The 72,089-nt window shown below is 35.2% G+C and overlaps 1 protein-coding gene across 1 annotated transcript; it reads left to right on the forward strand.

Annotated features, from left to right (window-relative positions):
* The first annotated feature begins 20,919 nt into the window (after positions 1 to 20,919).
* On the forward strand, positions 20,920 to 48,051 carry LOC129737800 (dynein axonemal light chain 1-like). The gene is made up of 2 exons (XM_055728961.1): positions 20,920 to 21,006; positions 47,779 to 48,051. Exons 1-2 carry the CDS (start codon positions 20,920 to 20,922, stop codon positions 48,049 to 48,051), a joined length of 360 nt encoding a protein of 119 aa, XP_055584936.1.
* The last annotated feature ends 24,038 nt before the right edge of the window (positions 48,052 to 72,089 follow it).

Consider the following 72,089-nt stretch of genomic DNA (forward strand, 5'->3'; position numbering starts at 1 on the left):
TGGAAACGATACGATGATTGTAAATGTACACGCTCCATCGGGCTCCAATAATAGATCTGCGCGAGAAAACTTTTTCAACACGAAACTCCCTCAATGCATGCAAAGTTTACCACAAAATATCATTGTCTTAGGTGATTTCAATTGCGTTCTGTATCAAACAGACACGACGGGCGGACCAAATCTCAGCCCTGCTTTGAAACGTCTTTGTGACGCAGCTCGTTTAAAAGATGTTTGGTTGGAAAAGCGTAGTTCAGCAAGTCAAAATGAGTTTACATTTGTGAGAGGAAGATCGATGTCTAGAATTGATCGAATTTATGTTTCTGAAAATTGCCTACCACAAATTCTAACCTGCACCATACAAGGAAACAGTTTCAGTGATCATAAAGCTATGCTAATGCGTATGCAACTTACTCTTTCTACACAAAGAACTTCACGCCATTTATGGAAACTCAACAATTCACTTCTTACGCATGACAATCTGCATGAATTCCAAATTCAATGGAATGCATGGGTACGTCAACGAAGAAACTATAACACATGGGCACAGTGGTGGTTCGATTTCGTAAAACGGAAAATTGCATCTTTTTTTCGTTGGAAGAATTCTATTGCTGTCCGAGCTTTCAACAACACGATGAGTTTCTATTATGTCTGCTTAAAGGAAGCGTATGAGCGGCACGTAATAGCCGATTGTACTCATGAAATCAACAAAATCAAATGCTTAATGCTGCAAAAACAAAAAAGGTTTGCAGAATCTAGACAAAGCTTCAACTTTCACCGTCTTGGGGGTGAAACTATGTCAGTATATCAAATTGGAGACCAGAGAACTAAAAGAAAAGCTACTCAAATTACATCCATGCCTATTGGTCCAACTGTTACGGAAGACGAGACAGAAATTAGACAGCACATATTTAATTATTTTTCGGTGCTCTTCGATTCAGAGGAAGTTCGACCAGGCGAGGACTTTATTCCCCAGAAAGTTGTTCAAAACGCTAACCTTAACAATCGCTTAATGGATGATTTTACTGAGGAGGAGATTTATACTGCTATAAAATGCTCAGCAGCTAATAAAGCTCCAGGAAATGATGGTTTGACTAAAGAATTTTACCAAAAAGTGTGGAATATTATCAAAACGGAATTCCTCTTGGTTTCGAACGACATAAAAAACGGTTATATTCCAAATTCTTTACAAAATAGGATCGTTGTTCTCGTTAGAAAAAAAAGGAGGAGACGGTTCAATAGGATCATACAGACCAATAACATTATTAAACGTCGACTTCAAAATATTCTGCCGAGTCTTTAAATCCAGAATGGGATGTTTGATACCTGATGTTCTTACGTCTCATCAAAAATGCAGTAATGGTGATAAAAACATTTTTGAAGCTGTATGTACCGTGAGAGATCAAATTGCAATTTCGAACCATGAACAGACGGGCGGAGTACTTGTTGCACTTGACCTTAGCCATGCTTTTGATCGTGTCAACCATACTTTTTTACTTAACACGCTTAGGTCAATGCGCTTTAATTCGAGTTTCGTTGATCTTCAAGCAAATCTGATGATGGCTGCTTCGCCGAAAATTTTGATAAATAGGAAATGCACAGAGGCATTTGAGATAAGACGGTCAGTTCGTCAAGGGGATCCCCTGAGCATGTTATTTTTCGTGATCTACCTCCAGCCTCTGTTGGAAAGCTTGTCATAGCTTATGCTGACGATATAACTATCATCGTACGTGACGTCTATAAACTGCCGATAATTAAGGAATGCCTTGAAAGTTTTGAAGCCGTAGCTGGAGCAAAGTTGAACGTACAAAAAACTGAAACAATGGAGATCAGGCCGCAGCTCGCTTTTTGGAACGATTTCGAAAAAAAGGACATGGTCAAGGTCCTGGGTGTCGTTTTTCATAGTAATATGAAAGATACCATAGAAGCTAACATGGCAAAACTATACCGAAATATAAATGCTATGTTGATTACTCATCGTTACAGATTATTAAACTTAAAACAGAAAGTTTTTCTCCTCAACACATATATATGCTCAAAATTATGGTACATAGCCTCAATTTTACCCTTGACAAACAAGTACATAGCCATGATCACCCGCTAAATCGGTTATTTTCTATGGTCAAATATTCCTGCTCAACGAGTCAGATTAACCGACATGGTGAGGTCGAAAAGAAAAGGTGGACTTGGCTTACACTCCCCAGATTTGAAATCAAAGTCTCTGCTGGTCAACCGATATTTGCGACTGGAGAACAGAATACCGTCCGTCAATCAATACATTATTTTAGACAATATACCACGAGCATTGACACACCTAAATACCATAAAAAGAGGACTAGTGGAAATTAATGCGGAATTGCGAGCAGCACCAGGGGCGAAACGGATCTATGAACACTTTGTAGATGCCTTGCCTCCTGTTCGCATAGTTAGCAGAATCAACAAAAGATGGAACAGGATATGGAGAAACATCAACAGCCGCGGATTGGACTCCGAAGAGAAGTCGATGTACTTTTTGCTGGTTCACGGAAAGCTCAACCACAACGCGCTTTTCTACGAACAAGAAAGACGAGATGACCCAAATTGTAATGTTTGTAATACGGTAGAAGACATTGATCACAAATTTGCTGGGTGTTCAGCAGTTGCACCAATGTGGGCAGTTTTCCAACAATATATTCGCAGTTCCAACAGCTTCGAGAAATTTCATTATCCTGAGGAGATAAGTGGAAGTGTAAATAGTAGGAAAGTTTAAAAAAAAATTATTAGATACATCATGTACCATGAAGAAGTTCATGATAATTTGAAAAATTGTACTACACTCAAAAGTTATTTAGAAATGTATTAAACCAAACTGAATAAACACATAATAACAAAAAAAAAAAAGACCTGAGACCCGAGACCTGAGACATGAGACCTGGAACCTGAGACCTTGTCTGTTCCATGTCTCATGGCTCATGTCTCATGTTTCATGCCTCATTCCTCATGTCTCATGTCTCATGTCTCATGTCTCATGTCTCATGTCTCATTCCTCATGTCTCATGTCTCATTTCTCATGTCTAATGTCTCATGTCTCATGTCTAATGTCTCATGTCTCATGTCTCATGTCTCATGTCTCATGTCTCATGTCTCATGTCTCAGGTCTCATGTCTCATGTCTCATGTCTCATGTCTCATGTCTCATGTCTCATGTCTCATGTCTCATGTCTCATGTCTCATGTCTCATGTCTTATGTCTCAGGTCTCAGGTCTCATGTCTCATATCGCATGTCTCATGTCTCATGTCTCATGTATCATGTCTCATGTCTCATGTCTCATGTCTCATGTCTCATATCTCATGTCTCTTGTCTCATATCTCATGTCTCATGTCTCATGTCTCATGTATCATGTCTCATGTCTCATGTCTCATGTCTGAGGTCTCATATCGCAGGTCTCAGGTCTCATGTCTCATATCGCATGTCTCATGTCTCAGGTCACAGGTCTTAAAAAGATTCTAAGTGTTTCCCTTTGAAAAGGACTTAGAATATTTTCTCTTAAATACCGAGTTAATTCTGAAAACCGTGTAAAAACCGCGTTAATTCCCAAAAACCTCGTAAAAAAGCCGTGTAAAAGAGCCGTGTAAAAAAGCCGTGTAAAAAAGCCGTGTAAAAAACCCGCGCAAAAAACTGCTGAAAACCCTTACTGTATATAAAAAGCCGTTTTATGCAAAAATTAAAAAAAATATATCATTATCAAACGAATATCTAAATATGTATGTGTCTTTTGTGATTTTAGATGAACTTACAAAAAATAAGTGATCTAAGAATCAATCTTCCGTCGTTTAAATAAATCTGACCAATCCTTTTGGCTGAGCGAAGCAAATGAGTCAATGTTCACTCCATCGAACGGTTCAGATTGCGATTGGCCATGCATTTCTGCAGGGACGATGGTGCGCGGTTTATTCCGATGACTCCTTGCCGATATGCTTTATAGTGACTTTGGCAATTTTAAAACTAGTTTCTGCCAAAAACGATTTTTCTTCGTGTTTTCTTGCTCTTCCCGACTCTTGGTTGCACTGGTTGTTGCTTTGAGGTCTCTCTTTGTTGTGTGTGCCTTGCTCTTCTTAGGTGCAATTCGGCAACGGCATATGCAGGCGGGAAATGCATTTCATTTTGTAAGATAGATGCAACGCGACAGAAACATTTCGTTTCGGCAAAGTTCAAGTGTGGCCCCTTGTAGTGTAGATAGGTAGGTAGGTACCTACTTATTGTATCCTTCGAAATTTTTGTCTGTAGTTGAGCTTACGGAGGATTGCAGTGAAATCAACAGGAAAGCGACCACATGTTGATGCGGTTTTCGTGTTGGCGAAAGTTCGCAGATCATAGCATCATGTCAAGTCCTCCTTCTAGGTGTTTAGCTGCCTTCCATTGCACCGTTTTGGTGCATTTCTACACTTTTGTCGATGCAACCAAAGCCAATGGAACCGGTCTTTCCACCATTATCGTATTTTTTTTCTTTCTTTGTTTTGTACGTTTCAGGCTTTCCTGAGGAAAATTATCGTTTTGGAGATCTTTGCATAGCTGTTGGGTTAATGTTTTACGATTTCGTATTTAGAATTTCAAGGCATTATAGGCTATAACTTTCATCTATATCCTTACGGTTCGTGGATAATATTTAATGATAAATGATACGCAGCACACAGCAAAGAGACTATTTCCAGCCGTATAATTTCCTAAAATTTGGCAAATATGTTTAAAAATAAAAGTGTTTATAAAATCTATAACATTTTTCTATAAAGACTGTTTTTAATGTCTACTGATTTTCACGCGAGTCGTAATTTAGAATTTAGACTCATGGCCAATAGGAGGTAAATTTCGTGAATTTGGTCTATAAAAGGTTTGAATCCAATATGGCTGGCGCAAAACCTACAAAAGTTTGATCATTTTATTTTTTCAAGCATCTTAGCACTAGGGTAGATAGATATCAATGATTAAATTTAACTATTTAATGAAAAAAAATGTTTCAAAACGCCCACAAGTATACTTCTTTTATTTATATATATAAAAAAAACAAAGAATTCTGGATAATTCTTTCTTTGTTTTAAGCTCTGTTCAATTGTTTTACCAAAACAGCCTTAAAAATTTACTTTGATGATGCAGAATTTGTGAAGATGTGACACCTCGATCACTACCTTGACCGTTGTTTAGAACCATTTGCCGACTTTTTTTTTCAATTTTTATTTTGTTCTCCGATGAGCTTATGCCAATTTATTAGTTAAACATGACATGACCTCCCAGCCTTTGTCTGCCTTGAATTCAAAGAAACGTCGAATCATTCTTAACTGGCAATGGGTCGTAAATAATAACGATCCTGTGACAGCAATTATTGTTGATAGAAATTCATTTTTGAATATTAAATGTTAAATGCGATCAAACTCATTTCCTAGGTTCTGGTTCCGTATTGTCAAAATCAAAATTGTTTATCCATTTTCATATTTTGGATTCATGGTTTTCGAAAACAATATGCATTTTAATATTTCGATAATGATTTCCAAATTTAAATTTGGAAAATTTTCCACGCAATAAGCTATATAACGTACTACTTACTAACTACAATGCCGTTTTTTGGAGAGGTTCTTCGCAATCTATACTTAATATAGCTTCTTTATTAACAAAAACAATTCTGTACCTCGTTCGTAATATTCATTCTACCCATAATCTTACATCTTTGTTTGTAAAACACAACCTCAATCGATGTTCATTCGTATCAAATATCGCACAATCCAGATTACAATGTTCAGAAAGTTTCTTTTTGTTGGGTATTAGATTATTGAACAATAAATATAAACTTGATCGATCAGTGGACATTAAGAAAGAATAACCAATGATTTTCCAAAATGAGCTCCATGTTACAAGGGGAATTTTTTTTTTCAATTTTGGGCTTGATCGTATCGCCAAAGACAAGGGATCTATATAATCGTATAGTAGTTTCAATTTCAGGGCTGTTTTTGATGGTTTGATGGTTGAATTTCAGCAAATAATCTTCATTTGAAAGAGGAACTGGTATGTTTCTTACAAACAATGCTTTGCATTTTTCTTCTGGATCAATCAATCCCAATCCTCCTCGATCTATGTCTAAATATAGTTGCTTCCTTTCTACTCTAAACATATTATTTTTCCAAACAAATTGTCCAACTATTGACTTAATTTTAGCAAGGTGTTTATTTTTTGGAAGGTAAATCTGTACTATGTACCAAAGCTTGGACAGGACCAATGTAATAATATACCAAACTCTTTCCAATAAACTCAAAGCCCTAAAATTGTTTAGAGATGTCCTATGAGCAATGTTAGTAATCAGCTTTCCATAATTTCGGTCAACACTATCGTCCCAAGTTTTTTTTTAAATCAACTCCAAGTACTTTTAATTCATTTGTTTCTGGTATAAGAAAAGGGCCACCAGGGCAATTATTAATTCGAAGAAAACGAGATTTTTGTAAATTTAGCTGTATTTTAGAATACTTTGAGAAAGAATTGATTATTGTTAAAACAACATCAAACTCCTCAGAGTTTCTAAGAAACATATTAATGTCATCGGCGAAAGCTATTACTCTAAGGAACTTATCAAAAGTAAGTACCCCGAGTATGTTCTCATCAATTTTCCGAATAAGTGGCTCTATGTGCAGGGCAAATAAAACATACTGAGGGGACAGCCTTGTCGTACAGAAGATTGAATTCGTATTTCCCGAGTAAAAAATCCGTTGTATTGAACCTTGGAGGAAGCTTGGCAATAAAGTCGTTGAATACAGGATATGAACATGTCAGGAAAACCAAATTTTACAAATACTTTCCTAAGAAAATTATGATCTACAGAATCAAAAGCCTGGGCAAGGTCCAAACTGAGCAAAATACCTTGAAATTTTTTATTTTCCATTGCTTTTGTCATTAGTCGACGGATGTCCTTCAAATTACTAGTACACGATCGTCCTGGCACACAAGCGCTTTGTCCTCTATTTATTAATAGTTGAATGCGATTTGTTAGAATTCTAGTGAAAAGTTTATAATTTGTTTTAAGTAAACTTATAGGTCATAAATTATTTTATATCGAAAGATTTTTCTTTTAAAGGAATCAAGGTAATAATACCATCAGTAAATTCTTTAGGAGGAGTAGAAGTTCCATTGAGGTATCGATTAAATCGACCTGGCGATTTTTTCTTATTACATGCCTTAAATGTGGAAAAAATTTCTCCCTCTGTTATTGGCTGAAGTAAATCAGATTTTTCTTCTTCATTTAATGCTTTTCGAATAGAATCTAATGGAAAACTTTCATTATTTTGATTATCCTCAGGTTTTTTAAACTGTTTTGAAAAGTAATTATAAATGATCTCCCCAATTTTCTTATTTTTAGTGATAATATCTCCATTTTGCGCAACTTGTAAACCAAAGAAGCACCCCGGTGTATTGTTTTTGATAGTTGAAAGATAGTAATTTTCTCCCCCTCAGCTAAAGTATTCGATGATCTTTTCTTTACGAGATTTTTCAAACGATTCTGTTCAAAGTCTAACAATTTAGATTTCATAATTGCTATTTCGTCATTAAGAATTTCTCCCCCAGATTGCCTTCTAGATAAACTATACAATTCATTCATAAGTGTTGATTTTGCAGCTCTATTTGTCTGATTCATTTTCCAACTTTGAGTTTTGTAAAAACTTTTTACTTTGGTTTTAAAAGAGTAAGTCCACCAAGCACATCGATCCTGCCAGTATAGATTGGATACTTTAATCCTTTCATACTCAGCCTTAAAACGCTCCATTACTTCATTTTGCGACGAAAAGAAAGGATTTAAGAAAGAACATTGCGAAACTTGTGGTAAAAAATCCTTGAAAACGTAAAATTTGTCTAATCTGGAAGCATATCCTGCTCTTTGAAAAGTAAATTCTTTTTTTTTAAATGAACTGCAACATCAACCAAATTGAAAAGACAAACTAAATTTTTTAAACCATTGCATCAGTTTACAGTATTACTTGTGGAGTCGGGACCATACCACTAGACGATGCACTCTGAGCCTTAGGTCCGTTCGTCACAATACTGGCAAATGAATCTTTTCCCCTGTTCAACACCAATCTATCGTTAATGTTAACCCTCTTAGGACTGTGCTATAAATTTGTCGTAACCGATTACACTGCTTCACTGATATTTCACTTTTTTCCTGATTTTCAAATGCAACTAGACGCTTAACATCCATTCGTTCTATCAATATTGTTCAAACTAAAGTCTATTTTCATCCTTGAAGATCCTTGATATTCTTCCTCTCCTTTCTCTTATATATTACAAACAGAGCAGAGTTTCTATCTCTTTCTCTCTCAAAAATCTTTTCCACCAATATTTCTTCACTTTCTTCCATTGATATGAATTCACAGATAGTTTTTATTCTACACTAGCTGACCCGGTAAACTTCGTTTTACCCGTTATTTAATAAATCGTTTTCAGTTCTTTAACTTCTTCGTGCTCGTGAATCAGTTTTCATGAAAATCGTTTTTAAGTTGTTCGAGTTTTGTCCCGTTTCTAGTTGATTTCGTAGAGGAGCCCCCCTTCCATAAAAAGTGAGATTCTTGAAACTATTATACAAACCATCTTTGCCCCGAAAAACCCTCGGATACCAAATTCCATTTGATTCCGACCGACCATTCATACGTGATGGTTTTACAAAGAAAACGCCTCCATTTTTATATATAAAATAAGATGTGGAAAAGAGATAGGGGAAAACTGTACAAGACGCACCAGTTAAGCATAACTGCTATTTACAGCGATACCAATCATTTAAGAACCAAATTGAAAGTTGACGACGATTCAGGGATCAGATTTACGTATTATCAAAAAGAAAAAGTATAATAAAAACATGATTTGGACTTTATTTTTGTAAAAAACTAAAACAGCTAGATAACATACCGCGGGGTAAAACGCCAAAACTAGTGGACAAAACGCACCAAACATGCAGGGTGGAAAGAAATGGAACATCGATTATACGGAATATAATTATTGAAACATCAAATGTTTGAATACATGTTCATCGTATTTTTGTAAACTAACCATCCTTTGGGTAAAAATCATTTAGTATTACAGAACTCATCGAAAATTTCGCTTTTCAAAATACATTTTTTAATATCCTTATAAATAAAACGCCGCGGCCGATAATTTTTTCGAGTCGAACATTGGTGCACCGTTTTAACTCGAACAAGGTCGAAATTTGTTATAATTATGCATTGTTATCGTAATTTGGGACTCAGCAAATAAAAAGAATGGCATTTTGTTTTGATATTCGGGCTTTCTCAAAAGTTAACAGCGTTCAGAATTTGAGCGTAAAACACGTGGTCTTTTGGGCATTCTGCCCCAATTTTGATATGATTGATTTTTCATAAAATTTGTAGGAACTTAATAAAATACAAAAAAATTTTTATAGTCTTCCGAAAGTGCACATGAGTGGATAAACGCTAAGCTGTAGTTTTATCAGATTGCGCAGGCTGTTTAACCATGAAACCTTATATGTTACTTTTGAAAATTAACAAGTTTCACGCTGATTCCATTAATTCTTCTGTTTCTAAGAACTAAAGTAGTTTTTGTGAACTTTTCATCCATTGAATGATGAAAAAGCTTGTTTGTTACAATATAAATGAAGAAAAACATCATTCGAAGCCGTTGGTTAGTGTATATTTGAGAAATAATTGCATGGGCCATCTTACCCCGCTGGTGCGTCTTGTACAGTTTTACCCTAATTTTGTATGGGGACCCCTCTTCCATACAAAGTGAGATACTTGAAACTATCATACAGAGATGCCATTCTCTACCGAGAACGACGGAGAACGGAGAATAAATCACCCCTGTGCGATAGCTGCAAATCACCCGGGTGAGTTTTTTTGTTCCTCTCCACACATTATTCGCATCTCGGTTTCGAAAGCCACACACACCTAATTTCAATAGCTACGGCGTGCGACAATTTGTCACCGTAGAGCACCCCGGTGAAAACACAGAACCGACTGGTTCAAGCCACGAAAAAGCAAAGACAAAAACAAACACGATGGTGTGCATAATAATAGCACTGACCACACTGACTTGACTCTTAGAACAAAAATTCAACCATTTTCTGTCTAATTTTTTGTTGTCAGTTTTAGCAGGTTCGCAATACCGACGGCAGGTGGCGAACCTGAAAAATTTGACAAAAAATGCCCTGTAGGAAAAATGGTCCTGTTTAGCTCGATTTTATCGTAGAAATTGCGTGTTTTATTTTTAAAGTTGGGTGGCATTTCCTAACTGGGATAGCATTTCTTCAAATCGATCGATGCGCACTCTGGTATCGACATTGCGTACTGTTGGAAAAATAATTTTTTTTTGTTTTTTTTTCTGGAAAAATTATCCAGAAAACCAAATATAGTAAAATCAATATACCTCACTCTTCAAAAACCAAGGCGACACATCAAGCACGCCATCCTATGGAGAAAGTTCTAACTACCATGTATAAACATCGACGATCTGAACTACTTTTGGCAGATTTTTGACTTGTAGGTGGCGCTGTTGCTGCTAGAGGTGGTGATGGCGGTACGATCAGTGGCTTTAGTAAGAACTTTCGTCAGTAGGTGGTGCTGACATGCGTGTCCTTGATGAGATGTATGGAGAAGGCTGAGAGTGAGGTATATTTATTTTAATATATTTGCAGAAAACGAAATCGAGTGTCCAGTCAGTATGGTCAGTGATAATAGCATCAACAAACGATGAATGTTTCGGGCGCGTGGTGCAGCTTCGTATGTGTTGGTAAACGCAACAAGCCAAGCCAGCTGTCGTCGCTGTCGCTCTCCGTGGTGAAAACATTTTTTCACTGTAGTGTGTGTTCGCTCTGTCGTGTTGATTTACAGATTCTCTACAGAGGTTCGGCTAAAAATCTCTGCGGGGCGTTTAAGAGAATCTCTACCGAGAATCGAAAACCGAGCACGTCGGTGATTCTCGTTAGAGAAATTGTAAGCCTGCTATCATACAAACCATCTCTGACCCGAAAAACCCTCGGATACCAAATTTCACCTAATTCCGACCGACCATTCATACGTGATGGTGGTACAAAGAAAACGCCTCCATTTTTATATATAGGATTCCAGTTTATTCTCTATTCCATTATAAATTTACCAATCGACTTTTTTCGGCGAACTCGCCGAAAAAAGTCGATTAGTAAATTCACAATTTATCGCGGCGATAAACAAAAAAAAATCCGTATTCCATTATTATTATTTATTTCTATTCACTACAGGACGGAAGGGCGTGACTAAAGAAGTATTTAATATTTGTTCCGGCCTTAATGTTGGTCAACAGTTAACGATTAACGCTTTAAGCTTAAGGCGATAACTTTTTCGACACATTTAGCGTATTGAATCGTTAACTTTGTATGAGTTAGTGATTTAATTAGCGGCGCTAATTTGTCAAATAGCGATGCCAAACACTGGAAAAATATAATTGCTTTGGGATACAGTAACAATAAACTGTATTAAATGGTGAAGAAAGTTGTGCCAACCTCAGGCTACCTGCAAAAGGAAATTGTAAAACAGGTAATAGAATTTTGTAAGTTGTACAATCCTAAGATTTTGTGCAAAGCAAAGTTGCTATCAAATTGATGAAAACGCAATTCAAAGTTTTATATTTTCAAGGTGAGCAAAATTTGGTCCGTATATTGCCTCCACTTTGGTACGTACAGGCTCATATAAAATATTCTATAAGGTACACCGGGGTAAGTGGGGACGCGGGGTAAGTGGGGACGGTGGCTATTAAAACAATACTGTCCACTATTTTTTTCAAACTTTTAATGCAGAATGTTAAATTTACTTGTAATCTATCCAATAACTGTAAAAGAGATACGGTTCCGACGAGTGCGGATGTTTACGGTGACTTTTTGTAAATTTTCTATTTTTTGTGCATGTGTGCTGTGTTGATGTGCATCTTTTTCAATCGCCAATTTCTCGTGAACTAGCTGGCTCTTGACGAAAAACTCTACATTGAAACAATCCTTACGTTCAAAACAACCAATTAGGAAAAGAAACAACGGTTAAAAATTGAGAAAAAAGGGTTTATTTGCAAAAATCTAAAATTTTGTTTCCAAACCCTACCTGGGGTAAGTGGGGACGGCTTTATAAATACTTGATGTTTACACATTTTTTCAATTTTCTCTCCTTCATTCAATAAAATTTAGCTTTATTTAGCATTCAGATCATGAAAAGTTGGGAAAAGTACTTGTTTTTTCTACAATAAGTATATTTTCTCGATAATATCGGATAACACATAATAATCATTGTAAAATGCCTTATTAATAGTTCCATGAACTTTTTTCAAAATTTCGGACGGTTCGAGCAATAAAGTAACGTAATCAACCAAAAAAACACCAACTTGTTGAAAATTTCCTGAGAAATCAAAGGGAAAATCTACCGTCCCCACTTACCCCATAAAGCGGGGTAAGTGAAGACACCAGCAGTCCATAACAATTTACGTGATAACTTTTTTCGCTTTGCGTCTATCAATCTCATCTCTCAAGCATTTGTGAACAACATGTTCTGCATCACATTGAACGCGATTTTATCAAAATTGACCCATTGCTGATTTTTTTTAATGATTTTTTAAAGCTGAACTATACGAAAAACCGTCCCCACTTACCCCGGTGTACCTTACAACTTTTTCAGATAGTACAAAAGTGAGTATATCTCAGAATCAACTGAAATATGCAGACCAAAATGTTCACTGGGATGTCTTCATTTAAATTTCCATAATTTTAAACGGAAATCAGTGCATTGTTTTTTGCTTCTGCAGATATTTTTTTTAGTTTTTTCTGTCCCAGTAATCACATTTTCATCATCCTTACCAAATTTGATGAAATACATGTATTATTGATGGTACCTAACTCCAGGGGCAAAAATACTCAAAGAAATTTAAGATGTTTTTATAACGCCCTATTCTTCTAGAATAATCTTAAAAGAAATTTTTCTCCGGTTATACATTAATTCCTACGATCGTAGAGGATTCTTGACACTTTTATGTCCCGTATATGTCCCGATTAACGGAGTAACCCCACGATAAGTGGGCCGAAGAATGTAATGAATGTACTGACAAAAGTGTCCCCATTCGAGGCGCACATTTTCGTGTTACGCACATTGCATACCTTTGATGAGTTGACACTTTGAATTTTAGGTAATTTTCAAACTATTATAACTTCTATATAACTCTAATCAAGGTGGATCACTATTGAAGTCAGTTATTGATGAAAACCCATTGCTACCTTTTTTGTCGAGTAACATCACGAGCAAAACCCTCATCATTGAAAATTCCTGTTAAATTTGGTCTTTTTTATATTTTAGTTGGGAAAAATCAGTTAACATTGAAAATCGTATCATACTTTCTAATTCAAAGTAAGAAACCTAAATTTTATATCGACCAAAAAAAAATTTTTTTTTTGGAAATCCATTCAAAAAATTTGAGAAATCTGTGAATATTTCAAAATTCTGTGTTCTGTGGCACAGATCCTGTGATAAAAATTTGTTCAAAATTTTGTGAAATTACAGATTTTTCTGTGATTTCTGCAAACTTGCTATAAACAACTCATTCATAGAACAAAGTTTATAATAGATCCCATTTTCTAATCGAAAGATTCCTTTAATTCATCCACGGTATAAGAAAAGTTAAAATACCGTTATTTCGATAGCAACATAATATTTATCTTCTTCAGTGAACGTTTTCGATTGATCCCCAAATTCAGAATAATGAATGTCAAGTATTGTGGGACGAATCAACCCCATGATTAATTTCTAATTCTAATGCATTCCTGAAATTTAAAAGCTAGTTAATGTGTAGTAATTGTTAATTGAAGTTATAAACATTTCTTGTAATCCGAAAATTTAAACTTTTTGTGTGCCTGATTTGGTACGCTGTGACTCAAATTAAAGATATTTTGGGTTCTATTCGAACTTAATTTTACATCTTTTCTATCCCATAAGCTGATATTATAAGAAAAAATACAATGGTGCTGCATACATTCAGGGGTAGAAATTGCGTGTGAGACATAAGACAGTTTATTTTGGAAGCTAGTAGTTCCGCTCAAGATCAAAGATGGTTGCATAAGTTGACGTTCTAATTGGTGAAAATTGCAGCAGAAATGCGAATGTTTTTAAAACTTCTAATAACATTATTTCATTCCATAAAATGACAAAGCTTGTAAATATGAAAAGATCTTGAAAAAGGGTTTTTTTTTAACATTTCGATAAGATTCTTAAATAACCATTGCCTAGATCTTAGGAAAAGTAAATGGTTCGGCTCAAGATCAGATTTCGACTAGTTCCATTCAAGATCATTTACCCTATTACAAAAATCATTAAAAAAGTTTTTCCCAATGATTTGACGCAACGCTAAAATAAATCGATTTTTAGATTTTGTCAAATGTCGATTGTATGCAAGTTTGTTGTTTGCATCCAATTTGTTCCAATTTATTGAAAATTTGACAAGTGACAATAGAAGAATTTAAAATTTGTTTCGGACTAATTTGAAAAAAAAAACTTGATTACAAGGGTGATAAAATTTTCATTCTCCGCAATTTTTTTTTTTTTTTGCTCGTTCAATTGTTTGAATATTAGGTGTTAATTGGTCGCCCTTCGGGTTTTTCACGAAATTCGATGGGGATGGGGTGGGTGAATAAAAACAGAATGTGATATTTATTTCAGTTTTGCAGATTCAAATAAATTTAATAATGAAACTCTACTCTGCTAAATTGAACACAATCATTTTGCTAACTCTAAATACTAAATAAGTAAAATTTGGTTCAGAAAGTTTTACCGGAAAATTCAGATTTAATACTGCTAAGAAACATTTGAAGAGTTTTCAAAATTATTTTCTAGTGCTTACGATCAAAGTTTGGTACTTCAAACGACCGCAATCCTAAATAAATATTCTCTAAAAGCATCTCAACTGGGATTCATACCTTCCAACAAGATTGCATTGGAGTCGGAGCCTTGTCTCGAAAAAAACGGCCCACAATCAGAAGCAACAACAGCATCAGCATCCAATGCATCGTCGTTTCGTTTTGTTGCAAATAGGACCACAGGCAGGCAGGCAGGGCTGGACCTCTTTCTCTGTCTCTCTCCCCTGGGTCGGACAGATGAATGTCTAAAACCAGAAAAGAAATCCTTGAGAAAAAGGTAAACGACCTCTTTTTTGGGGGCTGAGTGAGATGGTCTTTCATTTGTTCGATGCATTTTTTGATCAATACATTCGCGAACAACAAGAGTGCACTTCTCTTTCACTGTCTTTTCAGGTATAATTCAAGTGAAATTATTTTTAATTTTTTTCTGGCTGTTGCTGTTGCTCTCCCTCCGCTTGTTGGCTGAGCCTTTTAGGACTTCGACTTTCGTCATAATGTGAATTTGTGCAATGGTTGGCTGTTGATGGCCTGGGATATGGCTTATAGGAATACTTTGGGTTCGGAACTGACTCCTGGCCTGGCCTGGTGGATGCTGCTGGCTGATGCAGAAAGGATGATTGATGTGTATGGTCGAAAGAAACGTGGCACAAACATATCCCTTTAAACATAGAGTGAGTTCAAATCGGGTGGAAGGGGCGGGGAATTTTGGAGAATTTCCTCCCTATTGCCGCTGTTGTATGAACTAAATTTGCTTGCCCTAGAAAGGAAGAACCATCATAAGTGAATGCACTGTATCGATCTTCGGTATTTCTTCTTCTTCTTCGCCGTTTCCCATCTTGGTTCAGCGAGGCCTGTCATAGGAGGACGATGATTGGACGTAATTGATTGCAGTTGATGCTGCCAAAATTGATTTTCTTCGTAGTTTTATCGGCTCTATTCTTCGCAATGGTTTTGATAAAGGCTTTGGAATCTTTTTCAATACCGATGCATACATTTTGAAAAAAAAATTAAACTATTTTCTTTGTTTGAGGTTGAATTCTTAAATTTATACGTACCTACCTACTTTGAACGTTATATGTATTTTATCAATATTTATTATTTTTAAACATATAACCCTCGAAAGCTGTTCGCAATTTCAAATATTTTTAACATCATTCCAATATTCTGAAGAACTGGAAGTTTTGAAAGGCCAAGTATGTTTTGTCAAAATGATAATCTGTTCTATTCTATTTTGTTTATTTAAAGATGATTTTAACCACAAAATGATAATAAAATTAACGACAAAAAATAAAATTTGATTTGAGAAAATCGGTCAATTGAGAAATGAAATACAGCTAAGCAAATCCAAAATTGGAAGTCGTTTTTTAATGTAAGATTAGCGGTCAAAACATTAATTGGATCCCAACATATCTATACATCGTCGTACATGTATTTTTGCAAATTGCATGCTATATTATTGCATAAAACTTATAAATCATGCATTTTTTATCGAAAAAATCAATAAAATCAAGAATACAAAATGTGAATTCTTTTCCATCTTCCAAAATTTGGTTGTTAGTCTTGTAATCTTTCGGATATTTGAATTTTTATTTGAAATTTACCTTAAATATTTCAAACTTTATTTATTCCCCCCTTCGGGATTTTGGAAATTTTGAAGGTGGGGGGGGGGGGTGGCTAAAAAAAGAAGAAATTGATATTTGTTCCATTGTTCCAGCCTAATTAAGAACAAATTTAGAACATTTCTAACATTTTTTTTGTCAGCTCTACGCAAATTAACTAGAAGTAAGTTAACAAAAAAAAGTTCCAGCTATTATTCTGCTGATTGAACTGACGGGGAGAGAAAGCGTTTAAAATATTTATTACAGAAATGTTAGTGTTTTGATCGTTAAAAAGCTGTAATACTTTTTGATGATAATATTTTATTCAGTTCCAATCGAGCACTCGGTACTCTTTATATTGCGCGTAAAATAATCAAGTGATTACTATTGCAAATTTTGTTTTGCTTCACAAAATATAAACATAACTTCGGTAAAGTTATCATCTAAGTTGTTCACATAGTTCTAAGGCCAACGTTTGCTAAATTATAGTGAATAACATTGACAAAACACGAGTAGTGATCTTTCCAATTGTCAGCCATTGTTCCAAATCGTGATCCGAAAACTATGTGTTTTTGAAATACTTCCAAATCCATCACTATTATGGGGGGGCCACCTCCGGACGACCCGCCCTATCCAGGTGAAAAACGACTACCGGTTTACATGACTACTCGGCATAGTGACGGTGTTTTACGTGTCCTGCTATTACGAGCAAAAGAAAATGACCTTGACTGTTCTAACCCACAAACAACACAGCCTAGTCTGCCCTCTAATCCATTCGTCAATGCACGATCGATTGAGGCAGCAATGGGGTACGAAAATAGAAAACTGGTAACAGCAGGTAACAGCCACAAAGGAAGCTCGAGGAACGCGTTATGTTCTTCGAACGCAGTCACCTATTATTTACAAAGTTCTAATCTGCATGACTCATCTTATTGATAACAACAAAACCCAGGTTGAAGTCATCGACCACCCAAGATATTATTCCACTAAGGGCGTAGTTTTTGACCAAGACACAATAAACGTTTCTGAAGAAGATTTTACTTAAGGAGCTGAGTGAACAAGGCATTACCTCAGTTAGACGGATCACCAAGAAGATTAATGAAAAAGAAACTAAAAACACACCGCTAGTCGTGTTAACATTCAGAGTAACGGTACGTCCGAACTTAATATGCTTAGGGATGATACGCACTAACGTAAGACCGTACTATGACAGTGTACTTTTTTTTTGTTTCGATTATAGTCGTTTTACCATCTTTATGGCATTCGCGACTTTATCAACGTTGCAGTTGGCGGATCGTTATTGAAAAACTTATCCGGTACAACTGTGTTCGATGTTTACTCTTGGGCTCGAACTCGCGGACATCGGCTCAGGAGACAATAGACTTGCCAACTGAGCTATATCACAAGCCTGTGACAGTGTACTGATCTGCAGGAAATGTTCCGCTTATGGACATTCAATAGAGAATTTTACCAATGAAGTGGTCTGTCTTACTTGTTCACAAACACACTCCACATCTGAAAACCAGCAATGCATAAACTCCTCATATTGTCGGCATTGTGAGGGTCCTCACTTACCGGTCAGCAAAGACTGTCTGATCTTCCGCCGGGAAAAGGCTGTGATCCGTCGAAAAACCGAAGCTAGGAAAGAAATCGAAGCGAGTTCGACACATACGACCTACTCTAGCACAGTACAACACCGACTTTCCGAGTTTTCAGACAAAGACAGAGAAATCACACTGCTACGGGAAGAACTTGAAAAAGTCCGCAACCTGATGAAAGACTACTTTTCTTTAAAAAACGAACTTGAAGAACTGTTCAGGCCCAACCAAATCTGCCGATGTTAATACCAAGTCACGACTCTCACGTAAAGATTCTGGTCCAAACAACAACAAGCAGAGCAATTCTCAACACAACTCTACAACAACTTTCGTCAAATAGCAGAAAAATCTACACCCGCAGTGTCTGCCGAAAGAAATTTTTTGATATCTCTCTCCCTACAGCAGAACCTTAAAGACCGAATCAATGCCCTGAACCTAGTTACGAGATTGTGTCGTTTTAACAGAAATTGAAATGCTCGACGATAGTGAATAAATAATTTATCATGATGTCTAAACAAAACTCCAAACCAAACCACAACCACAAAAAAACAATACCTCAGCCCAATGTCAGGTACTATCGGCTTTTGAAAAATTTTGGGGACAAAACACTAGCGCCAAAATAATATTGACGAATATGACTTTAACCATTCATTCGGAATTTTCAACAGCATGCTTTGAAGTTTTTGTTTACATCACACTGGTGTAAAATATTTTTCGCCAGTCGTCAGAGCTTCTTCTACCTCGTAATCGATCAAAATCCGTGCCCTTTCGTAAATTTATTGTTCTGCATTCATTCGGAGCAACATCCTCTAATGCCTCTACCAGTGCCAGGATTTAAGGTCTGCCGATTCCGGTGAGGACGAACTTCAATAACAACAGCAAGGCAAGTGGCCTCGTTCAAGGCGACTCAAAATTAATCGGAGTGCCTAGAAGCCATAGTCACAGAATCCCGTATTCAGAAATTCTTCCTCAAGTAAGCCACTGACCGAGTTTGTTCTCTCTGTTACAGCAGCCCTCAGCCAGAACCACCACCACTCATTGCCACCATCAACTATGACGTGGGAGTAGGAGTACAGGAGGTAGAGAAGATGCTAAATGCTCTAGAAACAGTTTCCGGCTCATCATCCGAAACAAAAGCTTTGGGTGAATTTTTTGTTTGATTATTTTTTTTTAACTTATTAAAAAGTATCCTTTTTACTATCCAGATGAAAATATGTACGGTTCAATTCCGTTCTCGTGGAGCTCAAACAGCCACCACAAGAAAGCCTTGCCATGATCTGCAGATCCCGTTAGGATTGGAAGAAGGAAACATGGGAAACATAAACGACTCGATACGCACACATTTTCAACCTGTAGTAGAACTTGGCCTCTCCAAGGAAGTTATGACGAATGTGAAAAAAATATAATATAAGATGATAATTGTATTTGATTGGATCTTATAATAATAATAATGAAGCTGATCGAACTCATATGAATTGTTTGAATATACAATTTATTAGTATCTCTAAAATAGTTCTTATAGAGGCTAGGAACAGTTTTCTTGAGTAAAATAACCTTTAATTTCATTTCATTTGTTAGTTATCCTTTTTAAATATTTGCGAAGTTAATCATTTTTACCCTCCCATCTACTAGTAAGTTTTTGCACTGAGGAGGTGATTTACGTCAGACGTACTTAAAGTAGGTAGTTTTTTTTCTGTCCGTGTGGGTTAGCAACCTTGAATGCAAGTTGAAAGCTTGAAGACTTTTTCGCTGGTGGCAGAACCGTAATCAAAGAGTTGATGTCCCAGACTTCTTGTTCGAAAAACTATTAAGCCGGGTATCTTGATAGAATATAATATCTTTGCCAATTTTCATGAATCTTTACCGCAGCTACTCTCAGTAAACCTTGGAAATCCCAGCAACACTCTTATTTTTTCAAAACGAGGAACACTCAACACAACATGCACCACGCAATCAGAAATTCAATGGAATCACTCTATCCGGAGTGACCACGAGAGAGCCGCCACATCCCCCCCGCTCAGCCTCTCACAGGCTCCACCGTTGACCCATGAGACTTCGGCGGCTGCTAGTGATTGGCAACCGGGGGCTACACAAGTCCGTACCCTCACCAAAGCCAAACATTCAGTCTCTATCGTTGAACAAATTCCAGCTTCAGACAAACGTGCATCACCGACCAGAGTACCACAGGCATCCACCAAACAACACATAACATCGCCTGACGACATTACGACATCTGCACCTTTACAAAGCCACCAACAGATGCAAATACTAACTTCGTACATTCAGAGAAGAACGCCGCTATACAATCCTCTCCTTCTCAGAATAACACACCTGTCCTGAGTAACACAAGATGCACGTCAACCCCCTCGCACAGCCTCTCACATGCCTCACCGCTGATCCCTGGGATCTCGGTGATCCCTAGTGACTGGCAACAGGGGGGTACTAACACAGGTTAGTACCCTCTCTAATGTAAACCAATCTGTCTCTATCGGTGAACAAATTCCAGCAGCGACCACAAAAACATCGCAACCAAGGCTTGGCACACCACCGGTCTCCATCTACCAGCGCCCTCCATAGTCTAGTGATATCGACTACTTCACAAATCAACAAGAGCGACACGGAACTGCTTCAAACTCAGTGAAAGATTCTTCAACAAACCAGCGTAGCACATATGTTTTGAGAAGCACTACAATCCCCCCGCTTAGCCTCTCACAGGCCTCACCGTTTATCCATGGGACTTCGGTGACTGCTAGTGATTGGCAGCCGGGGAGTACAAAGGTCTGTACCCCCATAACGATTATTTCTTCAGTCCATATTGCCAAAAATGTACCTCCAGTCGCTACAGGAACTTCAACGTCCCAGCGCGATAGATCACCATATCACCACCGCCCACAAGATCCTGTGCATCAGTGTAGCAAGGAATTTTCGTGCAACTCAACTCCACAAAACCAGTACGAGTCTTGTTCGAAAACACATTCTCGTGATTCTTAATAATGGTTCTGAAACTTTTGACCGCGCCCAAACTAGATCTGCAATAGACTTATCATTGTGCTCTCCAGAATTCACCAACTCATTAGATTGATTGGTGCACCGTGATCCCCGGGGAAGTGATCACTTCCCAATTGAAATCACGACCAGAGAAACCTTGTCACTTATTAATTGTAGACAAAGATGGCTTTACGATCAAGCTGAGTGGGTCAATTTTGAAAAACACATGGAAGACCTACTTGATCCACACTCCTCCTATAGAGTTGAAGAGCTCAACAATATTTTTTATCAGGCTTGTGAAGAAAACATTCCAAGAACTGACGGAAAAGTGAGAAGAAAAGCCACATTCTGGTGAAATGATGAAGTCGCCCTCGCAGTAAGAACTCGTTGAAAATATCTTCGTGCTATGAAAAAATTACCTCCAAACGACTCTAAAGTTTATAAATACCACAAAAAATATTGTATTGCACGAAATGATTGCAGGAGTATCATACGCGAGAGTAAGCACCGCAGTTGGGAAGAATATTTGAACGGCATAAGCTCACAATCATCCTCCACTGAGTTGTGGAGACGGGTGAACTCATTAAACGGAAAAAGAAGAGTACAAGGCTATTTTATAAAAGTGAACGGCCATTACACTGATGATCCCTCTACAATCACCGAATGATTGGGCAAATGCTTTGAAGATTTATCAGCAACACGAAGTTATAACTCTACTTTTCGTGCTTATAAAGCACAAGCAGAAGCAAACGTGACCCTATTCAACACTACAGACTACCTCAATGAAGACTACAACCAACCGTTTTCAATGAACGAATTTCTCTTCGCACTTGATAATGCTAAAGGAACGTCGTCTGGGCCTTGCTCTATTGGATAACCAATAATCAAACACCTATCAAACACCTATTTAACAAATTGTGGGACGAAGGAAACTTTCCTGCTTTTTGGAGAACTAGCCTCGTTTTACCGATACCAAAAAATGGATGTCAAAGTCGAGAGCCGAGCCACTTTCGGTCCATCAGCCTCACATGTTGTCCTTCTAAAATAATGGAACGCATGGTAAATCGTCGACTTGTTACTATCTTAGAAGAAGAGTAGAGTAAATGATCTTGAGCGGAACTAAATGGCTCAATTCGACGCAACTCGAAACAGTTGATCAAGCGGTATGGCAGTGGGTTATATCCGAAAAAAAAAGTTTAAGAGGTTGTATATCAGACACAACCACAAAGTTTGCGTAGAATTACGACATTTTTTTCCATTTCACAAAAATTTATTTAATTATTTATAACAAATATGTAGCATTCGATAAATTTTGACTTTTATATTATTTCTTGTTATCAATAGTGCCGTTTCAAGTCAGCCCTCACCCCTTTACACAGCAACATGTAAACCAAATAAGCACCAGCTCCACCGCCGACTTCCTAAGCATTGCAACACTATCGCAAAAGCGATAGAGCCAAGCCCTTGTTGAACTTGCAAGTTTTTAGTTCAAAAGTTGCCGAGCGACTAATCGAATTCGCTCAAATTTTTATTTTATATTCCGAAAATATCTTAGCGCACGCAAAATGAAGGTAAAGTTCAAAGCATAATAACGAAAAAGGGTTGAAATCACATGCGAGTATCGACAAACAAAAGCTTGCTTTGATCCATTGGGTTTTCTTCCGGATCAATTTAAAGTACACTGCCGGCCAAAAGTTTGGGATTACCCCTTCTAAACCATGAAAACATACTTATCAAAACACATCGTTAAACTTTGAGCAATAGATAGCCTTGTACTTCAATTATCAAAATAGCTGCTTAGACTGATGGACATAAACATTCGACACTTTTAGTGTTTTGTTGAAATGTTCGTCGATTTAGCATAGTCTATCCTTCTTATGGAAGAAAAGTTGAGTATAGGACATTTTATGCCCTTATGTAGAGAACATTTCCCAGAATCTATTCACATCACCAACTTTTCTGAATTAATGTAGTAAGATGCGATGAGTTAGCATGTGTCGAAAACTTTTGTTCACCAGTGTAAGTTAGCGATCAAAAGTTTGGAATTACCCCGCAGTATGGTGTATCGGTTAAAAGTTTGTTATCGGTCTTCAAAAATATGCAACTTTATTTCATCTTTTTCCCTGATATCAAACAACGTATCGCTAATCTTTTAAGCTTACTTGTTGGAAATTTGTTAAAATAAATTTGTGTTTCATGAAAACTTCAAGTAAAGATTGATTAATTCTCGATAATTTTTACCAACACCAAAAATGCCTGGAGTTTTTATCACCTAAAGCTCTGTCATCTTACGAGTTCATGCGAATCTGTTAGGCTTAGTATAAAATTATTGCCTAATACATACAAAGAAAAGATATGCAATGTGCCATAAATTTGCTGAGATGTGGCATCCAAAAATTGTTTCCAAACTTTTGGCCGGCAGTGTTGGTACTCTATGAAAGAATGCCTCTCCGACCACACGGAAGAATGCCCAAAAACCAAATGAAACCGTGGCGGCGCAATCTTTGCCCTTTTATAACTGCGGATCTAGTGCAGTTTGGGTCGACGATCGAGGTTTTTTCGCTCGGGTGTTTTGCGCACCAATTTCTATTTGCGCTTTATTAGTATTGGTGTACCAACACACAACCGATTCGAATTATTCTTCGGAAAAGATGTCCTTTAATTGGAACGTTTTCGTGACGCGAGATTCGTTCGCGAATTTCAATTTGTACCCCTATAATGTTCCCGTAAGACGTAATTCTACGTCAAAAAATTTCAGTTCAGCGGATAGATCTTGGTTTCTGCTTTCTAATGATGGTTTTTAGAATATTTTAGAGTAAATCCTAATATCTCTAGAGCTGTTTTACTGAAGTAAGAATTCTGATCTTGAGCGGAACCACGCTGATCTTGAGCGGAACTAAAATATGATCTTGAGCGGAACCATTTTCTTCTGTCAACATCTTCAATAGCTCTCATTCTCAATACTTGTGTAACTGTGAAAGTTCAATTAAGTTTCATCTTTGAAGATTTTAAAGTTAAAAAATTTATGTTTTTACGTAAAAAAAAAGAAACTTAGCGTTCCAAAGTTGTTCTCAAAATATCCGTTCAAATTTATTGCTTGCTTAACTTTCCAAAGCTGTTCCCAAAATCTGCGTTTCGGGGAAATTTGACTTGAAATTTGTTGTTATTCCCGTGGCCGCAAATGTTGACCGATTTTTATGATATTGGATTCATTGTGTAGGTTATTTTTTCTAGTTTCTAAATATTTTAAAAGGAAGTGAATTTGTTCTACTAGGTTGTCTGTAGTTGGCTCCGAATGAAGAAGTCCCAAAAAACAATTTTATTTTTAAATTGCTTATAATTTCTGACAACTTTGCAGTATTTTGGTGCTTTTTTTAATTTCTGGAATTGTTAAGAATACATCTATCTGACGATGTAATAATATGTGGAGGTCCAATGAATTTTTTGACCGCTATTCTGGATTTTCCGGTAGAAAAAAAATCTAGCTCATAACAAATACATCCAATTTTGTCTCTGCATCGCTGTATCTCATTTCTTAATGAATTGATATTTCAAACTTAAATTTTAGTTTTTTCTCATTGATTTGATTAACATATTCATAGAACATATTTGGTCTCTCAAAAATGTCAGTTCCTCAGTATATTGTAATTATGATTAAGAACCTTTGAATCTGCGCTTCGGGTCATATTGACCCGAACGATTTTTGAAGGTAACGACAGAGTCAGAAATACATAAGAAGATGCCTTAAATTACAGATTTTGCAAAAAAAACTGTACATTGCTCTAAATCAATGTTTTTGAGAAAAAAATTTGATTTTTTGTCATTTCTCATTCCCTTAAATCCTTTAATTTCATTGGAAATTCACGATAAAATGGATTATTTTTAAATTTTAGTTGGTAAAAATCAGTTTACGTTGAGAATCTTTTCATACTTTTATAATTCAAAGTAAGAAACCTAAATTCAGTATTGACCAAACAAAATTATAATTATGGAAATCCGATCAAAGTTCAAAAATTCTGTGAAATCTGTGATGAAATTATCCTCAAAATTCTGTGAAAAACAGATTTTTCTGTGATTTCGGCAATCTTGCTCTAAGCAATTCATTCATAGAATAAAGTTTATTATAAATTCCAGTTTCTTATGAATCAAGATTAAATTTATTTATATTTAAAATTTATGGAAACATTAATTATTTAGCTCAATTAATAAAACAATCATTTCTCAAACCGCCTTCCAGTTCGAGCTCAAGTGTAAAATCAAACACAAGAGAATTGGATAGAGTTTCAATACCGGGCCACCAATTGAATCGTGGAGTATTATAAAATAGCTAACCCGGTGTGCTTTGCTACACTTTGTAAAACTGAAGGAATGTGTGTTAAAATCAATTTAAATTTTTGTTTATTGGGTAGTATATCGTTTTCAATTGGAATTTGAACATATAAAACAACCTCTTTAAATGAAAGCTACTTCTTAAAGTACGAACAGTAATGGCAATGAAGATTGATTCTTATTCTGAAATAATGGCTTAACTTTATTGGCATCATTAGTTCTCGAATTATGCCAAAAGTATGTATGAAAGCCTTCCTTCTCCTTCCCGCCGACTTTCTGAAAGAAAGAATCAAAAACACATTTCTTGTACCCCAACAATTTAAACTTTTTGTGTGCCTAGCTTGGTACGCTACGACACCATTTAATTAATTTTTTTTCTATTCGAATTTAGTTTTACATCTTTTCTTTCCCTAAAGCTGATATAATAAGTAAAATACAAAGGTGCTGCATATATTCAGGGGTAAAAATCGCGTGTGAGACATTAGGCATAAGACAGCGCACCTAGCGGTTTATTTCGGAAGCTAGTAGTTCCGCTCAAGATCAAAGATGGTTCCACTCAAGATCATATTTTACTTTAAAAAACTACGCGATTTATTGATATTTTGATGGAAAACTTGTTACTGAAACCCGAATAATGCTTCTTTAAGAATTTTTCTACCATTTTAGTCATTAAGAATCAGTTTATAACGGCCAAGGGTTACATAAATTGACGTTCAAAGTCAGCATAGATTGATGAAAATTGCAGCAGAAATGCGTATGTTTTTAAATCTTCTAATAACATTATTTCAGTTAATAAACTTTAGCAGAAATGTTAATGCTTGTTTGAAAAGATTTTGAAAAAGTGTTTTTTCAACATTTTGATAAGATTCATAAACAATCATTGCCTATATCTTAGGAAAAATAAATGGTTCCGCTCAAGATCAGATTTCGACTAGTTCCGCTCAAGATCATTTACCCTATCTTATATATAAAAATGGAGGCGTTTTCTTTGTGATAACATCACGTATGAATGGTCGGTCGGAATGAAGTGAAATTTGGTATCCGAGGGTTTTTTGGGTCAGAGATGGTTTGTATAATAGTTTCAAGGATCTCACTTTTGATGATAGGGGGTCCCAATACAAATTAAACTTTGTTTGTTACGATTTCCATTTCCGACGTGTAGATGAAATTAAACATTTATTACGATTTATACTTTAGAAGGTAAAACGAAGTTTACCGGGTCAGCTAGTTTGCTATATAAACGTCAAAATGCGTTTTGCCGAGGATATGGGACGAGCCCGTACTTAGCAGACGTAGGAGAAGTCATAGACGAAGCCTTTTCCAATGATCACCAGGTGCATATTGCGTCACTTGATATTTTCAAGGCTCACATGGAAAGAGGGAATTTTGAAACAACTTTATAACTGGAAAATCGATTTAATACTTGGTAAATTCGTTCAACATTTCCTCACTGATCGCACATTCCAAGTCACCATAGAAACAACACTGTCTAGTGTTAAAAAAGAAGAAAATGGCGTACCGCAAGGATCTGTCCTTGCAGTAACCTTATTTTTGATCACAATGAACTCAATGTTTCAGCACTTAAATAAAAGGGTGCACGTATTCGTCTACGCGGATGATATCCTTGTTGTTGTAACTGGTTGCAGTCTGAAAATCAATAACAAAAGACTTCAAATAGCAGTGGCAATAATATCGAAGTGGGCCAAATCAATGGGATTCACAATGGCTCCAGAGAAATGTCTCAGCAGCCACTTCTGTCTAAAAAACCACATACCATGGAAACTTAAAGTAGAGTTAGATGGAATACCAATACCATACAAAAAAGAGCCAAAAATCTTGGGAATCACTTTCGACAGACGATTCAATTTTGAGGCACATTGCAGTAATCTCAAGCAGGAAATACGTAGTTGTACGCGTCTTAGAGTAATGATAAGCAAAAAACACGCTGTGTCTAACCGTGATACTGATATTATTACACTGAGCAATTTGTAAGTATGGGGGACCGACGATGGATTAGCTAAATGTTAAAGGTGAATTGGGATATAAAAAAGAAAGTTCGTGCAGGAGATGCTTCAAGGAAAGTAGTTGCTGAAAAACTTTAAAATACTAGCTTGAGATGTGAAAAATTATGTCATCATTATTTTGTATTCCTTAAAAGATAACTCGATTACGTTATATAAAATTAAAATTTATATCAGTTCTGTGGTATACAAATCTTGTATCTAATTCCGCTGTTGATTGATGCCCGGTTGACGGTATTGTCTTCTGGGCCTATAAGGTTTTGATTATACTCTTAACCATTGACATGACGTTACATACGAAAATCCGCTTCATCTTGAAAAGTGACTAATAAGAACAGTTTTCTCTCGATACCGTCGATTGGTTTTCCATGGAGTATACAAACTTTAACAACATTTTTCGCTTCCCACATAGCAATGCGCTCTAGGAAAACCTGGCCCTACTTATCATCTTTTAGGCAACAGTAACAATTGCCCTTTTCGACCGATCACATAGCACGTAATGATACATAAAACAAAGGAAATATCCAGTACATGCATATAAAATCAAGATCAAACGATACAGGAAGAACAAATACTAGAATCGAATCGGGCAAAAAGGGGCTGTCATTTCGGTAGTTTGAAGCATCATATGTAAAAATAATGACTGAAAGATATTGGAAAATTATAGCGGCCGAAGAGCATCCGCAGCAGCATAATAAGCAGTAACGGAATGGAGAAGAGAAAAAATAGCATCCCAGATGCAGCTGCAATAAACTCCCAAAAATGCATCCATGTATCGAAACCCGAATTTTGTTTCCCATGAAAAAAAATTGGTGGGCCGAGAGCGGGTAGGTACATAATCGCAATTATTTTTCGCCAGCAAAGAATAAGATAATCACGCTGATGTACAGATTATGAAATGCATTGCACCAGTTTTCCGATGTGTTTTTTTGTTGTTGTTTTTGTTCCATTGCTCTACCCGTGTAGACGTTTGGAGGAGGGGAGGTTCACAAGTAGAATAGAAAATGTATGCAACCAGTCAACGAATTTCGGATGGCACCTTTGGGCCGGGACCTCAGGGGACGACAAGTGATGGGTCAACGTGATGGGGAAGCGAGGCATTCTGTACGAGGGTGACAGAGAGAAAATCATAAAGCGCGGAAATTTATTTATTTCGGAAAAAAATGGCACTCGAAAAACGGCCTATCTGTGCTGCATCACACAGGGCGCATTAAAAATAATATATCGTTTTAGGCAATTTTTATCAAATTTATATAATGCGACTACAATCTGACAATGAAGCGGTGCCGAAAAATAGGTGGAGTTTGCCAAAAAATATATAACTATTTTTGGGAATTATTATTTCCCAAATGAATGATTTATTTAAGAGAATTCGAACAAACCCATTTACATCACGCATTATAATTTGGACGGGCTGATAATCTATGCTCACACACCAAACAAGTTTTTTTTCGGGGGTCTGTTAGTTATAATACATGCATTATTTTTTCAGCTATGCCATCCGAATTTTATTTAAGATAATTAATTAAAAGAACAGAACTTTCCACGCCAAGCGAATGCATTCGAGCAAAAGACTAGCTTTGAAGTGAAAACAGAATAATTAAAATTAACATTTTCACCGTACATTTGAAACGGTAATTTTGCTTAATTAAAATTCGAAGTATTGACATAATATTGATACTCAGCAAATTTAACAACTCTCAAGTTTCAGCACGAGAGTTATACAAATCACAGATATTATAATTTCAATTACATGACTTTTTGTGCTTCCAATCGATGGAACTTTTTTTTATATTCACAAATAGTTTTAGGCATTTTACTTTAAGTTTTTATGTGCCGGGAGTATTTTTCCTAGATCAATGGATCACAAATATTTAAATTTTTATCAGAATGATGTTATTTTTGGTTTAATACATTTTTAAAATGATTTTAAACGAGACAATCGAACTTAACACTTTTGTGATAAACCAAGAGCTTATTGTACAAGCTGCGAGGCAATTGAAAACTTCATTCGCTCCTGCACCTAATATAATTCCAGCTGTAATTTACTGCCGCTGCATCGAAGCTCTTTCAATGCCTCTAGCACGAATTTACAACAGATCTTTCCAGCAACGTAAATTTTCGGAAAAATGGAAAAATGTTTAAAAATGGCGATCGAAAAACCGTACAGCAGTTTGTCCCCAGGGTCTAAAATTTTCGAAATCCGAACTTCATCCCGTCACCAGAAAGGTGAGTACAAAACCTTTTGCAATACACATAGTTTTGTCTGAACCAGATGGGGAGTAAAAAGCAAGTCGACGCGGTATTCGCCGACATCAAAGCTGCATTTGACACGATTGGTTACCGAATCTTGCTTGCCAAACTATCTAAATTCGGTGTTCATGACAACATGGTTGTTTGGTTGGAATCCTTTCTCACAGATCGGTGTATCAGAATTACTTAAATTTGGTGATAGCATATCCTTTCCTTTTATAAACCAGTCTGGGGTACATCACGGAAGTAACCTGGGACCTCTGCTGTTTGTATTATTTTTCAACGATTTGATTACCAGTTTGAATGATGGAACTAAGATTGATTGCAGCCCCTGGGAGTGGAGCTAAATTCAAGCCACTTCTTCCAAAGGCATAAAACCTCCTCATCATTCTTTTATTTTCTTTATCTTTCCAACTATTTTTTCAATGATATTTTTGTACAATATTTTCTCATTTTCAATTTTGAACTGAATAGTAGAATACAGTTTTTTCACTAAAAACTTTGATGGGATGGGATGGCACTGGTGGTGGCGAAAAGATGAAAAATGTTTGCAAGGCTTTAGTTTCTTTTTACGAGTTTCTGGGGACTTGGAGAAGATGATGAAGATTCAGGAGTTTAAGGCATTCCCAGTGAGAAAGATCTCTTTTAAGGGAACGCTGGCTAGTCAGGTTACCAGAAACCGGCTGTTAGTCAAGTTGTATGTAATGAATGTATGCTTCTATGTTAGCTCTTGTGAATATCTTGATGAGATGTTTGAATTTGTCGATGTTTCTTTCTGATCGTATGTTTTCAGGAAGTCGGTTGTAGCCAAGGTTGCCGAAATCACAGAAAAATCTATAATTTCACAGAATTTTGAGCCAAGTTTCATCACAGAATCTGTGTCACAGAACACATAATTTTAGAAATATTCACAGATTTCACAGAATTTTAAATGTTGGACATTTTTCAAAATTTAATTTTCAATGTCAGGAATTGGATCAATGAATTGGAAAATTATGATAAAATTGGTAATGTTGATTGATTTGACTTATGTAAAATGTAGAAAATACGCAATTTGACATGACTTTTGAATTAAATTAATGGAGAAAGCATCACAGAAAACCGTTACAGAATTTGTGGGAAAAATCACAGAATCTCAGATTTTTTTTCGTCAAAACACAGAATTTTTTTAGGCAACACAGGCCCAGACTCGGCAGCCGAGTTGGTTTGGTATTGCATTGGTGCGGGTGGGATACCGCTAATGCCGTATTCGTTTTCATCTGGTGGCCAACCGGTTGTGCACCAACTGCTGTCATCTTCATATAAAAAAAACGCTTTGACAGCACTTGGTGCTCAACCGGTGGACCACCAGGATGAAAACGAATATGGCATAAGCTTGGCACAACTTTTGACAGATCTTATGGGTTTTCCTTAAGGAGAGAAAGAATAGCTTTTGGCTTCCATCGCTTATTGCAGTCAACACATGAATGTCTCAAATCTTATGTGTGTGAAGTGGAATGCGCCGCCGATTTAACTCATATTTTCTTTTTGTTTGTGTGTTGTTTTGTTCATTATATGTCGTTTGAACGAGAGAATATTAAAAAAAAATCATAACTACACTATATTAAGCTTAAATAAGGCCGGAACAAATTTCAAATCCTTCTTTTGTCACCCGGTGTTGGAACATCGCGAGGGGGGGGGACAATAAAAAATAATGCGAAAAACAAATAAATTGGAATAAATTGCACGAAAACTTGTATTCAACAAAGTTGCATAGAATATCATTGCACAAAACCTAAAAAACAAGTAATTTTTTATTGAAACATTCAATAAAATCAAGAATTTAAAAGGTGGAATAACTTCCATCTTCCAAAATTTGTTTTTTCGTCTAATAAACTTTTGGATTCTTGATTTTTTTTCGAAATTTACATTAAATACTTCAAACGTTATTTATTTCCCCCTTCGGGTTTCTGAAAATTTCGAAGGGGGGGGGGGATGACAAAAGAAGAAATTGATATTTGTTCAAGCCTAATTTTCAAAATAAAATTATCACTTTGACTTTTCAATACGTTTCTAGGAATCTGCTATAGAAACCTACAGCTGTATTTGAAAACAGCCTAATAACTTATTCTTATCTCTCCACAGCTCAAACTATCAATCCAAATCTTCAATAGCATTAATTTAGTTGGAATTCTATGCTCTGTAACGCAAGTAATATTCAAATTTTTAGCTTTAAAAATGTTTTCAGCTATGTTTATTTTAACATTTCACAGAAAGTTGATTGTACATTCCATTGATTATCTATTATATAAAATTCTCTTGTAACGGTGTTTGTAGTACTACTCCTCAGAAATGACCGAAACGATTGTAATTAAATTATTTTTAGAATATTCTGTAGGCATGCGAATCGGTTTATATCGAATAAAAATAACAGAAAGTCGCATAAATTGTCCGTAATAATTAAATTTGTAGTTATTTAAATAAAACTTAAGTCATGACATCCATTTTTTCGAGGTTTTCTTTACATTGGGCGCCGGGCGGGCGGTTTGTTTTTCGTCTCCATGGTCGAGGCGTCCCGAGCCAACGTCGTGAGAGGATAGTAACCAGGGCATAGCATACTGATTAGTGGGAACATTTGGGCGCCTATTTCTCAACCAAGCATACTTTCAATGCACGTGGTGGCGATATGAAGCCTACACAGATAAAAAAATGTAACCTTACAGTACAAGTGATTTTACATTTTTACATCACCGCTTGAAAATTTTTGAAAAAGAGTATAGCTGTACAGCCATTTCTATGGAAATTACATGTCGAAGCATGCTTATTCCAGCGCCAGTGCCGTTTGTCAGTTTTGTTTTGTTTTCATTCCTGTTCGTTTCCCGTCCCGTGCTGCGTCGGCAAAAGTTGTTATTTTTTTTCATCACCCGTAATTGCTGATTTAAGGTAAATCAATATTGAAAATAACTGTGATTGACTCATTAATTTCACATTAATTGCTGTTATTTACAGGAAATTGATGCTGAATGCCAAAAACATCATAACCCCAACTGTGCGACATCCAATTTTCTGCTGTCTTATTGCACCAGCTGTCGTTTCCGTTGACGGGGGAATCGGCTACGAAAATCAGTGCAAGTGTTGTTAATCAAGAAGCAAGTTAGATCAATGTGAAATAAAACTATTTTTATTGCATAAAACCGGTGACTTTTTTATTTTGCGAAACCACTCCCTGTCCAATAGGATTCGTGAGACGTGCAAAATAATGTAAATGTACAGTAAACAACAGCAATGAATGCTACCGGGAGTTTACATGAGATGTGCAGTATTATCACTTGTAAATAGCCGATTCCTTTCTACCCATGTAGTTGCATGTAAATCTACGTGGATTTTTCTAAGTGTGTAGTTTAGTTTTTTTCCTTCTCGATTCCTACCATATTTGTACCTACAGCACATATGAATAAATGAAGCCTACACCCATAGAAGAGGTTGCAAAAATCCAATGCCTATTTAGCACATCTCTGTGCCGATAATGCGCTGAAATGTGCACTGTGCCGAAGATGATATGTTTGAAAAACCGTAACTGGCATAAGGACTCGGCTCCCAACTAAAATGATGCATGACCACTACATTCAAGCAAAACAAGAAACACATTTTATGGGATTTCGTTTCTATTGGATAATTCATCCCAGAAACAAGAAAATAAAAATATAAACCACAGCGCCCGTAGGGAGAATCGAACTCAAGTCACTAACCAAATGGTCTTGCCAGACCGACATCTTAACCAGTGTACTATTTGAGCTTCATGCAGGAAGAGGGATATTTGTCAAATGCATTCTGCCACCGATCAATCACAAAAGAAACGCACGACAGTGGCTTCCCGGCGTTTGGCCTCCTTTCAAGGTATTCATTTGTCTTGCGATGGAAACGGGAAAGGGAACGGGAGTGGAGGAAACGGGAAACCCATTGAATGAGAACTGTGCGTTGCTTACTGCCTGCTATTACATACACACGCTACATATACACAGCTGCTAAAGCCGGGCAGCTTGGCCGGTGCTTGTTTGCCGGTGAATTGAAGGAATATATTCTTGTTGCTTTTGCTACATACACACGCACAGCTTAGCCGTGGTTGTTTGCCGGCAAATTGAATTGAAGGAATGTTTTTTTTTTGTTGTTGCTTTTACTGCATACACACGCACAGCTCGGCCGTGGTTGTTTGCCGGTGGATTGAAGGGATTGAATTAGAAGGATGTTTTTGTTGTTGTATGTATTTATGGATCTGTTTGATTGGCAGAGAGTTTTATACTCTATATCACCACTACTTGTTTATATGTTGATTTTCGTTTTTTCGTAGGGATGCTCCTTTTTTTCCATAATTTTCGATCAAACTTTCTGTTTTTCTAAATTTTCATGCGAGCTTTCTCTAGGAAACTGAGGATTTCCTTTAGTTTTGTTACTTCAAAATTTTGAATAATTTCGATCAGATTGGAATATCGATCCCAATCATAGTTATTCCTTATATGATTGAATTGAATGCATTTGAGAAGTGCATGTTCGGTGGTAAAATTCGTGTTGCATAGTTCGCACAATTTAGTGTCTCGAATTTTCATCACTCCTAAATAATAGGGTGAATAGTCATGGCCACTTAGTAAACGATTCAAAGTGCGAATTTGAATGTTGCTTAGTTCGATATCCCAATACCAGGGTTTGGTAGAGAAATTTGATTGTAATTCATAAAATTTGATTCCTTTACTTTCATTGTGCACCATGTTCCTATACCACAAAATCGTGGATTCGAGTGATTCTGATTTGTATCTCATGTATGCATCATCGAGTCTCAGTTTGTTCTCGAGTAATATTGGTCCGTCTAATCCTTGTTTCGCTAGAACGTCTGCATGTTCATTTCCCTCTATTCCGACATGTGAGGGTATCCATTGGATTTTTACATTTTTTGTTGTAGCTAGTGAGCATATGTCGTGCGTGACTTGATCAAATTTTTTGTTTATTATGTCCCTTTTTAAAATTTTACAGGCTGACTGGGAATCGGTGAAAATTACAACTCCAGTTCCTTCTTCGTTGTGTATTTGTTCTAAAGCTACTCTTATAGCTAAAAGTTCTGCAGTTGCAATGTTAACATTATTTACTAAGGAAATGCTTATCTTTGTATCGGAAGAAGCGTCATAAATTCCAATGCCACATTTGTTCGTACTTTTAGAAGCATCAGTGTACCATTGGTCACGGTGACTATAATGGTTGTTTATCATTTCTTGGGCCAGTTTTTTCATAACAATTGGAGATGTTTCATTCTTTTTCATTCTTGAGCCAATCATTTGATCTTCTATCTCGACTCTTATTTCTATTTCTGGTTTTGTTTCTGTGTATATCGTTTGAAATTCTTGTATGTTTTTAATGTAAATTCTTTCTAGAAAAGTGTACTTTGCTTCACTTTGAACGTTGTCCAAATCTAAAGAGTGTAGTTGTTGTGCAATTAGATCGTTACGATGGAGGCAATACGTTTTTTTGCTAAATAAGTGCGTTTGAATGTCAGCGGTTCTTCTCCAGCTATTGCTGCTAATGTGTTAATTGGTGTAGTTTTAGTACATCCTGTAGCAATTCTCAGACATTGTCTATTCGTTACTTCTAACATGTCACAATATTTCTTAGCTGTTCCTCCATAGATTACTGCGCCGTAATTCAAATAATTCCCGTACAAAGCTCTATGGTACAGCATCATCACTCTCGGTGTGCCACCATATCTTATACCACTGATTATTTTTAGCATGTTTTGTCTGTCCAACACATTTTGTTTCAGCATTTTAACATGTATACCGTATCTGAGTGCCTGATCAAGTGTTATACCTAAATATTTGTAGCTCCTCACTGTTTCAAGGGTTTCTCCTCCCATTCTTAAGTGGAGTTGTTTATCACTTTCTTTAAATAGCATTGCTTTTGTTTTTGAGCTATTAAGACGTAATCCTAACTCCGTAGCTTTTGCCATGAATCGGTTTATTTCAGATTGCATCTTGTTAATGGCCTTTTCTAAAGATTTTGCTTTGACAATTTTTAAAAAATCATCTGCAAACTGTAAAGTTGTTATATCTGGGTCGAGGTTTGTATTATGCAAAGAAGCTGTGTAAATATTGAATAAAATAGGTGACATAACATCGCCCTGTGGTACTCCAGTACAAATAGTTTGGCTGACAATTCCTTGATCGGTGTGAATGAGGGTTTTCCGGTTGTTTAAAAAGTTGTAGATCCATGTGCATGTATCTTCGTTGAAACCATTTTGTATCATGATATTGTATAATTTATCAATGTCGACTGTGTTAAAAGCATTTGAAAAATCAAAGAAGACACCAATTGTGGTATAGTTGGCTCTTCGTGCTGCTTTGATTAGGTTTGTTGCATACGTAATACAATGCTCAGTAGACATACCTTTGCGAAAACCAAAAGATAAATAAAATTTCTAGGATCAATGGAGCTGGAGAGTTCTATCATTTTGTTTTTAATGTGTTCAAGTTTGGATTTCAAGAAAATAGCAGAAGATCTTTTCCAAAAAACTAGGTTTTCACTACTACAGCATTGATTGTAACTACGTAGTGCGTTTTGTTTTTGTTCATAGAGCTGTGACAACTCCGAGCTCCAGTAATATTTTGGTGTATGTTTGCTTATTTTTTTGTGTTTTTTAGTTATATTTTGGGAAAGTTTAGACAGATCTTTCAAGTCCTCGAATTCCCAGTGCTCAACCTGTGCCATTTCCTCCGATATTTTTTGTTTATCGTAGTAGTATTTTTGTTTACGGTTTATCCTTAAATCCAGACAGATCTCAATAAATAGGTGTCCACTTCCTCCGAAATTTTTATCAACAACTTTCCATTGAACCACATTAAATAAATTAAGAGAACACAATGTTAAATCTATAGCACTAGATCTTTGATTGGAAACTGGAGGAATGTAAGTTACAGCTCCATTGTTCAATAGTAATAAATTAGCTCCTATTATGGCATCATGTACAATTGTCCCTTTACCGTTTGACTCTTGGCATCCCCATATTACATTATGGCTGTTAAAGTCACCTCCTACAACTACTTTACCGAATCTAGCTGTTTCGTTAAAGAGTGTTGTTATGGCTGTTTCTAAATTATCGTTTGATATTCTTGGGTTCACATAGACGACAACTAGTGCCAGATCTAATTTAGGTATGAATATTCCGAGCGTTTCAAAATCGTCTGTTGTTTGTAATTGAATGTTGTCAAATTTAAATTCCTCCTTCAAGAATATTGCTACTCCTCCATACCCGTCAGCACGGGGTGCCAGATGTCGATGGTAGCCTTGAATATTCCATCGTAAAGTAGAAATCTGTTCTGGTTTGACCCAGATTTCCGAAAGCAATGCTGCATCATAATTTTGGGTATACAGTTCGTGTGTTAGTTCGTTTTTGTTTCGAAATAAACTTTGAATATTTGCCTGTAACACCTTGAAATCGCCGGTGAACATTATTTGTCTCCTGCAGATCCTAGCATTTTATTTAATTCACCCAAGATGCAAGCTGATATTTCTCCTCCTTTTGTGCCATGTGGTTTCATAATAGTTTCTAATTTCATGCTAATTGTTGAAATTATTTGTTTCAGTTCTTCTTGTGATTGTTTTTTAATTGTTTCCTCAATTTCCTTTTTAAACCTCTCTAACTCTCCTGTTTTATACTTATTGAACATCCCTATGCCTCTTGTTTCCTCTTTTTCTTCTTCCATTTTACGTTTTTTGGCGAATTCGTTTTGATTTAATCCCAAAATACTGGCCACTCCTGGTACACTATCTGTTTCTACATTAAGTTTGTTTGGTTCTTTATTTTCTTTTTTAGATCTATTTCTCTTGTCGTTTGGATTCCACTCACTACGCTTTGGTTGGAGTTGTTGTGGAAAACTACGCCCGCTAGCTGCAACTCTGGAGTATGATTCTGCAATTGTTGGAAAATCCTCTGTAGTCCTCAAAACGTCAAACATATTTTCAGTTGGAACCTCGTAGTACTGCCTTGCCTCCTGGTAAGTCATGCATTTCTTGGCCATTATTGCCTGTAAGTCGTTTTCTTTCTTCCATCTAGGACACACTCTGTCAGTCGTCTTATGATTAGAATTTGGACAGTACAAACATTTTAAAACGTTACAAGAATTTTCTGTCGAGTGTTCTACAGCACATGACATACATTTTTCAATCAACGCTTTACAATTTTTGGACAAGTGGTTATAACGAAGACATTTAAAACAGATTATCGGTTTTCTAATGTACGGTTGGACTTTGTGTATCACAGAATATATACTGATGTCATTTGGCAAAGTATTAGTACGGAAAACTACACCCATTTTATATGTGGGTTCCTTTTTCTTGTCTTTATAGCGATGCATTCGAAAAATGGAATCTATCTCTGCTTTGGCCTTGATAAAGTGTTTTACTTCTTCGTCTTTCATTTCAAGTGGTATACCAGAAATAACTCCTGTCACCGTGACGAATTGTTTCGGAATGTAAGATTTGAATCCCTGTAGATTTAGATTCTGGCAATTTGCCAATCTATTGGCATCTTTAATATTTCCTACGTACACTGTTACTTTATTTCTAGCTGTCTTCCTGATATCATCGATACATTTGTCAAAACCATTTTGGTGTAGCATTATCCCTATTTGTAATCTGTTGACAACTTTTCGTTTTTCTACATCTGTGTTCTCTACTATTACGCGATACGGACGGCAATCCCCATTTTGGTAATTGTAGTTTTTAAATGTTTTTCTACTTGCTGCGTCAACGTGATCCTTTCCTCTGCTGGTTGTTTCCATGTCTTCTTCCATCCTTTCTTGTCCTGGATTTAGTATCGGTTGATTGAGGTTAAGTACTGATGCTGCTCCGTCTGGAGCAGCATCCTCGCCACTCATCTTAGTACGGTCACTTATTTATCACAGAAGGTATACTTGTGAATTTATCGCTAAAATTATCACAGTTCTTCTTAATAATAATGACAATACAACAGTTTAAAATAGCCAAAAAATCCAAATTGTAAAAACGAGCATCCACACTCTTTCAATGTAAACATTGGAATCGTTTTTGTTGTTGCTTTTTCTACATTCACACGCACAGTGCTCGGTTCGCTGGCTGCCTGGTGTTGGCCGGTATTTATTTCCATCCTTCTTCGTCTTGTGATGCGATAGGGAGGGACGTGAAAGCGTTTTTATTTTGTTTCTTTCAGACATACGCAATTCTGTTAACTTGGGAGATTAATGCCGGTGGGAGCAAATCGAATCAGCACCGATAGCGTTATCTTCTTGTACCAATGATGCTATGTAATTGACTACACGCCATTGGCACAGAGGCTGAATTTTGGGTGTAGATGTGACCCAGACTGATATTTTGCCGGTCAAATCAAAACCATTTAAACGATTTTAAATTTTAAAACTATTTTGATTTCATGTTTATTGAATCAGCAATGGTTGTCTAAAAAACATGAATTTGATACAGATGCATATGAAAAATGGTATGACTCTTCGCGGACGTTTGAAAAAAAAAGAAAGTGGGAAGATTTACGTACGATTGTATAATCCAATATGTCTAGAAACATTTTTCAAACATATGTACAAATGTGCTTAACTGAAGATAAATCAAGCGCCCTTAAATTTACAGAACAACCAAAAAAAAACCCGTTGAAAATGAACAGACTCATGACTGACCAAGAGCCTGTCCTTTAGGAAGGATTAAATAGTATTGATGTTTATTTAAAGGCCGAATGCAAAGAATATTTTGCTACCATATGTGTAAGCTATCAATAAAATACGAAGAATTTTCAGTTAAAAGGTACACTAGAGCGAGTGCAAACGTTCAACATTAACAAAAAATGTATACATTATTTCTTCATTTATACATAGTTGGGCCCAAATAAACAATCTGACTCAACAAACTCGACTTTTTCTCAAATAATTCATCGAAAAACTGTTTACAGGTTCACTGTTTGTTTACACAGAACTCAAGTACGTACTGAACATAAACGTGTGTTTTTGTTTAACATATTTTGGTTGCATGGGAGAGACTTAAGATTCGCTTTTTTGTTGAAAAGTTTTTTTGTGATTGATATTCCAGAAGCATAATTTGTTTGATAGCAAAAGCAGATTTTTTTTTATAAGTTTTTATTATGACCTAAAAGTGTTGAAAATAATATTAACTCCTGTCATTTCACACCGTAGAACAAGTGGCAACGCGCTTTTTAGCCATGAAACATATACCTTTTAAGATTTTTTTTCTTCAAAATGATCAGAAAGGGTATCCCGAGAGTTAAATCAGAAGCGAATACAGTAATTTCTCGATTTTATCACTGTTCGATTTTATCAATACTCGCCAAATTCACGCTCGATTTTCTCACGGTTATTGTTCCGATTTTATCACGCTTTGTAAGAAATCATTCAGAAAGCGTTTCCAGGTCCTTAGTTTTCGTTCAAAAGCGTAGATCATCTTTGTTCATGATATTTTTATGGTTTATGTCATGGTATAAAGGTATTCAATTATATGAAAATGCCATTGAACTGTTTATTTTAGCTATATAGTGTTTAAAATCGTCATTTGGATTTAAAAAACATTTGTAATAATCGACATAAGTACTTTAACGTCACGCTAATGCTAGTGTTGTCGCTTGTGCTTGGTTAGCCGCTCTAAAAAAGTAAACTTTTTTGGTTTTGCGAATTATTCAAAGATGTGGATAAATTGTCTGAATAGATAATTTTGGAAGATCAAAATGAAATTCAGCTAGCATTGCCTTAAAACATGTAAAAAGGACTAAAATTTCTGCTATTCTACATATGAAAAACAAAGGATTATCTACCCGCATAAAGCTAATTTCGAGAAACACACTTTAAAAGTCTAAATTGAGCAAATTTGAAAATATTTTTCACAAAAGTAAGCTTTTTAGTTAATCAAAGGTGTAAAGATTAAAATATTGAAATTCGTAGAAGTAAATTTTTTGATGCATTTTTCTTTGAACTCTTTTTTAAAACCGAAATAAAAGATAACGACTGTTAAATTTCTTTAAAGTTTAAATAACTTACTTGATTTTATTAAATGAATATTCAATAGGGTTTTATTTCAAGAAAAAATCTTATAATTGCTATAGAGAAGAATAATTTTATCTGACATTTATTTTTTGAATTTATTAATCTTTGATTATTACATCGTCTGATCAACATTTATTGATACAAAACGTTTCCAAAACTGAATACATTATAAATTATTGATAAAAGACAGTAAAAATACTTTTTTCCACTTTAATTTTTAGTTTCGCCAAATTCACGGTTTCGCCATATTCACGGTGAAATTTTTTTTGACCGTGATAAAATCGAAAAACTACTGTATTCATAATTGTTAAATTTCTTTGTAAATGAAGGTCTTATGGTGAAACAGTGTTCAGTGAAATTGAAGTACCAAGCATTTACCAAGCACTGACGCATCTGAAAAAGAGCAATGTGATTTCACTTGCATCAATAAATGGGACAAATGTATACTTAGATATGAAAGTTGAACTGTGATGATATCCGTTTGCACTTGCCTCGATGTTTCGTTATTGAAAATTACAATATATAATAAAAAAAAAAAAATTTAAATGTATTTTTCAGGTTTCCAGTTATATTTACATAAAAATTTCCAGAAAATAGAATGAACTCATGAAATCATCGTAGCCTTAACAGATAAGTTTTTTTCGATCATTATTTTTTTTAAACCTGCATTCCAATTGAATCTTGAAAATATTACATAATCTCAAATAAAACATCAGATCACCTTCAACACTGTTCAGAACACCCCAATGTTTCAGTTAGAACCTTTAAAAACAATGGTTCAAATTGGCAGATATGTTCTTTAGGATAAAAAAAAATAAAATGCTGTTATTCGGTTGAATAACAAACAACCTAAATAAACATATATTTTCCTCCTTTCTAAACCAATCGTTTTCTTGATTAATTGGGTTAATGTTCAAAGGAATTTGGTTTGCATTTTTTCCTCGAACAAATAAAAAAACGGTCAGCTTTATATTTTGGACATGTTATTTTTATTTACATAGTATTCCGTCTCACGACATAACTTGACGAACATAATTCCTAAAATTCACTCGGTTCATAGCAACCGTTCTCCAATTTCTCGGGCACCCCACGTTCGCCAGATCACGCTCCACTTGGTCTAACCACCTCGCTCGTTGCGCCCCCGCTCGTCTTGTTCCTACCGGATTCGTAGCGAACACCTGTTTTGCAGGACAGTCGTCCGGCATTCTCGCAACATGTCCCGCCCAGCGTATCCGGCCGGCTTTCACCACCTTCTGGATACTGGGTTCGCCGTAGAGTCGCGCGAGCTCGTGGTTCATCCTTCGCCTCCACACTCCGTTCTCCTGTACGCCGCCAAAGATGGTTCTTAACACTCGTCGCTCGAATACTCCGAGTGTACGCAGGTCCTCCTCGAGCAATATCCATGTCTCGTGCCCGTAGAGAACAACCGGTCTAATGAGCGTCATATACAGGTTACACTTCGTGCGAGGGCTAAGTCTTCTCGACCGCAGTTGCTTGTGGAGTCCATAGTAGGCACGACTTCCGCTGATAATTCGCCTCCGGATCTCACGGCTGGTGTCATTGTCTGCGGTCACCAGTGAGCCGAGATAGACAAAGTCTTCGACTATCTCCAGCTCGTCGCCGTCGATCATGACCTTGTTATTACTGGACATGATATTATTTAATTACCACTGCTTCCAAGGGTGAGGGTAGTGAACAAAAAGCTGCTTGAAATTGGATAAAAAAAAACCTTCTGTAATGTTTTTTTTCCTCAGTTCTAAAAAATATACCATCCTAAGCTACTCGGGAGCTGAAAGTGCTGCGTTAGACAAAATATTAGGCAAATACTTCAAAAATTGTCCCAATATTCAAAATTCTTTGTCCATAAAGTTTCATATGAAATAAATTCCAATTGATGAGAAACTTTTGATTTCGATTTCAACCTTAAAGTGAACTCAAGCAAAACGGAGTAAATCAACTAAATGGTGTTTAATAAATGAAACATAGATATCATCAATATCTATATGGAATAATTTATGGAACAACTTACAAAGAGTGGATTTTTTTTTAGAATAAGGTTTGGCAAGTTTGATGGTTATGTTGAGTGCTGAAAAAATGTATTTTGCAACGAAAAGCTGATACCATTCGGCAATATTCAAAGCGTCCGAATCCCAGAAAAGTAAATGAAAAGTATAAATGTAAGATGTATGTAAGATTAATTGAAGATATTTTTTGAAAATTTATATAAAGACCGTTAGAATTGAGTTACATTCTTTGGTTTGATTACGATAGAATTAAGCGGGACAATTCGAGTAAACGGAATGGAAGGATATATAAAAAAAAACTTGGACATGTTAACGAAAGCGCGAAAATGGACGCTAAGTTTAACATGGTAAGACGAAGTTTACCGGGTCTGCTAGTCTATTATATAAAATTCTCTTGTAACGGTGTGTGTAGTACTACTCCTCTGAAATGACCCAAAGGATTCAAATGAAATTATTTTTAGAATATTCTGTAGACATGCGAATCGGTTTATATCGAATAAAAATAACAAAAAGTCGCATCAATTGTCCGTAATAATTAAATCTATAGTTATTTGAATGAAATTAAAGTCATGGCTTCCATTTTTTTGAAATTTTCAATACTTTGGGCGCCAGGCGGTTTGTTTTTCGTCTCCATGGTCGAGGCGTCGCGAGAGAATAGTAACCATGGTATAGCATACTGGTTAATGGGAACATTTGGGCGCGTTTTTCTCAACCAGGCATACTGTCAATGCACGTGGTGGCGCTATGAAGCCTAGATGTGATATTTTTCTTTATGATTCCCAGCACATCTGTACAGCACATGGTAATTAATGACGCCTTGATGTGACTCAGATTGATATTTTGCCGAACAAATCTAAACCTTTTAAAGATAAAAAAAAACTATTTTAAATTTGTGTTAATTAAAAAAGGAATTGTTGTAAAAAATATATGAATTTTAAAACTGATGCATATGAAATATTGGTATGATTTTTTGCGGACATTTGAAAAAAAAAGGAAAGTGGGAAGATTTACATAATATTTTTACAATCCAATACGCTCAGAAACATTTTTCGAACATGTGCAAATGTGCTTAACGGAATATGTATAAAGCTCCTTTAAATTTACAGAACATCACAAAATCCGTTGAAAATGAACAGACACATGAACTGAACAAGAGCCTGTCCATAAAAATGGGGTATATAGGATTGATGTTTATTTAAAGGCCGAATGCAAAGAACTTTTTGATTTTTTCCAAGCGTAAGTGAAAGTTATCAATAAAATAAGAAAAATTTAAATTAAAAGATACACTAGAAAAAGTGCAAACGTTCAACATTTACTAAAAATGTGTATATTATTTCTTCATTCATAATGCAACGCATCTTTTAGCCATGAAACATATACCTTTTAAGAATTTTTTTCTCCAAAATGGTCAGAAAGGGTATCCCGAGTGTTAAATCTGAAGCGAATAAAAGTTGCCAAAAAAAAAAAATACAAACATGAACAAGTATTTAATTCATTTTAAAGTCTTTGCACTGACGCATCTGAAAAAGAGCGATGTGTTTTCAGTTGCATCAATAAATGGGACACATGTATACTTAGATTTTTTTTTTTTGAAAGAATATGAAAGTTGAACTGTGATGATATCCGTTTGCACTAGCCCCGATGTTTCTTTATTGAAAATTACAATTTATAATAAAAAAAACACTCGAATGTTTTTAAGGATTCGAGGTATATTTACATTAAAATTTCTAGAAAATAGAATGAACTCATGAAATCATCGTAGCCTTAACAGATTATTTCTATTCGATTTATTTAATTTTTTAAAACCTGAGTTCTAATTAAATGTTATTGAATTTTGAAAATATCACCTAAACTTAAATGAAATCGCAGATCACCTCCAACACTGTTCAGGAAATTTTTGAATCAGAACACCTCAATGCTTCAGTTAGAATCTTTAAAAACAATGGTTTGAATTGGCAGTCATTTCCTTTAGGATGAAAAAGAAAAAAAAGAGCTGTAATTAGGTTGAATAAAAAAAAAATAACAGACAATCTAAACATATTTTGTCCTCTTTTCAAAACCAATCGTTCTCATGATTGATTGGGTTAATGTTCAAAGGAATTTAATTTGCATTTTTTGCTCGAAAAAATAAAAAAAAAACGGTGATTTTTTTTTTGACATGATTTTGATGAAAATTTGGATATTAATTACCACTGCTTCCAAAGGTGAGAATAGTGAACAAAAAGCTGCTTGAAAATGGTTAGTAAAAAAAAATGTTCTCAAATGTGTTTTTATTTCTTCAGTTCTTAAAAATAAACCATTCAAAGCTACTCGGGCGCTGAAAGTGTAGCGTTTGGAAGAATATTGGGCAAATACTCCTGATATTCAAAATTCTTTTTCCACAAAGTATCATTCACAATAAATTCCAATTAATGAGAAACTTTTGAATTCGATTGAAACCTTTATGGGAACTTGACATAGCGGAATAAGTAAACTAAATGGTAAACAATAAATGAAACATACATATTATCAACATACAATTCGATAGAGTTAAGCGGGAGAATTCGAGTAAACGGAAAGGAGGGAAATGTAAAAAAAGACTAGGACAAGTTCACAAATTAGAAATGATTAACAACTCAATATTTAATGATTTTTAAAATTAGTCAAAAAATGGAAAATGGACGCCAAGTTTAACATGGTAAGACGAAGTTTACCGGGTCTGCTAGTAAAAATATAAATTTTCTCAAGCCGACTAACTTTATATATTTAAATTATTTTTTATACTAAATTACAGTTGCTTCGGAAATCTTCAAATTAACTTCATTTCAGATCCGGACTTAAAGTTATATTTCTCTCATTTCATCCAGTCACCATCAAGTAGGTTATATATTATTTGTTGTTTTAGTTTAACAACATGAATAGGCGGAAGCATCTTTTTTTTTATTTAAGATTTTTTTGTATGTTATAAAGAGAATTATTTCAAATTTTCATCACAAAATTGATGGCCTCGGTCAATCACTGAGTAGAAACCATAGGCGATGTGGAATTCGTTCTACTGAGCCACGCATGCGATTCGAAAAGCCTTTATTTCAAAACTTCGTTGTAAAAATATTTGAAAAAAAAAATTTGGCCATAGATTTTTTATTTAGGGGGCATCCATAAATTACGTAACGCTCCTAGGGGGGGGAGGGAGTAAGCTCGAGCGTTACGAATTGTGACATAGGGGAGGGGGGGAGGTATGCTCATCGTTACGTAACGATTTTTTCCTTAAAAATTTCAGTTTACTTAATCGCAGCTATTTTGATGTCATGCCATCTTCGTAAAATGATAAACATACCAAAATCTGCTTAAAATTTGTAGGCTTCAACATGATCGAAACTGGTTTGTAACCTTTCCCCTTTAAAGATTCTGAGATAGACTCCTACAAATGCGGATTGAATATCCGTGAACTAACCGTTGGAAAACCGAATATTAGGTTCATTTACTCCCAAGAACTCAGTTCAACCTTAAGACGGAAATTTACTATTTTTTCTCAATTGGTTTAAAAAAATGCAGTTTTGATTATTCTGAAAAATATTACTAAGTGGAATATATTTTGCATAACAAAGTTATACTCCTTAAACAAACTAAAGTAAACAAGGTAGATCATAAGTGAACTAGCACAGAGCAACTCGGATTAAAACAATCAATTTATTTTATCAAAGAGCTATCATCATTGAGTACTAAGGAGCGATTTGGATAGATATAAATTCCGTTTTGTAAAACGTTAAAAAAATTATGTTAAAATCGTTTTTTGATCTTTGAAAATCAGTATTTAAAAACATGAGAAGAGGGGGGGGGGGGTAATTATCAGCGTTACGTAATTTTCGGAGGGGGGTACGTCGTAGCGATACGATTTGTGACATACGGGGGGGAGGGGGTCAAAAAAGTGCATTTTTTGCGTTACGTAATTTATGGATGCCGCCTTATTGTTATACTTTAACCCTCATCCGCATTAGATTTCATTACCCTAATCAGCACTAGGAGTGTCAATTTGACACTCCAAGCTAAAATCATCATAACTCTTTTTATATCTAACCGATTTCAATAAAACTTATATCACTAGAAACCTTGTAATGTCAGTAAAATATGTTTAGAACATTATACATATATAGCTAAAGCTTATAGTTTTCTCGTTATTCAGCATGAAAGAAAAAAAAACGAAAAAACATGCCTCAGCAAAACTGCTGTACTCAGCAAAAATTTGATCGTATAATTTTACATTGAAAGCGATGCAAATTATTGGACCATCGCTTTCAACATAAATTTGCAACTTGTTTTTAATTTACATCATCGCTTGTGAAATCACAAGCGATGGAAATGTACACGATTCTAAATTCACACCACTCGATGTGAAGTGCAGATCTCAATTTTACATCTAATGCAATATAAATTTCAACGGGCTGCTTCGGTAGCAGCGTTGGTCTCCTGAGACTGTAGGCGTGTCATTAATTTTCCCAGTAATAAGGAAATTTTTATATTCGATCAATTTTTCTTTATTGGTTTATAAAGTCAGTGTAAAGAGGGTTCCGGATTAAATATAAACCAGCAGTGATATTGTATTTTGTTTTGATTTCTTTACCACAATTTGTATTAATGCAATCAAGTTATAAGGAAGAACGATCATCATTTGCAAGCAAAATAGGTCATAGGTCCATGCTCGCAAGTCACTGTTGAGAAAATACACGTATTGTCTGGCTTCTTCCACTCTTTGATATTGATCACCTGTGAAAAACCAAAATTGTCGAAAAAAAAACAGTTGAAATACAACCATATACATATTACTACCCTAATCCTAACATGAACAGCAAAAATGTTTTGTCTGCATTAAAAAAAAAACACAAAGTTCAGAAAAAAAAAAGATTCTTGCCAAAAGTGTAGTTAGTTTAAACAAAAAAAAATCAGCTGCTCCCGGATAATATTAATTAAAGAAATAAGTCAAAACATAGCCTTTGCCAATTCATGCATAAGAGGGCTTGACTTATCATTGCAGTCTCACATCGAAAGCATAGCGAACCTGAGTCACCTGAAAAATCTGCAAATACTGAGCATCCGGGCCAATCGCATAGCCGAGTGTGTCAACTGGCATATTCAGCTGGGTAATCTGGTTAGTTTGAATCTGTCCCAGAAGCGCATCCGTCGGCTGAAAGGATTCTCGAAGCTGTTCGATGACGTCAATGAAATCGATCACATAGGAAATTTACCGTTGCTGGAAAATCTACGACTGATGTGGAATCCGAAGGCCGGAAGTGTCGGTATGAAGTAGCCGCTGGATCAGAGATTTAAGGTCCCATCCGGGAACACTTCGGAGGCCGTCTGATGGAACGATTACACAAGCTTGATGTATGTTGTAATGCTTGATTTGGTGGGCGTAGGAGCACTGGATGAACGTGCAACCGTACAAAAGTGTCGCAGCCTAGCTTAAGACGTCTTATAAGTTTAGGAGCGGTATCTATACCTTCGTTATGATTCAAGTGGAAAATACAAGGAAGAGGTTAAAGCCGTGGAAAGTTTCTTTTGCCTTTTTTCAGACTTTTTGAAATTATGTTTTCAATTTCAGGTGATAGATTTGACCGGTCAGGAAAATCGAGTGTTCATTGGACGTCATGCACTCAAATGGGCAAGAATTGTCGATTTGTTTGAGAAAACCATATCAACAGCAAACATGTCCGCACAGAGATCGCATAACCCGTATCGAGGAGTATTAAATTTGATTTGTTGAACAGATACCGAAATTAGCAAAACACTCAGTGGAATCTAAATATTAATTTATTTAAAAATAAAAAAAAATGTTTTCATTACAAACCGAACAAACACATAATGAATAGAAAAACATCCTAGAGTTAATTTTAATGAATATTTAATGATCAATAATATCTAAATCAATCATTTCAGTGATTCCTATATTTTCTTTTAAAAAATATGTTTATAATTAAACAAAGTTATATATATTTATAAAAATTTAAAATTTTCCAAAATGCATTTAAACTTCCAAAAGGAAAGACTCAATTTTTGTTAATAATAAACCAGATATACTAGAACCGATATACACCACTTAACGAAAAATCGGAAGACATGAATAGCGCTATCTGGCGACAGAAATGGAACTATTACACTGATTTTTTTTGGAGCTTTGATCAGAGATGCAGGTGTCCTGATTTTTCAATTGACAGTCGCAAAAAGTGTGGCGTAGCATATAGAAAAGGCGGAAGTAAAATGATTCCTATTTGAATAAATATGAATTATTAACAGCGCATATTCTTAGAGCACCTGTATCCGTGGTCCAACCAGTGTTGGTAAATTTCGCCCGTCACGCTTGACCCGACTAGTTTTGTTTCATCAAACGACTGGCACTGTTCTCAATTGATGGAGCCTCACAACTCGCATGACGACTAAAGCACGACAACAATCAACATTTCTCCATCATCGACTGGCGAAGCTCCTACACATGGTCAAAATTTCTCCTGAGAGTGACTGGCAAATCTCTTCACACTTCGATCGGCTGCTGACGGCAGGTACAACTTATTGAACGACTTGCTGGCAGAGAGCAACAATAGCAATAAAAAACTGAAAACGAGCTTGCTGGCAGGAGCAACAATAATAATAAACCCGAGCAGACTTTTATGGCAAAATAATACCTTATTTTGCTATCATGCCTTGAATGTAAAATGAGGTATCATTTTGCCCGAATAAAGGTGGTACAATACCAAAATTTGGGTCTCAATTTCCATATGTGAATACCTTAGTTATACCAAGTGCAGGTTTCACTAAAACCTTAATGATACCTCGTTTAGCCAACGTTTCAAAGCCAGTTCCAAGGGCATAATGATGCCACTTTTAGGTATACCACCAAATTTTGGTATCATTCAGCTCTTAAAACTGCACAGAAAAATATGCTAAACGAGGTATCATCAAGCTTTCAATAATATTTAAACTAGTCGTATCTGTGCTGCTCTTATCTATATGAAATTTTGAGACCAAATTTTGTTATTGATCCACTTTTATTCAAATAAAATAATGCCTAATTTTGCTCACAAGGCATGATAGCAAAAATTTGTATAATTTTACCTGTTCGCTCACAATTGATCAGAGTACCGTAACCAAATCCGCCTTAAAGTCGGCATTTGAATTGCGTTTCAAACGACAAAAACAAGAGCTAAAACGCATGTATTTAGAAAGCAACATTTGTTATCCCCAACTAGTCATTGCCTATCCAAAGGCGTTTTAAATTTGTTCGTACTGAAAGAGCAAAATTTGTTCTCGAGAAACAAAGCAAAAAGAGCAAATTATAGCAAATTACTCAAAAACTTCAATAAAATGTCTGAACTACTTCTGAACTATGTCTGAAATTCAACTTATTTTGGTTACAGATTGGTTTTGTTGATGATATCAAAGTCTGCTCGAAAAAGCTCAATGTAATGCAGAACATTTTAAGAGATGAAAAACTGAAAATCTCTATGATAAAGATTTTCAAAAAAAAAAAAAGTAGAATACGATGTTAACTAATTCAAAACAGTTAGATTAGTTTTATAGATGCAAAGTTAGAAAAAATATCGCGTCAATTGAAATAAAATAGCTTTCATGGTTGATAAAATTTTCTTAATTGCTCTAACTGATCTTATTTTTATGAAAAAAAACATTCATTAAATATCATTAAGGGTAACCAAAGCGGCAAAAAGCTCGAACTGGACTTACTGAAAATATTTTTTCCAGGAAAATTATGATACATCACTTTTTATTATCAAAATGATAAAAAATGTTTAATTCTGCTGAATGAAGAAAAGAAAATTGGAATAGTTTGTAAAAATTAAAGAAAGGCTTCAATTCGCTTAGTAGATTTGACAAAGAAAAAACCCTATCATGGAATGATATGGTCCATTCGATTTTATAGTATTACAAATAACAGTAATTACCAAATATTTAATGTTCCCTTTTTTGTGATTAATTGTTTTTAGTATGATTATTAAAAAACATAAATGGCTCGTATGGCCTATTTGAAAAAAAATCAGAATATATTATGTCATAAAATGATTAAATGATTTACAAAAACTTTAGTTTTATTGTTCATAAAAGTTAATTAATTGATTTTGATTTTGCAGCTAAGTACATTTATTTGGCGTATTAACGGGCTGAATAGAAACACATCATAACCCAAAGATACAAAATTATCGTTTAAAAAATTCAGGTGCATTAAAATGTTTAATAAATTAGCCAAACTTTTCTATCGGGCTTAACGCCTGAATTTATATAAAAAAGATCATTGATTTTGTCAAGAGGAGACATTCTAATGACGATAATCTCCCTTGAACAGACAACACACAAAGAATGAGGAAAATAGATTTTGTTGAAGAACTAGTCTATGCAAAGGCGTTAAATACATGCTTTTGAAGAGAATGATAAAAAAAACAGATTATTTTATTAGGCGAGAAAGTACATATTTAAACGAATAATAACAACTTGTTGTTTAACAGAAATATTTCAAGTATTAGTGTACACAGTTCCTTCAAGTTCTCTCAAACAGGATAGGAAGCCTAAGTCACACTGTAGCTGTCAAAATCGAATCAGACATCGCTATAAGCCTACTCCACACAAGCCATCAATTGCTTGATTCAAATGTCTAGAAATATGATATTTCAGTTTGTTAAGTTGCTTAACTTGTGTATTGGATTTTTTTAGTTTATTTTGAAGTTGCGGGTCTCTAATTTGCTGAACAACAAAAATCGTTGCAACAGCCAAAATATCACAACCATTGTCTGGCTTAGACTAGTCTTAGCAGACCCTGATGCGATTTCGACTGCCAGGCCTCTCAAACTGTTTGTGTGAAAAATTACAGAAAAATTTTAATTGATTATTCGTATCTATACTTTCTTATAACATAACATACTTTGTTATATAGTCATCTGAAGCATATTTTAACGCCTTTGAATAGACTTATCCATCATAGATGATGATCACAGATTCAGTTTTCCTCATTCTTTGTGTAGTGTGTACAAGGGCTATACAAGAATAATAATTTCGTAATTATCTTTCTATTATTGTATGAAGAGCATTAAGCTTGTAGCTACCTTCTGTTTTTGGTAAAACTTACCAGTTATCCAAAGTACCTAAGCAGTGGAACGCTACTTGCTGGTCTCTCTGCACGACGTTACTTCGATACATCGTTTTCCAAGTACCGATGCATAAAGTGGTTTTGGAAACCTTCTCTTCCAAACTCGTTCATAGTGATTCTGGAAGCACTTTTTCATCACATTAAGCTGGGAATCATTTACTGGAATGTGAGGTACTGGTAGCCAATCGCTGTCTCCAGTGTATGGAACCACTCCGCCTCAAATATAGTTTGGAATCTATTAGGAAAAAAATCCATCAGAATATGTTCGAAGAAATTGAAAGGAAGATCCATATTAACTTTTAAATAAAATACACAATTGCTGCACTTACCTCCAACGAAACTATAAATATTTCGCATTATGCCGCAAAACTACCATTAATCCAGTTATTTCGGGTTGGAATTGTGTTGCTGCTTGCTTGCAGTGGTCAAAACGTTTGTTTATGTTGTTTATAATTTTGTTTTGATCAACGGTAGGATCAGTGACAAGAGTTATATGTCTTGTGGTACTATTGTTTGGTTTAAAAAAAGGTGATTATTTTTTTTTTTAAATACGGTGCAATTTGACGTGAAACAGTATGATGATAGTAAATTAATAATCAAATTGTGTACACCTGTCTGTTTTAGTGAATTTAGTTTCAAGCGTATCCCGACGGTGATGGCGTAATGGTCCCAACGGCTATCATAAGTAAAATCAGATGGAATGGACTTAAAATTTGCACAAATTAATCCGAATTCACCTTTTATTTACATTACATTTTATTGATACAGACCCCGTTCGTTTTTGGCAACATTCGATTTTGGCAACATCCGATTTTGGCACATGTGCCAAAATCGAACGGTTTTTAGAATCAACATTACCTTTTAGTTTTCGTTACAACAGGACCAATTTAATTTAGACAAACACCATAAATACGTTTTTATGTTTGGAAATGGTGATAAATTGCAACAATAAAAACAAAAGTTTTTTCAAAAAATTATAAAGTACTCAAAAATGACAAAAAGATGAAAAATCCAAAAAGTTTAAAAACAAATTCAAGCAAAAGACTGAAAATGACAAAAAACAACTAAAAAAATGATGAAGAACGACAAAAACAGCAAATATGACAAATGAAAGCAAACATTATAAACAAAACAAGAAAAGTGGAAAAAGCTTCAAAAACATGATGAAAAAAAATTAAAAAATGACAAAAATGGTAAAAAATTGACCAAAACTAACGTGTTTGACAATAATAACAGTTATTTTGTAAAAAAAACTGAAAAAAAGTTGAGAAAAAAACCGTTCGATTTTGGCAACATTCGATTTTGGCAACACAAAATGTACGGGCATGTTGCCAAAATCGAACGGGGTCTGTATACACAAATATACCGTTTTGATTTTTACAGCGCGTAAATTGCATTTCGCAAACAGATCAGTGAAGTACAATCTCTTTCTCGTCTTTATAAAGTTTTCGCAGATTTTTTTTTAATTGAATAACATGTATATTCTAACTGCTGTCGTAATTGTATGTAAAATAAAACAACAATTTGGAATTTTCAATTTGCGTTTTTACTTTCAATTATATTATAATCGCCAAAAATGAATTTGAACATTAAATTGTAGTGTATAGAGATTAAAATGATTGTTAGTTTTTAAATAAACTTAAAATTGGTATCTTAACTTCGGTAATTTTTTATATGATCATCAAAGCAATCGAAAGATTCCCTTTAATTCAACCGTGGTATAGCGGTACCGTGATTGAATTAAAGGGAATCTTTCGATTGCTTTGATTCAGTAAAATTATTCAAACAATTAGGCTCACAACACATAACAGAGTAGGTATATGACCATATTTATCATTGCATAAAAGATTTCAAGTTTAAAACTAAATTAAAAATTTACAGACTGTATGAACCAATTTTTTTCTTTTAGGTACAACGAACATATAGGTCTAATTTTACTTTTTACATTCTTATTTTTTTTTTCAATTTAATTTTAATAAAAAAAATATAAATATTGTTCCTAAATTTTATTTCTTAAGTCCTCATGTCCCTCAAGTTTTTTTTTAATTTATAATTGAGGCACTTCGAACGAAAACGTACAAGTACCCTAATTATAGTTTTGATTTTGCCATTGATAGCTGATTTTGGTTGCAGTTTTCTATGGATTTTAACAAAAAAAAATCTGCTCGAGATTTAGTATCATTGGAGTAATGAAAGTTAACTGCTTCAAATATAAATTTGTTGAAGTAAGATGAATTGAAGGAAATTTCAATTTTATTTTTTCCTTTCGGCGATGTAGCGCCCTGAGCTCAACACATTGTTTTGGTCTCAGTTTAGTATTCGTTTTGTTTAATTTTTGTTCTTAGTTTGTGGCACACGCCGAAATGACAATGTCTAATATAAAGATGATACCTTAATAAAAGAGAAATTAACACTTTAAAATGCGCGACTAAGCGGATTCGCGGGTTCAATTTTAATTAATCCCTTTTTTAAAAAAAATTTTGACACATTAAATTGAATACCAAACCATGCTATCATTTTGATCTAACTTGTCTGCTCTATCGTGATAAATGAAACCTTAATGATGCCTTGTTTTGTTATCTTGAAAAAAACAAAGCCAAATAGTGCTTTCATTTTGGTTTCAATGCCTTATTTAGGTATTGGTTTGGCATTATGTTTCGACATATCGATGCTTCAATGAAACCTAATTTTGCCATCGACAAAAATGGGATACTCAATTATGCTATCATTTTAGCATTGATAGCTCACTTTGGTTACTTTTTGCTATCTGTTCAGGCATCAAAGTCTGCTCGGGAATGCTTTTCTTGTTCGTCTTCGGTCGTCTTCGGCTTGCTGGCAGGAGTAACAATAATAATAAATGCGTTTCTTTTTCGTCTTCAGTTCGGTCCACGACTCGTTTGAATGCGATTGGTGAATGCTTGACTATGAATTTTTTTTAGCTTCATACGACTGGGGGTTGAATGACTAGCAAACGAAGTGACTGGTCGTTAAGGAACAGTCAATTGAGTTTGACGGACCAAGAGACTCAACAGTCACAGTCATTTGACTAATGACGATGAATAATGCCAACCCTGGTCCAAACAGCCGGTTTAGACCCAAATTCCGACTCGAGCAACCGCACTGGTGATCTATTATACCGGTTTCAACCCAACTTTTTTTAGAGCTGGTATAAGGATTGATCCAAAACTGATGAGATTTGGATCCAATTTGACGCATTTCTAAACCGTTTGACAGTTAATGGAACACGAGTGCAGTTGCCAGTATTTTCATTGGATCGGATCTAATTTCTTTGGTTCAATTCTTGTATAAATTAGACCCAAGAATAGACCACGAATACAGATGCCCTTACAATTCTTAAAACGTTGTCTAAACCCTTAAAGCAGCGGCAGCGGTAAGTGCTATCCCAGGTGTTAACCCCGGACACATTCTAGGTCCTTTTTTAGCTTTAGCAGTACATTTGCGCACCGGTAAGTGCTAAACTGGTTTCCATTTTAGCCACTGGTGATGCTCCGATAGGTGTTGTTGTTTTTTGATGCTATTTCCTTTTGTTAGCATATGTCAAATCAGGAGCTGGTCGGTATTCAAATATGGCTCCTGGCTTGCTTTTTCAATACCGAGGACCAAGTGTCAAAATTGAGTGTTATTAAAGCTTTGACACCTGACCGCTGCTGATACTTTTAAACATCGTGATTGTAATATTCCTATCAATTTAGCGCAAAGTTAAAAAAAAGAAAGAATGAAAAGGGAATGTTATTAGAATCAAAAACTTTAAGGTCAAGAATTCGTAATAAATGAGTAATTTATTATGACTTCATTAATAACTAAAAATACATTGATTTACGACATTCGCGATAAAATTTGCCTGTACAGATTTTAGACTTTTGCATTGCTAATTCCCGCCAACACTTAACGAGAAAGCAAACAAACTACATATTCTTAATCAAGCATTTGCGCCTTTTAGTTTCTTTAAATCAAATTCCATAAATTTTATTTCATCTTTGTCTTTATTTCGAGTTTTTAACAACGATCCGTTACCTAGAATATGTCATACAAAACGGCAAATCAAAATAAGCGGAAGCTTATACAAATTTTAAAAGCTTATGCCATATTCGTATTCATCTGGTGGAAAGATGGTTGTGCACCAACTGCTGTCATCTTCATATAAAAAAAAACCGTTTGACAGCATTGGTGCACTACCGGTGCACCACCAGAATGAAAACGAATATGGCATTAGCTAAGAGACGAAATTAAATATAGATAAAGTAATAAAAAAATTGAAATTCAAAAATGATTACTACTAATTTTTTAATTTCGTTTCAATTATATTTGAATAAACTCTCTGTTTTACCAATAAAGCATCAAGTTTATTATGAAAATTATACTTGTAATCTTGTTGCTACGTTTGCACTGGTGAGAAGCAATAGATGATTGGTAGCCCCTGATTAAAGAAGGTTCTCATTTGAGTGAACTTATACGAATACCATCCTATGGACTTGAGATAGATAGTAACCATAATAATGTTAAACTGATTTTTTAAAGCACTAGTAGTAGTTTTCAAACCAATTAGTATTTGATATCATATAAATGAATAATAGAACCGGTTTTGCCAGTACAATATAACCGCTTCAACCGGTTGAATTTAGTGCTCAACCAAATTTAACAGATTAGTTCCATGATTTTGTTTAGTTTAAATGATTTAGAAATCGAATTTAAATTTCTTTTAATAAAACAAAATTTATAAAAGAAAACAGCAACACTTTATTAACCCTCATCCGCATTAGGGTGTCATTTTGACACCATTGCAAGTTTGAAGGCTTGTAACTTTTTTCAGAAGCTTCAAAATACAAAAATTTCTTCGGGGACCCTAAATGCATTCAAAAGTTCTTCAATACTGAATCTTTACTTTTTTTATGGACGAACCCTGGAAGCCTGGACAAAAAAACTCCCTTTTCCGACTTTTGGTGTCAATTTGACACCACAAAAGTAAAATCTATTTAAGTCGTTTGAATTATTATGAACTTCATATAAAACTTATATCAATAGAAACCTTGTAATGTCAGTAAAATATGTTTAGAACATTATATACAGCTAAAGTTACAAGTTTTCTCGTTATTCAGCATGAAAGAAAAAAAATCCGCAAAAACATGCCTCACGAAAACTGCTGTAGTTCATATGTTACACGTTCAAAAAAATATTTGCCTTATGCATATGAAAGCTGAAGTTAATGCCTAAAGCTTAGTTCTTTTAGAAATGGGACACTTTCATTTGCTAATAGCTCGTTAACTAGTTATCGGAGGTCCAAATTTTTGACAACATTTTGTTGCCTGTAAAAAGTACTATTCGACCTATTTTTTTCAAATTTTAAAATTTACGCGTTTTTGAGATATGTACGATGCAAGAAAAAAAGAAAAAAATAATTTTGCACAGTTTCCTTGAAAATGCGTCAATATCAAATTGATAGCTGACAAAACCGTTGATTATTCAAAGAATTACTGAGTTTTTGTGGTGGATAAGTATGCAAACACTGTCAATAATGTCCACAAAGTTCAAATCAAGCATTGGAGAGAAGCACATGATCGGCAACAACGGTTAAGGATCATCAAGGAAGTCAAGTCTTATAGCAGCTTTTTTAATTTTCAATAAACGAAAAACTAAGGGTAGATCGCTGAAATGTCCAAAACAATTTTCTCCGATAAGCTGAAAGTGTTGCCTAGTGATGACTAATTGAAATCCAACCTCAAACAACCATTTTTTGATAGTTCCAAAGCTCTTAAGCTATGAAACCGGTACCGAAAAAAAAAACGTTCAAAAATGTGGTCAAAAATAATCAAATTTGTTCATTTCGAAACAACTGTATCCACTAAAATGCTTCCAATTTCCAGTTTCAAGAGAAGTGTTGGACCAGAAAGTATCACAAATTGAAGAAGGAGGGTGAAGCCACCTAAAATATAGATTTTACGAAGTATAAGTTGGAGAAACTGATCAATACCATGACTGAAAAAAGTGTGCGCCGGCCAATGGGTGATACCAAGAATTAAGTAGAAATTTCTTTAACAAAAAACGGTAAATATTTTTTTTCAAATTTTTTCATGAAAGATCATAACATTACCTTCTTTTTCTTCATAGAAAGTATTTCGTTCAAACAAATAGTTTTTTAGATACAGGCATTCGTAACTGTCCCATTTCTAAAAGAACTAAGCTTTACATCATGAAGACAAGAAATATTTTTTTAAATTTTTTTTAATGAAATGGTCACAAAAAGTTCAAAAAAGTGGTCTAAATAACCTACTTTTCATTCGATTGCTAGTAAATACTGTTTGAGCGATGGTAGAGTTTTAGAAAAAATATGACAACAAACTTTATTAAAATTCTAACATTTTGCTGTCTTTAGATTTTTGATGCAACAAAAATTGAATTTACTGGAATTTTTCAAAGTTCACTACTTTGCGCAATTTTTTTACAAATTGAAATTTCATCTGTTTTTTGTGGTCCACCGTCAGGTTGTACTCGGATTTTCAGTGCTTTTACTTTGTTTGGACCAATCAAAAGTATATTCATTGGAAAGCTAATTTAATCTACATTCTAGTGAGGTGCAACAAATCACGCTGTGAGATTTCACAAAAATATGAAAATTATAAACGTAAAATCATTCCTGAATTTCTAGAACTACAAGCACCGCGTCCAGCAAAACGTGTTTGTTTGCTCTCCGAGTAGGTACGGTGGGTGGTGATTCGGGCAGAGAGCAAAGCCGACAGACGAAATAATGATGCGTGTCGTGACAAGCAAACGCGAACTACAATCAATAGAAAATTTCCAACCAAGAAACGTACGACAGTTTGTATGAAAATCAATTGCCAAGCCTTTTCCAGATGCACTTCCGAATTCATTGTTAAGTAATAATTGCAAAAATATTGGACGATCACTTTTTCAGTCGTCTGCTACTAAATTTGAAATCAGGAATCAATTGACCGTGCCAAAAAACTCCCGTGTATGAATTTCGACTCGATCGTTGCATTACAACACAATTATTGTCAAAAAGTGAAACCCCTTTTGGTGACCTCTTATACAATCTTTGATATTTGAAATCGATTGCCCTTCCCTCAAAACTCCCGTGTGCAATTTTTCAAAGCAATCCATTGCATAATAACGTCAATATTGCTTAAAACAGTAAAAATTAATTAATATGGACGACCCCTCTCGTCGACTCCTGGCATCTATTTGACATTTGAAATCAATTAACCGTTCATGAGAACAACCGTTTGCAAATTTTCATCCCAATCCGATGTATGATAACGACGATATTGCAAAAATATTTAAAGGGTAATATGGACGACCCCCTATGCCGGCCTCTTATATTGAATTCAATACCTGAATTCGATTGCCCGTCCTTCAAAACTCACGTGTACCAATTTTCATCTGAATCCGATGTATAAAAACGACAATATCGCATTTACAGTGAATAGTTGATATGGACGACCCCTATGGCCTCACACTAAATTTGATACCTCAAATAGATTGCGCGTCACTCAAAAATATCGTGTACCAATTTTCATCTGAATACGATGCATAACAACGTCAATATCGCAAAAACAGCGAACTGATCCCTTACACAAAATTTGACACCTGGAACCGATTGCTCGTCTTTCAAAACACTAATGTGCAAATTTTCAACACAATCCGACGAAAATTAATGTCAATAACGCTAAAACAATATTTGTCTTGTATGGACAACCCCCTTCAGAAGGGGTCATCCGAAAATCTGAAAACATTTTTCATCATTCCTGGTCCTAATGAGCATCCATGCCAAATTTCAGCTCTCTAGCTCTTAAGACGGCTGAGTCTATAGAGGACAAACAAACAAACAAACAAACAACAGAAATTGCTTTTTTTATATATAGATAACCGATCAAAATGCCCCCATCAATTTTTGGACAAATCGCCCTCCTCTTAAGGTGCTGTTCGGTAAGATGTAAACAAAACCACGTGTTTTATTCTAAATTTTGGATTGCAGTTTTCCATGAATACAGACCGATTATCGAAATAATTTATCGTTCTTCTTCTTTGCTTAGTCCTAAATTATAATTAGGATGCAGAATAATTACAACTTTCCATCGGGTTTGAGTGAAAACCGTGCACTGAAAATCGAATCGGTTCGCTAAATTTGTCGCCAAAAGCAGCAGAAAAATTTCGTTGAAACTGACACAGTTCAAAATGAAGTCAAAAATTTCAAAAAAATTCCTTTTTTCAATGAGAAATGTTAACAAACCACTTGATTTTATGGTTAGATAAACTTGGTAGAAAATTTTTTTTTCAGTTTTTTTCGAATAAAATAACAGAATTATTTTATTTTCACTGTGAATATTGTGTTGTTTTTGAGTCGTTTTGATCCAATGTTTTGGAGCTCATGTGCCTACACTGGGGCGTTTAACATCCAATAATTTCAAAGGTTGCTTTTTAAAGCGTTTGTAAAAATCGAATATTTTCATAGTTTTTACAATAAAAAGTTATATTTTTGACAAAATATGAGTAGAAGATTGAAATACGAAGCACATGTTGCAATGTATTCGAGTGTTCAGCTTATGTATTCCGCATACTCGGTCATTTCCCTTAGCAGGTGCATATTCCCCCGTACCGTACGCTAGGTACGGTGGGTGGAGATTTGGGCAGAGAGCGAAGCCAAGAGCCGAAATAATGATGCGTGTCGTGACTAGCAAACGAGAACTACTGTCAATAGAAAATTTCCAACCAAGACGCACGCATCATTATTTCGTCCAGGCTTCCGAAAAGTACTGGCGAACGACAGTATTCTTGCGAGCGTCAGCGGTGTTTAAACTCGCCTCGGAAAGAATCATTCGGCTGATTTTTTCCGAGTTTAACTCGTTGTGTGCAGATTGATTTTATCTTCGTTCCAATCATGACGTGATTGCACACAAAACGAAGAGAACAGTTCCGAGTTGATGTTTTCCCCTCCTCGCAGGAATAAAATCACACCAATGAAACAACAGAACGAAGCTTGCCGTACACGAATGCTCACGAGCGATCGTTGCCCGACGGACCGAGTTAACATTCCTCGCACCCTTCTCTCGCTCGTTTCCCATTCCCTTGTATCCATCACTTTTAGCCACGCCCCCATGCGTTGTCCGATTGATGTGTTCGGCTGCCGAACGAAAACGATTTTTTCTTTAATTCGCAGAACTGTTCGTTTGCTTCGCTGATGTTTCCCCCCCGATTGCTGTTTACTCCTGCCGAGTTTACCCGAAGCTTACCTCCTGATGCTTTCCGAGGTGAACTTTAGATAGCATCATTGCAGATTGAGTTTAACGAAATAAAATCGTTCTGCAAAGAAGGGCAAAGTGCGAGTATGTAGACTCGCGATTTTAACATCTCTGGCGAGCGTCGCACATGCACCTCGATGAAAGTTCCCGAATATTTCTTCCCCGACAGTTTTAAAAGGGGCGGTCGGGCGATGTACAGCGATGCCTTGTTTTACCTCATGCGAGAGTTTGTTCGTGGGTATGAAAGTTTTTTGAGCTTCGTGACAGTTTTGGGAATATCTTCGTGACAGTTTTCAATGCGTTGAATTTCGCATGACAGTACTACTTACTCCGTCCGACTGTAGTCGAGATTAGCTCGGGCCGAGGTAATTTCGAACGAACGTATGAATTTTCCTTTTGCTTGAAGCTACTGCGGGTGGTGATCATCCCAATCACCCTCCCCTTCCCTTTTCGCCTAACCTGCTCTGGCATCACACATCGCGTTACGCGCCGATCGTATGCTGCTGCTCGGTGCGAATAGATGGCTCGTTCGATCTATTCGAACCGAGCAGCAGTGCATACGATCGGGCACCCGTGACAGCAGCGTTGCCACATTTAAATCTGTGTTTTCGAAACAAAAAATCTTTTTAATCTGTAAAAAATCTCAAAAATCTGTATTGAAATCTTTATCAAAAATTTTCATTCCGGATACTCACGCTAAACTACGGTGAGCGTTTTATAATGCGTAGCGCACTCATTTGGACTACGCTGCTCATTACTGCGGGCTACTATTTGTGTAACATGTCAAACCAGTGTTAAACCTGACATTTTGTATACGCGAACCGTTTTTGGTTTAACTTTGTTCGATTAATTGTAACGGACAAAATACATGTCCGCCACGTGTGAAAAATAAGGTCACGCAAAGTTTAAGGTCGATATATTCCGTTAAATATAACGATCAGTGTCCTTCTGGGGTTTAACAACCAGTTGGGATTTGAACATTGTGTCGATAGTATGTATCCTTTAAAAGTTACATTTCCTATAACGCAATGACCAATTTTGGTACATGATTCTTAATCACAGGTTTTAAAACTTTCTTCAACCCTTCGCTTAATGTATTGCATTTTTTTCCCAACTCTAATCTGGAAGTTTATCCATATTTGCAAGCGTGATAATTGATGGATGATTGAGTCATCAAAGTAGGGGAGATGAGGGCATAACGAGCACCCGAGGCATAATGAGCACTACGCTTTTCTACGAAAGTGCGTATTTTCTTAAATAAATTTTCATGGGGATTTGTTTCGTACTTCATATAGTATTAATTTTTCACAAAAAAAGGAATCTCCTTATCATCTTTACAGAGATATTTAAAAAAAAAACTAGCTTGGTTCTCAAGTTACGAAAATATTATAATTTTTGAGCACCACGAAATAAGCTCTTATGATCTTAAAATAACCTTGATCTATAATGTACGCACTGCAACATGATGTACACATTGTTTCTCAATTTTTACCATCATTAAATTTTTGATTTTTCACTTTTATCAATTTTAAAACACATTTTTACTTAAATTTGTTGACTAGGGGCATATAGAGCCAAGGATTGAAAAACTCATTCATACGAGCGACGGAACCTGCATCGCTCCGATTTTTGCTCATAAGAATGTCGTGGAACGCGAATGAGGTGTGAGCGAGAATCTCCTGTTCTCACGAATCAATCCCGACCAAAACGAAAACACGAACAAGGTTCCTGATTCCTTTTTATTTTGCTTCCCTCTTCGCACACAAAGTTGAGCATCAACCCGACGATTGCGTAGCAGCGAGCTGGTTCGTGAAAATTTTTAACAACCCGCTCATGAGCCGTGTTAGTAATGATATTATTTCTTCCCGTGGAAAAATCTTCGTCCCTTTGCGAAGCTTGAGCTTAAAAAAACACTAACAGCAACAATACTGACGCCAAGTCGTGTTGGCTTTCAACAGCGTTGGCCAACAGGAATTGAAAAAAAGAAGAACAGTGTGCATACGGTCGGTAGAGTCAATCCATGTTAGTGATGTTATTATTCTTTTCAGGCAAATATGCCGAGCCAAAAGAATACATTTCCTTCATGCTAGTGGTGTTATTATTTCTTCCTACGGAAGAATGTGCGTCACTTTTTGAAGCTACAAGCTTGAGGGAACATCAATAACATCAACAGCAACAGTGTACACTTGTGTAGGGCAAGCCAATCTTCAAACGATCGTTGCCCGGATGGTACGGTACGGAGCCGAAAGATTCCTTTTTCTTTTTCTTCTGAACTGACGTACTTACTCCTCTAAACAAACAGCAAGCTTGGTATCTAAATTTTCACGAAGCAAATACGAGTCTCTCGTGATCCCGTTGCTCAGACTCGCTCATGAATATTTTGTAAAACGAGCAACAAAGAAACTGCCATCGTAGAATCGTTTGTGTTGCTATTCGTGATTGTATTAAGCACAAACGAATAGCGAGCCGGCGGCGAAGCATTCTCATGTGCGTTTCGATGAGTGAGCGATTTTTATAGTCCTTGTATAGAGCACAATATTATCGAGGCATAATGAGCATTTTCTGCCGTAGAATCTAGCAGCGAATTAGAATTGATTTATAGCGCCACACCTTGACTAGTTTTCATCCGACAATTTAGCCTATTGGTAAGGTGTCGGAGAGGTAATCAAAAGACTAGAGTTAGATTTCTGTTCGAGGTGATTTTTTTCCATTCACAATTCATGATCAATTTTTTTATTGTTACATTATACGGCTAGTAGCATCATCCTCCGAACAAAGCACTTAATGTATGAGCGTGCGTGAATTGTTTGGGAACACTGCAAGCACGATCAAAATGTACACGCTAAAACAGAAACCCACATTCCAAGATAAACGTTTAGTCAATAAAACAATAATAATAATTTTATTTCACTTCATGTATTTATCGACCGTTTCTCCTATTTCATTCCTTTGTAATAAAACAATAATATTTATTTCATTTAATTGATTTATCTATTGATCTCTTTTTTTTTCTATTTTATCTTTTCTCTATTTCATCTATTCTCTACAAAACAGACCTAGATTATTTTGTTATTGCTTTGTTTGATGAATCTACGACTCACCTGACTTCATCGAATTGAATTCGCTGCTAGATTCCCCGGCAAAAACGCACATCCTGCTCTGATTAATGGTGCTCATACTGCCTCAGGGGGGGTTCTCATTATGCCTCCACAGTGGCTGGTTTTCAGCTTTTGGCAAAACTTTTTAAATGCATTTTTTAACGTTTTCATCTAGTTTTTCACGTTTCAGCCCGTTAGGGAATAGGCTTTTCAAGTGTCTGAACACGAAACAATAATGTAACCTCCATATTATAGCTATTTTCTATGGTTAAATAACCGTTTTCCTTAAGGTGGCCATTATGCCCCCATCTCCCCTAGATGATTATTGATTGACTCGAAGTATAATTAAAAAATATCTTGGAAAATCTCTGAATTTCTGAAAATCTGTATGGAATCTGCATAAATTTCCAATTATCTGTAATCTGTATATACAGATTCTGTGTTTGAAAATTTCCATAAAATCAGTATACTTACAGAAAAATCTGTATATGTGGTAACGCTGCGTGACAGTCCTGCCCAAAACTGTCACGCCCTGCAGCCGACAGTTAGGATGTAATTTTTTTCGAAACATGAAGGGATGAAAACCGAACTGTCGGTTGGGTTCGCTAAAGCTTAAAGCACAATATTTTCGGTAACGCATGCTTTGAGTCGATTGTTCAGATACAGCCTGGGTTCTCTCACGTGTGCGATGTAGCCGAAGCGTTTCGATTCGTTACCGACGGTACAGCAGCGAACCGAGTGGTATTGTCATTGAAGTTGAAATCCGAAGTTTTCGCGCTGGTGATCGGCAACCTTGCCAACTAGCGACGTTGTGAAATATCATTACTGGCAACGCTTTTGTAAAGTAATTACCAGCGTGCCTATACAGCTACGGGTGGTTGCATATTGAGCAACAGTAGGCAAGGAGTACCAAAAGTTTCTCATTGGTGGGGGGTGGAGACGGAGCGCTTTTTGACAGCGAATTGTTCGCCTACCATGCCTATGATTACGATTGCCTGTCACAAGATAGACGATTCCGTGTATTCACGCAGAGTAAACTTGAATTTTGGAACGAATTAAATCTGACTTTGATTCAAAACATTCATTTTTTTGAATCCAGCTCCTGTTTTCTTTGAATCAATGAATTATAGTTTTGATTGAAAAGAATTATTTTTGAAAGAAAGAATACATTTTTTGAATTGAATAACTTTGGACTTTGATTTCAAACAAATTCTTTGGTTCAAAAGAAATTTGTTCAATTGCATATTTCTTTAGAAACAAAGTAAATTTTCTTTCAACCGAAGAAAAATGTTTTAAACTGAAAATAATAATTTTTTGAAACAAAAACTTCAAACTTAGAAGATATTTTGCATTGACTTGCAAGAAGAACAGAAAATCGAATAAAGTTCGGCCGCTCGTTTTAAAAATCAAACCAGTGAATCGGAGTAAGCTATAAATAAGGAGGATTCAGGATGCAAAATGGTAAGTGTAAGTTAATAAATACTGAATATTTAAGTGAATTCAAGATTTTCTAAAACGCTTGTATAGTTACAGGACCACGGCCGACGGATAGATTTCCAAGTCTCTCGAACATGGAGAAAGCTGCGCAAAGTAACACCTCCCCAAATCCCGCGGTCGTATTTTTTCGGCCCAATCTTCAACGGCAATCACCAGTCGGACCAGCCAGCAGCTGGAGTGGCTTTCGGAAGTTTATTGACCGGCCCACGGAGAATGCGAAACTTTGTCAACGATATCAAGGACCCTACTCGGTTATAGTGAACCAGTATTTTATGTGTTTGTGAATAAAAAAGAATTTAAGAACTAAAATTGTATCTTTTTATTATTCAAACTCCTAATAGGAACTTCGAAACAACAGAGTAAAAATCTTCCAATTGGAATAAATGGAAAATGGTTCAATGAATAAATGCTTTTAAATCTATATCTAAATTACCTTTGAGCAAAGATAATAACTTTAAATCAAATGAAACTGGTTTTTGTATCAAAGCATTAATATATTGAATCTAAGATTTTTCAAAAGAAAAAATCTTTGAAACAGAGGAAAATGCATTTGAACCAAAGGATTTTTTATTTATACCAAAACCAAAGGAAAAATCTTTTGTTTTTGCGGCACTTTCCTTTGAAATAAAAAATCTTTGGTATAAGAACACACCCGAAGACGTACACGTCCTGATAATAACTTGTCGCCAGTGAGTGTCGCCAGTAAATGTCGCCAGCGCTCATTGACGATAACTCCGGTTTGGGGATTCAGCGACAATAAGGAAAACCGTTTGTTTGGCAAGAAAAAGGCTGTCATATCAAAGCTGTAGGGTATTTCGGGGGAATATGCACCTGCTAAGGGAAATGACCGAGTATGCGGAATACATAAGCTGAACACCCGATTACATTGCAACATGTGCTTCGTATTTCTATCTTCTACTCATATTCTGTCAATAATATTACTTTTTATTGTAAAAACTATGAAAATATTCGATTTTTTACAAACGCTTTTAAAAAGCAACCTTTGAAATCATTGGATGTTAAACGTCCCAGTGTAGGCACATGAAGCAGTGCATGAAGCTCCAAAACATTGGATCAAAACGACTCAAAAACATCACAATATTCACAGTGAAAATAAATTAATTCTGTTTTTTTATTCGTAAAAAACTGAAAAAAAATTTTATTCCAAGTTTATCTACACTTAAAAACAAGTGGTTTTTTAACATTTCTCCATGAAAAAGGGAATTTTTCTGAAATTTTTGACTTTATTTTGAACTGTGTCAGTTTCAACGAAATTTTTCTGCTGCTTTTGGCGACAAATTTTGTGAACCGATTCGATTTTCAGTGCACGTTTTTTACTCAAACCCGATCGAATGTTGTAATTATTATGCATCCTAATGATAATTTAGGACTAAGCAAAGAAGAAGATCGATAAATTATTTCGATAATCGGTCTGTGTTCATGGAAAACTGCACTCCAAAATTTAGAATAAAACACGTGGTTTTGTTTACATCTTAGCGAACAACACCTTGAGAGGAGGGCGATTTGTCCAAAAATTGATGGGGGCATTTTGATCGGTTATTTAAAATAAAATAAATCTTCAGTTTACAATGAAACAACAATTTACTACAGTTTTTCATCAATTGATAAATTGAATATATAATATGAACAACCAATAAAATCGATGGTGAGGATGTTTTGAGATATCATCTTGGTGAAAAAGCCTATTTCATTTGATCACTTTTTACAACTTAATAGCCACCACAAAATTTAATTCGATTGTAACTCGTGTTTAAATGTATATCTGGTAATGATTTTTATTAAAAATACATGGTATTGATTTTAAGAACACATTTTTGTATTAAGAATTCACATAAAATACCCACCCACCGTACCTACTCGGAGAGCAAACAAACACGTTTTGCTGGACGCGCTGCTTGTGGTTCTAGAAATTCAGGAATGATTTTACGTTTTTAATTTTCATATTTTTGTTAAATCTCGTAGCGCGAATTGTTGCACCTCACTAGAATGTAGATTAAATGTGCTTTCCAATGAATATACTTTTTATTGGTCCAAACAAAGTAAAAGCACTGAAAGTCCGGGTACAACCTGACGGTGGACCACAAAAACAAATGAAATTTCAATTTGTAATAAAATCGCGCAAAGTAGTCAACTTTGAAAAATTCCCGTTAATTCAATTTTTGTTGCATCAAAAATCTAAAGACAACAAAATGTCAGAATTAAAATAAATTTTGTAATGATATTTTTTCAAAAGCTCTACCACCGCTCAAACAGTTTTTACTAGCAATCTAATAAAAAGTAGGTTTTTCAGACCACTTTTTTGAACTTTTTGTGGCCATTTCATTGAAAAATATTTAAAAAAATATTTCTTGGCTTCATAATGTAGACATTAACTTCAGCTTTCATATGCATAAAACAAATATTTTTTGGACGTGTAATATATAATCTACAGCAGTTTTTCTAAGGCATGTTTTTTCGGATTTTTTTTCTTTCATGCTGAATAACGAGAAAACTATAAGCTTTAGCTATATATAATGTTCTAAACATATTTTACTGACATTTACATTTGACTGTTTCTATTGATACAAGTTTTGTTTGAAGTTCAAAATAATTCAAACGAATTAAATAGATTTTACTTTTGGAGTGTCAAAATGACACTCTAAGTCGGAAAAATGAGTTTTTTTGTCCAGGCTTCCAGGGTTCGTCCATAAATAAAGTAAAGATGCAATATTAAAGAACTTTTGAATTCATTTAGGGTCCTCGAAGATTTTTTTTTCTTTTTTGAAGCTTCTGAAAATAGTTACAAGCATTCAAACTTGCAATAGTGTCAAAATGACACTCTAATGCGGATAAGGGTTAAAAACTTTTGAAAAAGCATTGCGGGTTCAATGATTAAGGTGGATGTCAATCAAGCAAAGCTAAGCTTAGCTATATTTCATGTTATTATTAATGTTTTTACGGTATTGTGCATTAATTATTTATTCTTTTTCTGTTAATATTTTTTATTTATTATATTTTATAAATGTACCAAAATTCCACAGAACAGCAGAACCAATGATCGCCAACCATCATATTTTTCTTCAGTCATTTTTTTTCTTCCTTTCAGTACATCACATCGCTATTGATTCTATACAAAGCCGTCTCAACATGTTTGATTGTATCATATTATCATATTATCAGATTATTATTGTTGCATATTTATTATATAAGTATATTATATCGTTGTGTATGTTACTGAATTATACTGTATTATATTGTATAATATTATATCATATTATGTTATATAATATTCTCTGATATGATATTAAAACATAATATTATATTGCATTATTGTATATTATGTTGCATTACATTATATTGTTGTATTTTATATTTCATCATATAAGATTATACTTTATTATATAATTATCCAATTTATCACGGGAACGGTGGGATGCATTAGGGCATCAGACAAAGGGATTGAGCGCATGGGTATGTATCTGTGGCAGTACTAGGGTAACGGACCTATTTTGGACCGCTTTGGGAAGTGGTTATGCTATTTTCTGACATAAAAAAGTACATGATACAATTTTTGACTGCTTTGTCTGTTCATAGCGAAGATCTAGTCTTTTTCTATCGAAACATATCGTCGTTTGGTGCAATGTAACTAGATTTAGGCATAAAAACTCGTTTCTTTGTTCATTACTCTGGTCGGTATTTTGGACCACCAGGTTTCTATTTTAGACCACCCTTTGAACCTATTTTGGACCAACCTTGAACTGAATAAGTTTGTATTCTCTAAACTTTGCTAAATTTACGACAGCGATTTATGCGCAATTATGCGAATAATTCAGTTGATCTTTTTCTTTCTTATTCTTGTAGTCAAGTTTTGTTTGTTCACGTTAATTCATTCCTGAACTAAATTCTTTCAACATTTCCCCAGCTTCTATTTCGGTACACTTGCTTATTGAGTTTTTCTTATTACACCCTTTTTTCTACAATTTCTTATGCTTCAAAACATTAATTTGCGATAAGAATAGAATAAAAACGGAAAAACTCCTCCGATATATAGTGTGTTTCAAATGTTTTGGAACTTTTTACAGCACATCTAGACGACATTTTTTTCCTGCAGTGTTAAATACCAACTGCGGTACAACCATGCACCCAAGGTGGCTACCATACATACATACATACAAAACGTTTATTATCGAAAAAGGAACAATGATGCTGCATACATTAAGGGTCAAAAATTATAACAATTGTTCAAAGTTAACCATTTGATAGGGCTCCTATCCATTTGTGCAATACGGGCTTACTCTATGAAAATGTCCTTATTTTTTTAAGGGAGGGGTAGGGTCTAACGGGTATAAAAAAACACCATTTTCACAATTTTTTTCTAGAGCTATCGTTCAAACAAATGTATTCAAATTTTTTGCATTATACAAAGCATTGTTAAAAGAACATTTAGTAATTTTTTCGTAGAAAAATATTGAAAAATGAGCCGGTGACGGAGCATTTTCGAGGATGCCTTTTAGAAAACAGGATTTGCGGTGGACACTATATCTCAGCACAGAATCATCTGAAGTCAAAAAATCAGAGCAAAATGTTTTTAATAGATGTTTTTCTGGACCCCAACGTTTTTATTTAACTTAAAAATATTTTTAAGAAATTTCTGTGGCTGTTTGAAGTAAAAACTACGATTTTTCACTTAAAAATCCGCCATTTTTCACCTCTAAAATCTCCCCAAAGTAAAAAAATCAAAAAAGAAAAACGTTGGGGTCTGGTATTTTATATGTAGAAAATATTTTTCAAATTGGAAAAGAATCGGATAAGTAGTTTTCAAATGATGATGTCCACTTCATGTATTTATCGACCGTTTCTCCTATTTCATTCCTTTGTAATAAAACAATAATATTTATTTCATTTAATTGATTTATCTATTGATCTCTTTTTTTTTCTATTTTATCTTTTCTCTATTTCATCTATTCTCTACAAAACAGACCTAGATTATTTTGTTATTGCTTTGTTTGATGAATCTACGACTCACCTGACTTCATCGAATTGAATTCGCTGCTAGATTCCCCGGCAAAAACGCACATCTTGCTCTGATTAATGGTGCTCATACTGCCTCAGGGGGGGTTCTCATTATGCCTCCACAGTGGCTGGTTTTCAGCTTTTGGCAAAACTTTTAAAATGCATTTTTTAACGTTTTCATCTAGTTTTTCACGTTTCAGCCCGTTAGGGAATAGGCTTTTCAAGTGTCTGAACACGAAACAATAATGTAACCTCCATATTATAGCTATTTTCTATGGTTAAATAACCGTTTTCCTTAAGGTGGCCATCATGCCCCCATCTCCCCTAGATGATTATTGATTGACTCGAAGTATAATTAAAAAATATCTTGGAAAATCTCTGAATTTCTGAAAATCTGTATGGAATCTGCATAAATTTCCAATTATCTGTAATCTGTATATACAGATTCTGTGTTTGAAAATTTCCATAAAATCAGTAGGGGAACTGAGGGTATAATGCCCAGTGTGGGCAAAACGCCCCACTGCGATTTCTAGCTAGATATACACTTATTTTAAGAATTCGGTACGTTATTCCCTTCTAATTAACAGTAGAAACCTTTTGTACAAAAAATTAGCATCAAATATGCGATAAATCCCTGCAAAAATCCAAAAATACTTTTCAAGCCATATTCCTTGCAATTTGTGCCTTGATTTTCGTAAGGAATTACGGCATTTGTCGCTAAAAAAAATAACCTGACATCTGTTACAATGATGAACATTGGTCTTGAAAATCACCACAAAACGAAAAATTTCCTTATTCAATTATTTTTTATGTTATTTTGAACGATTTTTAATAAACATGTCTAGGTGGGGCAAAACGCGCCATGTCCGTTTATCTTTAAGCATGTTTCATATTTGTTTAAATTTATATGCAGTTTCATCACAACAATTTTAAAGATATTTATAAGTTGTATTGGAAAACATAACTTGAATATTAACGAATTTATTTAAAATTCCTAAATTTAATATAGATTTAATTAACTATTCACAAGAATTTCAGTATATCTGGCAGCACTGCGCATAGCAATACATTTTTCCATCTGTGAAGTAGAATAGAAGTGTTTTTACCTGGCAAACACTTTCGGAGGCACTTGGATCAATAAACACTTATTAAACGTTAAACGGCGCGATTGGGTACACACATATGCGCATTATGCCCCTACTGAATCTGAAATCCAATTTTCTACCTACTCTTCAAACTTCATTAAATTTGTGGCTTTTTTTGACCTTCCAGTTATTTTAACTATCAGATTTAGACAAAAAATAAACCAAAC

This window comes from Uranotaenia lowii, chromosome 1 (genome assembly GCF_029784155.1).
Source record: "Uranotaenia lowii strain MFRU-FL chromosome 1, ASM2978415v1, whole genome shotgun sequence".
NCBI classification, from domain to species: domain Eukaryota; kingdom Metazoa; phylum Arthropoda; class Insecta; order Diptera; family Culicidae; genus Uranotaenia; species Uranotaenia lowii.

Bases quoted from the DNA above. Each gene is read 5' to 3' on its own strand.
- LOC129737800 (XM_055728961.1), top strand. From the start codon at position 20,920: ATGTACCTCCAGTCGCTACAGGAACTTCAACGTCCCAGCGCGATAGAT. The intron at 21,007-47,778 runs GTAGCAAGGAAT...TTATCATTGCAG, and splicing joins ACAAGATCCTGTGCATCAGT to TCTCACATCGAAAGCATAGC.